Source organism: Eschrichtius robustus, chromosome 15 (genome assembly GCF_028021215.1).
Source record: "Eschrichtius robustus isolate mEscRob2 chromosome 15, mEscRob2.pri, whole genome shotgun sequence".
Lineage (NCBI taxonomy): Eukaryota > Metazoa > Chordata > Mammalia > Artiodactyla > Eschrichtiidae > Eschrichtius > Eschrichtius robustus.
In genome coordinates, this window is record NC_090838.1 from 15,659,264 (window position 1) to 15,729,776 (window position 70,513).

The 70,513-nt window shown below is 52.9% G+C and overlaps 2 protein-coding genes across 3 annotated transcripts in view; one reads left to right on the forward strand and one right to left on the reverse strand.

Annotated features, from left to right (window-relative positions):
- Positions 1 to 16,925: 16,925 nt before the first annotated feature.
- HS1BP3 (HCLS1 binding protein 3) lies at positions 16,926 to 52,766 on the reverse strand. 2 transcript variants are annotated; one of them, XM_068564738.1, is made up of 7 exons: positions 52,668 to 52,766; positions 47,764 to 47,929; positions 39,185 to 39,392; positions 36,752 to 36,980; positions 24,814 to 24,974; positions 23,261 to 23,396; positions 16,926 to 19,228 (listed from the first exon to the last, which is right to left on the reverse strand). In XM_068564738.1, the coding sequence occupies exons 1-7, from the start codon at positions 52,697 to 52,699 to the stop codon at positions 18,967 to 18,969; spliced, it is 1,194 nt and encodes a 397-aa protein (XP_068420839.1). In that variant the 5' UTR covers positions 52,700 to 52,766; the 3' UTR covers positions 16,926 to 18,966. The 2 variants fall into 2 exon arrangements, with proteins under 2 accessions (XP_068420839.1, XP_068420840.1); XM_068564739.1 differs by lacking the exon at positions 16,926 to 19,228 and adding an exon at positions 21,734 to 22,349.
- A 17,082-nt stretch (positions 52,767 to 69,848) lies between these two features.
- The window catches only part of GDF7 (growth differentiation factor 7), a 4,115-nt gene continuing 3,450 nt past the window's right edge, over positions 69,849 to 70,513 (forward strand). Inside the window, exon 1 of the mRNA XM_068564999.1 lies at positions 69,849 to 70,239. Within this exon, the coding sequence (XP_068421100.1) occupies positions 69,849 to 70,239 (391 nt within the window). The remainder of the gene's footprint in view (positions 70,240 to 70,513) is intronic.

Below are 70,513 nucleotides of genomic sequence, written 5' to 3' on the forward strand. Positions count from 1 at the left end.
CCAAGTGCTCTCTTGACTCTCATTGGCTCATCTGCCCACTCTGCTCAGGGTGTCTGACTCCTTGCCCTTGCCCATTCTGCTGCCCCAAGGGAAACCACTCTTCAGCCTTTGTCACATCCTCCAGTTCCCACCTCTGCCCTCTGCAATCCAGTGAATTTCCCCATCCTTCAAATCAAGAGTTTTTTGAGGAGTTCTCTGAACCTCACCCATGTGGCCCCAAATAGTCAATGTCTCTCCTCCTTGGCCTTCTCCCTCAGTCCTGACCATGAAGGAGACAGGAATAAACCTCATAAATGCTGGGGTCTTGAAAAGCACCTGTTTTCCAAGAGCCTGAGAGGTCAGGCTTGCTGAAAAGAGCTATGTCTGGGCCTGCCTTGCCACAGGAAAAACAGACCACCGATTCCTGCTGGCCCAATTGGCAGGAGCCCAGAGAGAACCGACTGCCATCCAAGAGGCACAGGTGTTCCAGGGCACCTGTTCCATAGCAGGTAGAGCCTGCCAACTTGGCATGGAAACCCTTGTTTGTGGGCTGGACCCTTTGCTCTCTTAGCTGAAGGGGAATCCTGTCAGTGCCCACCCTGATGCCCATGCCCCTGAGGCCAAGCACCTCTGTGAAGACAATAGCTTGAGCCACAAAAAAACATGCTTGGAACATAAATCCAGAGACAGAAGCCAGGCGAGCCCAGGATCATGAGCTCCGTTGGCTAAGGTGAGGTCATATCCTCATGGGAGCTCTCAGCCTCTCTGAGACCAGGCTAGAGGCTGCTGGGGACCCTCAGCCACAAATGACATTGAACAATTCCCAGGAGAACTGCACAAAACCATCGTGACAGTGGGAGTTTTACAATCCCCCCTCAGGGTCAAGTGCATCCAGAGTAAATAGGGATACAGAATTCTGAAAAACATAATTAATACTTTCAAAATTATATATATATATATATATATATATATATTCCACAAATAGAATAAATATTTAAAAATATCTGTTGAACATTTAAAATTTGGTTATATCCTAGATGCCAAGAAAGATTTTTAAATTACAGAAATAGCAGTCATATAGATTCCCATTCTCAGATCATAATGCAATAAGACTATAAATGAATTACAAAGAGATTGGAAACTTGGAAACAAGTTTCTAAAACTTGGAAACAAAAGCACAAACATACCAACACTACTAGTATTTAAAATAGTTTTTCAGTTTTAAATAGGAAATAAAACTACAAATTTAACTTCTTGAAAACTAACTAAAATGAGAACATTATGTGATAAAATCTATAGGAGGGGGCCAAAACTCTTCTAGAGGAAATTCTGTAGCTTAAGTGTTTTTAAAATTAACAACAAAAAGGAAAATAAATTAAAAATGTGATTTAAAAAAACTAAAAGGAGAAATGGATAAAGTTAAAATAGAAATGAATGAATTAGATGGAAAAAATAGTAAAATAGATCTTTAAAACCCAAAACTCGTTCTTTGAAAAGATGAAGAGGATAAATTTCTGATGAATATAACCAATTAAAAAACGAGAGAGAAAAACCCTAGAAATGAACATTGGACTCTAAACACAAACATGATGCTAATTTTTAAAGTTATAAGAGAGTATGTTATGTACTTGAAATCTGGATGGAGTAGACAATTTTCTAGAAAAATATAAAGGATCAAAACTAACTTGAGGGGGCGGAGTCAAGATGGCAGTGTGGAAAGACATGGAGTTCACGTCTCCCCACAACTAGGGCACCTGCTGGACACTGACGGGGCACCCCGACGCCCAAGTCGACGGAAAGAACCCCCAAGTGAACTGGTAAGACGTGTGGGGACTGAGTGGGGAGGAGAAGTGGTGGCTGGACAAGACCAGCACCCCTGAGGGGTGGCTGAGAGGGGGGAGGGGTTCCCACACCTGGAGGGACCCTTGTGGTCTTGGAGCAGGGGTGAGCTTGCCCAGTGATTCCCCTGCCCACTCAGCCGAGGAAGTCTGCCCGGCTCTCCAGCCTAGGCCCTCAGAGGTCCCCTCTGGGCTGGGTTGGTCCTGGGGGCATAGGAGGGAGGCCAGGAGAGGCCAGCAGAAGGGATCCTCCAGGATGGGAGGAGCAGGAGGGGAGTGGAGGGGGTTTGCCACACCCACGAAGGCCTAGGGAGCCTGCTGGGCACACAGGTGGGGTCCCCCGCCCTCTGAGACCAAAGGCTGGAGGAACGCCTGGGTCCCTGCTGTTCTGTTGAGCCTAAGCCCCACTCTGCAACCCCTCCGCCCCCAGGGCCTTTTCCAGCCCTGTGGGTTCTAAGCACAGGCCCCGCTCAGCTCACCACCCAAACCTCGCCCCTGCTTAGGCCCCACCCACCACAGCCAAGGTCTTTTCCACTTTTTTTTTTCTCCTCCTCTTTTTTACTATTGTGTTTCTGTTTTACCTTCTGGTTGTTGTTTCATCTATATTTTTATTTTTATATATTTTTTAACATATCTGTTAGTTTCCTAGTCTAATTTTATTTTTTACTTTGTTACTTTTCTCCTTTTTTTTTATTGGCCCCCCAACATGGCTTGTGGGATCTTGGTTCATGAGCCAGTGGTGGGACCAAAGCTCCTGCGGTGGGAGCTCCAAGTCCGAACCACTGGACTAAACCTCAGACCCCAGGGAATTTTCATTGGAGTGAGGTCTCCTGGAGGTCCTCATCTCAGCACCAAGACCCAGCACTACCCAACAGCCTACAAACTCCAGTGTTGGAAGCCTCAGGCCAAACCACCAGTAAGACGGGAACACAATTTCACTCATTAAAAAAAGGAAAAAAAAAATGAGACGGCAAAAAATTATGCCACAGATGAAGGAGCAAGGTAAAAACCTACAAGACCAAATAAATGAAAAGGAAATAGGCAATCTACCTGAAAAAGCATTCAGAACAGTGACAGTAAAGATGATCCAGAATCTCGGAAATAGAATGGAGGCATGGACTGAGAAAATATAAGAAATGTTTAACAAAGATCTAGAAGAACTAAAGAACAAATAAACAGAGATGAACAACAAAATAACTGAAATGAAAAATACACTAGAAGGAATCAATAACAGAATAACTGAGGCAGAAGAACGAATAAGTGAGCTGGAAGACAAAATGGTGAAAATAACCGCTGAGGAGCAGAATAAAGAAAAAAGAATGAAAAGAATTGAAGACAATCTCAGAGACCTCTGGGACAACACTAAATGCACCAACATTTGAATTATAGGGGTCCCAGAAGAAGAAGAGAAAAAGAAAGGGTCTGAGAAAATATTTGAAGAGATTATAGTGGAAAACTTCCCTAACATGGGAAAGGAAATAGCCACCCAAGTCCAGGAAGCACAGAGAGTCCCATACAGGATAAACCCTAGGAGAAACACACCAAGACACATATTAATCAAACTAACAAAAATTAAATTCAAAGAAAAAATATTAAAAGCAGCAATGGAAAAACAGAAAATAACATACAGGGGCTTCCCTGGTGGCGCAGAGGTTAAGAATCTGCCTGCTAATGCAGGGGACACGGGTTCAAGTCCTGGTCCAGGAAGATCCCACGTGCTGCGGAGCAACTAAGCCCGTGTACCACAACTACTGAGCCTGTGCTCTAGAGCCTATGAGCCACAACTACTGAAGTCCGTGAGCCTAGAGCCTGTGTTCCACAACAAGAGAAGCCACCACAATGAGAAGCCTGCTCACCACACGAAGAGTAGCCCCCACTCACCGCAACTAGAGAAAGCCCGCACTCAGCAATGAAGACCCAATGTAGCCAAAAATAAATAAATAAATAAATTTATATATTAAAAAAATTACATACAAAGGAATCTGCATAAGTTTATCAGCTGATTTTTCAGCAGAAACTCTGCAGGCCAGAAGGGAGTGGCAGGATATACTTAAAGTGATAAAAGAGAAAAACCTACAACTAAGATTACTTTACCCAGCAAGGATCTCATTCAGATTCGACAGAGAAATCAAAAGCTTTTCAGACAAACAAAAGCTAAGAGAATTCAGCACCACCAAATCAGCTTTACAGCACATGCTAAAGAAACTTCTCTAGGTGGGAAACACAAGAGAAGGAAAAGACCCACAAAAACAAACCCAAAACAATTAAGAAAATTGTAATAGGACATACATATCGATAATAACCTTGAAAGTAAATGGATTAAATGCCCCAACCAAAAGATACAGACTGGCTGAATAGATACAAAAACAAGACCCATATATATGCTGTCTACAAGAGACCCACTTCAGACTTAGGGACACATACAGACTGAAAGTGAATGGATGGAAAAAGATATTCCATGTAAATGGAAATCAAAAGAAAGCTGGAGCAATACTCATATCAGATAAAATAAACTTTAAAATAAATACTGTTACAAGAGATAAGGAAGGGCACTACATAATGATCAAGGGATCAATCCAAGAAGATATAACAATTATAAATGTTTATACACCCAACATAGGAACACCTCAATACATAAGGTAACTGCTAACAGTTATAAAAGAGGAAATAGACAGTAACACAATAATAGTGAGGAACTTTAACACCCCACTTACAACAATGGACAGAAAATAAATAGTGAAACACAAGCTTTAAATGACACAATAGACCAGATAGATTTAATTCATATTTATAGAACATTCCACCCAAAAGTGGCAGAATACACTTTCTTCTCAAGTGCACACAGAACATTCTCCAGGATAGATCACATCCTGGGTCACAAATCAAACCTCAGAAAATTTAAGAAAATTGAAATCATATCAAGCATCTTTTCTGACCAGAACACTACGAGACTGGAAATCAATTACAGGAAAATAACTGTAAAAACCACAAATACATGGAGGCTAAACAGTGTGCTACCATATAACCAAGAGACCACTGAAGAAATCAAAGAAGAAATAAAAGAAAATACGTAGAAACAAATGACAATGAAAACACGACGACCCAAAACCTATGGGACTCAGCAAAAGCAGTTCTAAGAGGGAAGTTTATAGCAATTCAATCTCACCTCAAGAAACAAGAAAAATCTCAAATAAAAAAATCTAACCCTACACCTAAAGCAACTAGAGAAAGAAGAACAAAGAAAACCCAAAGTCAATAGAAGGAAAGAAATCATAAAGATCAGAGCAGAAATAAATGAAATAGAAACAAAGAAAACAATAGCAAAGATCAATAAAACTAAAAGCTGGTTCTTTGAGAAGGTAAACACAATTGATAAACCGTTAGCCAGACTCATCAAGAAAAAAAGGGAGAGGACGCAAATCAATAAAATTAGCAATGAAAAAGGAGAAATCACAACTGACACCGCAGAAATACAAAGGATCATCAGAGACTACTACAAACAACTATATGCCAATAAAATGGACAACCACAAAGAAAGGGGCAAATTCTTGGAAAGGTACAATTTTCCAAGACTGAACCAGGAAGAATTAGAAAATATAAACAGACCTATCACAAGTAATGAAATTGAAACTGTAATTAAAAATTTTCCAATAAACAGAAGTCCAGGACCAGATGGCGAATTCTATGAAATATTTAGAGAAGAGCTAACACCGATCCTTCACCAACTCTTCAAAAAAATTGCAGAGGGAGGAACACTCCCAAATTCATTCTGCAAAGCCACGATCACCCTGATACCAAAACCAGAAAAAGATATCACAAAAAAAGAAAATTATAGACCAGTATCACTGATAAACATAGATGCAAAAATCCTGAACAAAATACTAGCAAACAGAATCCAACAACATATTAAAAGGATTATACACCATGATCAAGTGGGATTTATCCAGGGATGCTAGGATTCTTCAATGCACAAATCAATCAATGTGATACACCATATTACCAAATTAAGGAATAAAAACCATATGATCATCTCAATAGATGCAGAAAAAGCTTTTGACAAAATTCAACACCAATTTATGATAAAAACTCTCCAGAAAATGGGCATAGAGGGAACCTACCTCAACATAATAAAGGTCTTATATGACAAACACACAGCAAACATCATACTCAATGGTGAAAAATTGAAAGCATTTCCACTAAGATCAGGAATAAGACAAGGATGTCTACCCTTGCCACTCTTATTCAACATAGTTTTGAAAGTCCACGGCAATCAGAGAAGGAAAAGAAATAAAAGGAATTCAAATTGGAAAAGAAGAAGTGAAACTGTCACTGTTTGCAGATGACATGATACTATACATAGAAAATCCTAAGGAAGTCACCAGAAAACTACTAGAACTAATCAGTGAATTTGGTAAGGTTGCAGGATACAAAATTAATGCACAGAGATCTCTGGCATTCCTATACACTAGCAATGAAAAATCAGAAAGAGAAATTAAGGAAACAATCCCATTTACCATCGCAACATAAAGAATAAAATACCTAGGAATAAACCTACCTAAGGAGGCAAAAGACTTGTACTCAGAAAACTATAAAACACTGATGAAAGAAATCAAAGATGACATAAACAGATGGAGAAATATACCACGTTCTTGGATTGGAAGAATCCATATTGTGAAAATGAATATACTACCCAAAGCAATCTACAGATTCAATGCAATCCCTATCAAACTACCAGTGACATTCTTCACAGAATTAGAACAAAAAATTTTGCAATTCTTATAGAAACACAAAAGACCCTGAATAGCCAAAGCAATTTTGAGAAAGAAAAACGGAGCTGGAGCAATCAGGCTCCCTGACTTCAAACTATACTACAAAGCTACAGTAATCAAGAGAGTATGGTACTGGCACAAAAACAGAAATATAGATCAATGGTACAGGATAGAAAGCCCAGAGATAAACCTACGCACATATGATCATCTAATTTACAACAAAGGAGGCAAGAACATACAGTGGAGAAAAGACAGCCTCTTCAATAAGTGGTGCTGGGAAAACTGGACAGCTACTTGTAAAAGAATGAAATTAGAACACTCCCTAACACCATACACAAAAATAAACTCCAAATGGATTAAAGACCTAAATGTAAGACCAAACACTATAAAACTCTTAAAGGAAAACATAGGAAAAACACTCTTTGACATAAACCACAGCAAGATCTTTTTTGACCCACCTCCTAGAGTAATGGAAATAAAAAGAAAAATAAACAAATGGGACTTAATTAAACTTAAAAGCTTTTGCACAGCAAAGTAAACCATAAACAAGATGAAAAGACAACCCTCAGAATGGGTGAAAATATTTACAAATGAAACAATGGACTAAGGATTAATCTCAAAAATATACAAACAGCTCATGGAGCTCAATATCAAAAAAACAAACAATTTAATTAAAAAATGGGCGGAAGACCTAAATAGACAATTCGCCAAAGAAGACATACAGATGGCCAAGAGGCACATGAAAAGATGCTCAACATCACTAATTATTAGAGAAATGCAAATCAAAATTACAATGAGGCCATTCTTACCTCACACCGGTCAGAATGGCCATTATCAAAAAAATCTAGAAACATTATATGCTGGAAAGGGTGTGGTGAAAAGGGAACCCTCCTGCACTGTTGGTGGGAATGTAAACTGATACAGCCACTATGGAGAACAAGATGGAGGTTCCTTAAAAAACTAAAAATAGAACTACCATATAACCCAGCAATCCCACTACCGGGCATATATCCTGAGAAAACCATAATTCAAAAACAGACATGTACCACAATGTTCATTGCAGCTCTACTTACAATAGCCAGGACATGGAAGCAACCTAAATGTCCATCAACAGATGAATGGATGAAGAAGATGTGGCACATATATACAATGGAATACTACTCAGCCATAAAAAGAAACGAAGTTGAGTTATTTGTAGTGAGGTGGATGGACCTAGAGTCTGTCATACGGAGTAAAGTAAGTCAGAAAGAGAAAAACAAATACTGTATGCTGATGCATATATACAGAATCTAAAAAAAAAAAAAAAAAAGGTACTGATGAACCTAGTGGCAGGGCAGGAATAAAGACGTAGACATAGAGAATGGACTTGAGGACACAGGGCAGGGAGGGGGAAGCTGGGGCGAAGTGAGAGTAGCATCAACATATACACACTACCGAATGTAAAATAGTTAGCTAGTGGGAAGCAGCCGCATAGCACAGGGAGATCAGCTCGGGGCTTTGCGATGACCTAGAGAGGTGGGATAGGGACGGTAGGAGGGAGGCTCAAGAGCAAGGGGATATGGGGATATATGTATGCATAAGGCTGATTCACTTTGTTCTACAACAGAAACTGACACAGTATTGTGAAGCAATTATACTCCAATAAAGATCTATTAAAACATAATTAACTTGAAAAAATTTAGAAAAACCTGCACAGATGAATGTTCATAGAAAAAACAGAAATAATTATCAACGAGCTAAGTCCCTCCAAAGACCAGGCCCAGGAAGGATTACCTCTGAGTGGCAGGTGAAGATGAAGCCCCCGAGGGGGAGGAGGAGGAGGGGAAGGCTAGGGGAGCTGGCTGGAGAGCTTGTCTCCCAGCTCTGTCTTTATTATGGTTGGTCTGCTGTCCTGTTCTCCACATGAGCCTGGAGGCCCAGTTCTTGGATTCAGGCTCTGGGATCCCTCCTCTTCCCTCCCTAAACTTGGAACCCTTGAACCTCAGGTTGAAGGGGGTCCTCCTCAAGCCCAGCCCAAAGGCACCAATGTCAAGAAAAAAGTTACTTCAAGAATAGGCAGGTGAATCAGCAGGACTGCTTCTCATTTATTAGCACTAATAACGCTTTAGGCTTAGATTAAGAAGAAATGAGGTGCTGTGTGTAAAGCTCCTATCAGGTAACCATGCAGTGTGTCTATTCTCATGTCACCATGGGACAACTCAGAACAACTCCCCCATCTCTGATCAAAGCCGGCAGCCGGATGAGCCCCTGCCCCACACCAGGACCCCGATCTGCTGCTCTAACAGGGCTTCGTGAGCAGTCTTCCGCTCTCTAGCCCTTGAGAACCCTGCAACAGCACTTCCTTATTCCCAGTAAGCAAGGATCTGTGCACTTTCCAACCCAAAGGGAGAGCTGGTGGACAGCTTTGGCAGCACTGAGACGTCAAAGCTGCTCCAGGGGTCCAGGTGGACCACTGGGTCTCCTCCCAGGAAGGCTCGTTCTCTTCAGAGCCCTTGTAGCCCAAGCCCCTGGAGCTTGATGAGGCCTTTAGGAGCACCCTGGGTGTGTTTTCCCGATCCTGAGGCCCTCAGTCTTGTTCCACGAGGGAAGGGAAGAGGGAATCCATGGATCTGTTGAGGCCATCTCACCTACCCCCAAAAGGTACCACCTTGCAATAAGTCCTCTGCATCTGCCTGCCCAGGACAACGCAGGGCAACGACAGGAAAGAAAAAGGAAAGTTGGAAATCATGCAGTGGAGGAGAGATAAGTTTTTGATGAACCAAGGCCAGTCAATGCCTGGGGTTTCCAGGACTTGAGGATTTGGACCCCTCATTTCCCCAGAGGACTCTGGGGCAGGTCCTCCTTTTCATCAGGTTCCCCCTGCTCCTTCCCTCTGTTTTGCCCATCTGCTGGACCAGAAACCCCTTCCACCACCAAATGTTTGCCGAGCCCCAGCTGGAGCCCAGGGCACCTGAAGGCTATGGGTGGAGCTCACTGAAAATAGGGCATGGTCTGGTGAGGCAGGGCTGGCCTCCTGGTGTGCTGAGTATCTTCTGGGCTAAGGAACTTCCTCACTGTGGCTCCTTTTTTAAAAATAGATTTTATGTTTGTGTATGTTATAAAAGCAGCAAACAGTAAAATTGAACAGAAAATGCAGAGTCCCATGTACCTGCTGTCCGCGAACACTCCCAGCTTCCCCCACGATCAACATCCGCCACCAGAAAGCGCATTTGTTATAACTGATGAACCTACACTGATACATCATTATTATCCAAAGTCCATAGTTTACATCAGGGTTCACTCTTGGTGTTGCACATTCCATGGGTTTGGACAAATGTATGATGACATGTATCCACATTATAGAATCATACACAGTATTTTTACTGCCCTAAAAATCTTCTCTGCTCCACTTACTCATCCCCTACCTCCCAGCCCCTGGCAACCAGTGATCCTTTTACTGTCTCTGTAGTTTTGCCTTTTCCAGAATTTCATAAAGTTACTATCATTGAGTAAGCCATCTTTTCAGGCTGGCTTCCTTTACTTAGCAATATGCATTTCAGGGCATGTTATGTTTTTTTTCGTGGCTCGATAGCTCATATATTTTTAGTGCTGAATAATATTCCATTGTCCGGATGTACCATTGTTTATTCATCCATTCATATCCTGAGGGACATCTTGGTCGCTTCCCAGTTTTGGAAATTATGAATAAAGCTGCTATAAACACCTCTGTGCAGGTTTTTGTGTGGACGTAAGTTGTCAACTCATTTTGGTAAATACTAAGGAGCGTGATTGCTGAATTGAATGGTAGAAGTATATTTACTTTTATACTGTGGTTCCTTTTTCAACAGATTTATTTAGGTAGAATTTACAATAAAATCTCCCCATTTTAAGGGTAAAGTTCAATGAGTTTTTTTTATAGTCATGCTCAAATTTTAGAATATTTCTGTCACCTCAGAAATTCTCCTCATGTCTCCTTGGAGTCATTCTTCCCTCTCCCCTACCCAGCCCCAGCCCCTGGCAACCGTTGATCAGCTATAGTTTTGCCTTTGCTAGAATTTCATATAAATGGACTCATACTGTATGTAGTAACCATGTTTTGAGATCCATCTGTGTCATTATATCTACTAGTAGTTTCCTCCCCATTTGCTGAGTACTGTTGCACCGTATGGGCGTAACTGCTGGTCTATCCGTTGCCTAGTTGATGGATATTTGGGTTGTTTCCTTTGGCTGGGGGTGAGGGCTGTTTTGAATAACGTTGCTATGAACATTTGTGTATAAGCCTTTGTGGGCGTGGCTTCTTTTCAAAGCGGGTGCTGGACACCCTCTGCCCCACTGCGGCCCGGAGTGAACAGGGGGTGATGAGAAGTTGGAGTAGGCCCAAGGCGAAAGAGGAAGGGGCATGAGTGCTGAGGCACCTCACGCCCTCCTCACAGTCCCGTCAGGCCACAAGGCTGCCAGAAAACTCTCCTTGACCTTCCCTTCCCAGCTCCGCCCCGCCAGTTGCTCTGAACAAAAGGTCAGGGGCCGGGAGAGGGAAGCGTGGTGTTTATTTCCTTGTCTCCATGGTGCTGGGAGAGCTGCACCAGGTCTGGAGTGTGGGGGGCTGCTGGGATGAGCTCCCTGGGGCCACAGCCCCACTGGTGTTATTAGGAATATTCAACAGAAGGACATCTTTTTCAGTAGCTCGTTTCCGGCAATTTCCATCTTCCTTAACCTTCCACGGCCCATCCAGATCTAGGGCCCTGGTCACCTCCCTGGGGCCCCAGACACCAGGCCCCTCAGCGCCAGGGCCCTTCAGTGGGTCTCCGATGGTTTTGCACGTGTCATCTCTCGTGATCCCCACCCCGTGAGGCAGCAGGAGCAGGCTGTGTTCGCTCTCTCTGCACACCTCCGCTCAGAGAGGCCGAGAGGTTGACATAGAGTGACCCACCCTCACACATGAGCCCCCCGGCGGCTTCCCTTTCTACCCAAAGGTCTGGCTTTCAGTCTTAGATCAAGAGAGGAATCCTAGAATTCCTTACAGCACAATAAACAACTAACAACTCAACGGAATTTTGATTATTCACATATAATGTGTACCAGGTACTGATCAAAGAACTTTACAAATATTAATTTTCTCCCTATAACTACCCTAATGAAGCAGGTACAATTATTATCCTCATTTTATAGGTGAGGAAACTGAGGCACAGAGAGAGTAAGTAACTGGCCTGGAGCCACACAGCGAGGAGGCTGGAGAGCCAGGGGTTGGCCCACCCTTCCAGGCGCTGCCCTCTGCTGCCCAAGGATCTTTTATTTGTTTGTTTCTTTTTCCAGTCATTAATTTTCTTAACAGTTTTATTGGGGTAGAATTTAATGGTATAATTTAAAATTCACCCATGTAAAGTGTACAATTAAGTGATTTCAGTAAATTTACAGAATTGTGCAACTATTACAACAAACCAATTTTAGAACATTTCCCCATCCCCTCCCCAGCCCAAAAAAAGATCCTTTGTGTCCATTGGCCACTGTTTCAACCTCCAACCGAAGACAACTACTAATCTACTTTCTGTCTCTGTAGATTTGTCTTCTGGAAATTTCATATAAATAGAATTATGCAATATGTGGTCTTTTGAGTCTGGCTTCTTTCACTCAGTGTAATGTTTTTGAGGTTGATCCGTGTTGTAGCATGTGTCAGCACGTCATTCCTTTTTGCTGCTGTATAATATTCCACTGTGTGCCTATTCCGCATTTTATTTATCCAGTCACTAGCTGATGGACTTTGTGGGTGTTTCCACTTTTTGGCCATGGTGAATAAAGCTGCTGTATTTGTGTACAAGTCTTTGTGTGGACATGTTTCCCTTTCTCTTTGGGTACATTCCTAGGAGGGGAAATGTTGGGTTGTATTGTAAATCTATGTTCAGCTTTTTTAAAAACTGCCAAACTTTTTACGCAAGGTGCTGCAGCATTTTCCATTCCCATGCCTGTGGCTTATATTATATAGAGAGTGAGGCCAGGGTTCCAATCCTAGGGCCACCCATACAACCAGACCGAGCCTAATTAGAGCAACTGTCTGGTCAGCAGAAGGAAGCCCTCAGACCAGCACTGGGCTGAGCTGAGCCTCTGCTGCTCCTGATGGTCCGAGAGGCAGGTAGACAAGAAGTTAGCTGTTCTACTTTCTACTCTAAAAATTGCCCTCTGGGACCGAGAGCACTTCTTAGCGGGAAATGAGACAAGTGGCTATTAAACCAAAAGAAAAAAACAGAAACACACAAATGGAGAAGCCAAGAGCAATCTTGCCAAGGGAAGAAAACCAATTTGAGAAGGCCAAGGCCTTGGGAGACCCCCTCGGGCGCCTGGGAGTCGGCCCGCAGGTCTCACTCTCTGGAAGCCTTTTCCATCTTCCTCAGGGGCCCAGAGAGAGGATGGTGGGTGTCGGGGGGAGGGCAGACACCTGGGAAAGCCATCAGGCCACTCCTGAGCCAGGGCTCCGAGCAGGAGGCACTGTGGGTCCCCAGAAAGACCTCTAGAGCCCTGCGACCCTCCAGGGAGGGAGTCACAGCCCCCTGTCAGCCAGGACGGCTCTGAGCCCTGCTGAATCTCCATCTTGTGCTATATGTCGCTCTAAAGAGTCATTCTTACTAAGATTTGAAATGAAGCGGTTTCGGCATTTCTGGTGGCAGCTGCAAATGAGAGGAATCTAACCCTGGCACCGGGTAAGTGTCCAACAAAGGTACCTCCCTCCCAGCTCCCTCCCCGACCTGTCCCCTCCTCAGACAGGGTGCGGGGATGACAGAGTATTGCTGAAATACAAGCCCAAGGGGACACCACAGAGGCCATGGCATGGACAGGACAGAATGGCACACTGCCTGCCTCAGCTTACTCCTGAATCGCATCCACTCAGAACACGGGTAATCAGACCTATCTGGAGCCTGCGATTGCTCTGGGAAAGGGTGTATAATGGCCCAGAGGTGTCAGGCCCTGGGGCTCCACCAGTCACATACTCGGTGTGTCCTGCTCCCTCCACTGGACACAAGTAATGTACAAAGTCCCAGGACTGTTGTTAGTGGTGGGGTGATTTTCCCAAATTTTGTATGATAACAAGGCCCCAAGACCACATGGTACCAGGTGGCACCCAACAAGCCCGGAAGCTGATACAGGAGATATGAAAGTCATCACGTCTGCACTCGAGTAACTCAGCCTCCTCAAAGGTACCAGACCCTGAGGCACTGAACCGGGTGGAACAGTGTCCCCCCCAAATTCTTGTCCACATGGAACTTGTGAATGGGACCTTATTTGGGAATAGGGTCTTTGCAGATATAATTAAGGGAAAATGAGGTAATACTGGATTCGGGTGGTCCTAATCTAATGACTGGTTTACTTACAAGAACAGGGAAATTCGGACACAGGCACAGAAAAGACACAGAGGAGATGACTGTGTGAAGACAGAGGCAGAGGCTGGAGTGAGGCAGCTACAAGCCAAGGAACTCTCAGGATTGCCAGCAACCACCAGAAGCTGGAAGAAGTGGGTAAGGATTCTCCCCAGAGCCTTCAGAGAGAACATGGCCCCGCCAACATCTTGATTTTAGACTTCTGGCCTCCGGAAATGGGAATAAATTCCTGCTGTTTAAAGCCACCCAGTTTGTGGTACTTGCTACAGCTGCCTTAGGAAATGAACACAGTGACTAAGAGCCGGGGTCACGTTGCATGTAACACTGTATGTGCTGGGGGGGGGGGTGGGGGCAGAGGGGGAGGGGCAGAGAGGGCTGCGTGGGAAGAGGTGCTTTTCCTAGTTGTGTCTGCTGCTTGGGCAGGAGGCCCAAAGAACAGAACAGAACCTACAGTTCAGCGTGGCTCATGGTAGACCCGGCTTTGATGAGTCACGTGTTATCATCTTTGTGTCCTCCATCGTGCCTAGAACAGGTACTGCACCCAGAGGTGCTCAGGAAACATTCATTGGCCAGGCTGGCCTGGTCTCTCTTGCCCTGTGTCTCTTGAGCACCAGAGCTGTGCCGCCTACACAGTCCTTGCCACCCGCTGCTTTGCCCTATATTGTTCATGCACTTTTCTTGCTCCTTGTATGCACTTATTCACCAAACTGATTGATGCCCAAGCACAATGGGGAGCTTCTAGACCAGAAGGGCTGACCTGCATTTTTCACTACGCCTCACCCACCTGATTCCCCGTGTTCCACATGTCATGGTGCCTGCACACAGTAGGTGCCATTAAATGCTTAGTGTTTTTGGATGAGTTCGGCATGTGAGGAAACAGACGGGATTGGCTGGCTGGGCTGGAGAAAGCTACCCCAGCTTTGCTAAAAAAGGAATTTAGAGGCTGCTGCTATTTGCTGAATTAGCAGAGAAGCATCAGCACCTCTGAAAGTTGTCAATAGGGATTCCTGCTTACTGAGGCCATGCGCTGAGCCCATAATCCCCGCTCCAGAAGTGCGGCTTTATCCTGAGTGTGACCTGAGAAATGAAATCCCTCGGCTCTCACTGGTGGCCAGAGCCGTGTTAAACCAGAACCAGAGGTCAGCCATGAGAGGGATGAGCATTTGTGCTCCAGGTTGTATGCACCATGCTGCACACCTGGGGCCCCTTCACCATGTCGTACGTAGCACAATACCTGGAAGTCAATGTCAGTGCCCGGGGCTGCAGGCGAGGCTGGGCTGAAGCTGGCAGCGCCTTCTGACCACGCCTCCTCAGCCTGCCACATCTCACTAGCATGCAGCTTGTCCTGGGCAGGGCTCCCTCTGGGATGAACTGTAGTGACCAGCCCAAGGAAAGTCCTTCAGGCACGAATAGGACGTTACAGCCTACCTGGCCCTTCACGTGAACGCAGGGAAGTCTCTTCACTCGGCACTGCAGGGTGAGGGGACATCAGGTAGCCGAGCTGGACCGGAACCTAGATCCCTCCAGGCCCACGGAGCCTGGTCCTTTGGTCACCTACCCCCAACCGTGAGGCCTCAAGGGAACTGTTTAAGTGATGAGGGTTTGCACTGAATGGCACCATCCACAACTTGACACTGAAAGGTCATCCACTCAAAGGGGCTCTGAGTGTTGAGCACGCCTGCTCTGGGCGGCCTTCAACCCACACAAAGACCCGGCAGCACTGGTCCAGCCAGGGCCACCATCCAAGGGACGTGTTGGTAGCTCTTCTCCCTTCTCCCGTCCGCAGGATATGCTCACCTGGGCAGCTGGTGAGCTGGAGAGCCGAACGTGACTTTCCACGCCAGGTCTCCCCAGAGACAAAGGAAAGCCTAACACCACACGGACTGTATCGACAACACCAAGCTGGCAGCTGGGCATGAGGGCCATAGGGCCCCCAAATCACCTGGACCTCTGTTGCCTCACCTGCATCCGGTGTGAGGGCTTGAGCGTCGGGGCAGCCCCAGAACACACAGAGGCAGGCTGGGTTCCAGACTTGTGGCACTGATACGGTCACGGGACACCAGGGTGTGGAAGGGTGGGTTCCCCCAGCGGAGCTTGCCTCCCAGCCCGGCCGGGACAGACGCTAGGATGGGGACTTTCCAGGAGAACCGGCTGGAGTTCCCGGCTTCCTGAGAGGAAAAACGGGGGATGGGAGCGGGGCCCCCAGAGCAGCCGGCACATCCCGCCCACGGGGCTCACACAGCTGCAAAACGAACAAACGCTGCCCCCAGTGAACCTCACTTCCCTTCCACGGTGCACTCTCCGCTGCAGGCTTGTGGGCTGCGTGGTCCTTCTCAGAACGACCCAACTGCTTGTCCTTGGGAGCCAAGACCCCCATCTGAGCTCAGCTGTGAGCTCCAAAGCCGAGTGGTGAGGGAGGCCAGCGTGGGCTCGCAGACTGCGCTGCACGGGGCTCCCGGGGACCCATTTCTAGTGCTCTGGGGGATGTCGGCTTGCAGAGCCGTCTGCTAAGAACCTCTGGGTCCCGGGCAGGAAGCAGCATCTCAGAATCTGACCCTGGCAGGAGAGCGGAGGCTAGGACAGGTTCGGATACGGATGGACGGCTTTATTCGGCAGGGCTGTCTTGTGTCAAAGCTGAAAGGACTTCAAGGCCGGTTCAAGCCTAGACCAGTCCCTACCCTGAGGAGACAGAGGTGAGGTCTGGAGAAGGGAAAAGTCAGCTTTCCAAACAGGTCCTGGCTGAGCAGTCACTGACCGAGGACCCCACGAGGCCGGGGCCTCTGGCCCCTCTGCCTCAGCTCACACAGTGGAATCCTCCCTCTGCCCTCTCCCTGCCCTGCCCAGCAGCAGCCTGGGAGGCCTGGCATACCCCAGGTCCTTCGAGGGAAGCGCCCTTGTTGAGCCCCATCAGCCGGGCGCTGTAAAGACAGTGCCCCCACATTGTCCCCCATCAGCCCGGGGTCAGAAAAGGTCGCCACTAACAAATGCGGGAGTGAGCCACTGACACGGACTTTATTGGATGACCGGATGCCACAGATTGGCCAGTGGGGCACAGACCTGCGGCGCCGCAGAGCATCAGTATCTCTGCTGAGGGGTCCGAGTGCCAGGCCGCCAGGGGGGAGGCCGGGCTAGCAGTGGGCGAAGCCACACTGGAGTGGCAGCTTCCACCTGGACCCCCCACCAGAGGACCAGCCCCCCACGGGCACCTGCCAGCTGCACCCTCTCTCCTATGTCGCACGCTGGGGGCAGGAGGAGCCAGGGAGGGAGGGGCCCAGAGGAGAGAACAGGGAGGAGAGAGAGGCCACGGCAGCCCATCACCTCACCACCTGCTCCTTCCCTCGGAGGCCTTCCTGCACTCAGCAAGGGTGCGGACCCCAGCGTGGCGTGCGGGTGTGAAGGCCTGGCAGTGAAAGAGAAGAGGGGCGGCTTGTGCTGGGGGCTGAGGCTGTCCCGAGCCAGCTCAGGGCCCCAGGGAGGCTGCCCGCGGGGCCCAGACAAGGCAGAAGGGGCGGAGGAACTAGGCTATCAGCCCCCAGAGCCGCCTATTTCCTCTCACGCTGGCACCAGTGGAGGGGAAGGGGGACGGCCTTTCGGGACTGGACAGCTGACGAGGTGCGTGAGATGCGGGACAGACCAGACTGAGCGCTCCCGCCCGCCCTGCAGGTCCTGGCACTGGGCAGCGGGTGCTAGAGACTCTGAGGGCAGCAAACACCGGCCTGGCTCAGGCAGAATCCCTGAGGGATCAGGGTTGGCTCCTGGCCCCGATCGGGAACAGCCTGGGGTCCTAATCCCAAATCCTCCTTCCAATCCTCTCTGTCAAGCAGCACAACCCAAGGGACAACAGCGGTTGCATTTTCTTAAAAACCTGTGTTTCCTTAAAAACTAATTCTGAACATGAAGACTATATCAAAAAAAGAGGCATTCTTTGCTCCATTAAACATCACTCATTCACTGAGAGTTTCCTGAGCACTGCACCATGCTCAGACCCACCTGCCGGGGCAAGGGGGCCGGGGAGAAGTCTAAGGCACTGGCCCTGCCCGGCACAGGGCTCCTTCTCCCGGGAAGGAGGCTCCCACTGGGGGAAGGCCAGTGAGCAAATCCAGACCCTGAGGACAGGGAAGGCCTGGCAGCATCCACCGCTGGACAGACGGGGCCCTTCAAGTAGCGACCGAAGAGCATCCAGCCCAGGCCTGCCGTGAGAAGGAGGGGCACCTCAACCACAGGTGTCCCTGAAGGATGCAGGGACAATTGTGCTCAAAGCTGTAACGGTGGACATCGGCCCTATGGCCAGAGTCCCAAGAAGGCCGTGGTCTGGCCAGGCCTTCCCTAGGAAAGGAAGAGAGAGGAAGACATGGGGATTGTCAGGCCATCTACACACCAGAGGCAGGGCTGGGCCTGACGTCTCCCTTGAGCTTCGACACTTGGGAAGGCACCGTGCTTAGCACCTGGTAACCGGAGGTGGCTCGGCCACCCCACCTAGCCAGGCTCTCCTAGGCACCCACTCAGCATCCCTCTCCTGGGGACCCTCCCAGGGCCTGCAAGCCTCCAGGAGCCATGGTGACTAGAGACTCCAGACTGGCTTGGCATGGAGACTCCCACCCAAACCCCAAGTTGGCCAGGCCCTCCCTCCCGTGCTGGGGCTGGCAGAGCCGGTGGGCACAAGCGGGCACAAAGTTTCCCGCCCCGAGTGGAGCCTCCCTGGCCCCCCGCGCTCCCAGTCTCATGACATCCTGGGGGCTGGGCTCCTGGTTAGCAAGGCATCCCCACATGCTCTCCCCTCCACATCCACATGGCTGAGACAATTTAGGCTCCAATTCCTATAGTGACCTTGCTCTCCGCATCTTGCAGGATTCCACGAATCCACAGGCCTGAGAAAAAGGATGAAGGCAGTACAGGGGTCCTATGACCCAGGCTTCCACCCTCCCTCCCTTGGGAATAGAGGTTCTGGCCCCACAGGTCCAAGTCTGCACCTCACTACGTGCCCCTCCACAGGAGAGTCCGCTGGCTCAGGAACAGCACAGGGCTTGGGGGTGGTCAGAAGAGGCTGGGGGCAGCCCGGCCAGGCGCGTCATGGTCCCGGATGTACTGTAAGATGTCCGTCTCGTCCATGGCTTGGATCTGCTGCTGCTTCTGCTGCCTGGCCAAAGCCTCAGATGAACCGGCTCTGGGGGGAACAGCTGGTTTTCTGAGTAGCGCTGGCTTAGCTGCCACTGGAGGCTTGGGCTTGGGCTGGGGCTGAAGCTGGGGTTTGGACTCAGCCCCCAGGTTCAGAATCTGGTCCAAGTCCTCTTCGACTCTAGAGAACCAGAGGGAGAAGCCCTGAGCACAACCTCCTGCAAAAGGGACAAGGTGCCCCCTGCCAAGGCAGGCACCCCTGCAGGGCACTGGGCTCGGTCCCTCCGCCTCCCAGCCTCGCCCTTCCACCCATCCGCCCCCGGGGAGGAACTGAGGGGCAGGGCTCTCCTTCCCTGCAACCCCGCAGCCCAGCGGGAGCAGAGCCGGCCCCTTGGCAGCCTCTGCAGGACTGCTTTTCGGGTGACCCCACTCCAAACAAGCTGGCTCCTTTAGGTGACTTTTCCTTCAACCCTTCAAGAAATAACAGTAACAGCTGCCACATACGGAGCTCCTGCTCTGGGCCACGCACTTTAGACCCATTGTCTTTTTCTATCCTCAACAACCCTTGGGGAGGTATAGCACAATCTTCACCCTGCAGATGCGGACGCTCAAGTCCTGGAGGCCGAGACACCTGCCTGAGGTGAAAGCATGTGGCCGGCCTGAGTTGGAACCAGTAAGTCTGACTTGAGACGCTGGGCTCTCATCCAGGCCAAGTTCAGCCGGAGAAAGAATGAATGAGGGGCTCTAAGCCATCGTGGGGTGGGGTCTGCCGGCCCCCAGTGTCCCCTGGTGGGCCACCCGGGCGTTCGTTAGACACGGCCCACCGAGGGCTGAAGCCGGCCTCGGCCATCACCCACCAAGACTCCGCCACGCCCCGGACCTGACAGCCTGTTGGTGGAACTGAAGGGCGCGGCAGTGTGACGGTCACACAGGACCAGCCCAAGTCCTGAATAGCAGGAAAGAAAGGCAGCCCCGCTCTGCCCTCTGCCCAAGGGAGCTCTTGCTGCCAGCTCCTTGTGCAAGGACTCAACTCCTGCAGACCAGATGCACAGCGAAAAGACCCATTCAACCCATCCCTCGACCCGCCCACCCAATCAACGTTGGGCTGGGTACCTACCACGGCCAGCCTTTTTGGCATCCGTTAATTCATTTAGTAATCACAAGACACTGTCTGGTAGCAGATGTTAGCTCCATTTTACAGATGTGAAAACTGGGGCACAGAAAGATGAAGGGCCTGGCCTGGGGCCCACAGCTAGCTGGGGACAGGGGAAGGAGGGCAAAGGCGCTGCAGGCAGAAGACCGGGGGGCCTCGTGCAGGCCACTTGGCCTCTCCAAGCTTTGGCTTCCCATCTGCCAAATGGGAACAGCAGTATCACCCCACAGGGTTACAACCCTGCGTACAAAGACACGCAGTGCGGCAGGCGGAGTGCGGTTCCCTGCCTCATCCTACTACTCCTTCAGTGGCCTCAGCCCACCCCACCTGCCTGGTCCTCCGTCTCCCTATCTGTGAACGGGCTCCAGCTCAGACAGCAGCACGGCTGAGTAAAGGCAGGAGCAGAGGGGAGGCACCTCTGGCCAGAACAACTACCGGCACCACAGGGCGTGGCAGAGGTCTACATGAGGGTGGAGGTGCCCTTCCCGGGAAGGGCTGCCTGCCAGGTAGCAGCTACTGAAGGGGCAGTGGGTCACCCTGCCTGCTTCCTGGGTCAGCCTCCTGTGATGGGGCACAGACCCCAAGGGGAGAATTCAGAGCCTCCCACAGATGGCAGAGAAGTGAGCAAAAGGTGTCCCTCCAGACGCGGAGGGACCGGCCCAAGCCAGGCCTGGAAAGAGTGAGTTCCAGGCAACCCCAGGAGGCATCAGCCCGGGACAGGCTGCTCCTGGCAAGTTCAGCTCAGCTGTGTCCCCGCTCCCCCCAGGTGGCTGCCCTTCCTTGAGCCCCCCCTGGGGCAGGTGCTGGCTTGTCCTGCATCCTCCACTGGAGGCTGGGTACCCAGGAAAAGCTCTGAGGGACTGAATTATCCTCAAACAGGGGCCCTTAGGGAAATAAAGCAGCAGCTAAAAGCTTGTGTCGGAGTTCAGGATTTATACTGCTTGGCAAAGCAATGACTCTTTGGAGCTAATCAGGAGCTGGATTTGCTCTGAGGTGGAAGGTGGGGCAGTCACACCCGGGATACAGGTGGCCACACAGCATCTCTTGCCAAGCACCCTATTTCCAACTGGGCTCCCTGAGTCACGGGTAAAAACAGGTCCCACTGACACAAGGTCCAGCTCCCCTCCCTTCCAGGCCCTGCGGGTGTAAGATCAACCACCGAGGGGCTGGAGGGAGGTCTGAAGATCCCAGGTCCATTCCTCTTCCCCAGGTCCCTGCAGAACTTGACTAAAGACCAAAACTGGGGCCCCAGAGCAAGAGGGAACGGGGGCTTCTCAGACTCCAAACCCGGCTCAAATGCCCCTCCATGCTGCCTCAGGATGGCGGATGGCAGATGCCAGTGATGGAATGAAGGGGTGATGAAAGCACTGATGGATGAATGAATATTAGAAAGTTTATCATAAGGAAACCCGATTACCGCCTGGATAGTCCCAGGACACGCACAAAGAAAAATAAAATACGGTTCCTGCTCTCAAGAGGGTAATTCTTTCTTTACCAGATGTCTGGTAGAGCAAAGGCAGGGTCGCAGGACTCACATTCTCTAAGGCAGTGACTCCCAGGGAGCCCTGTGGGATGTAGGAGGCCTTTGAAAGCAAAGGGTCCCGGGGACCAACTGGAACGTGAAATGCTGCGTAGCATTCCCCTTGAGCCACGCGTGCCCACACACTAAAGGCTTGGGAAGTCCTGCTTAACCCGGACATCTGGCCACAGAAAGCCTTTGAAGGTAACACCTTTCAAACCCCCCAAACCGGTGTTCCGCAGGACATGGGCTGGAAAGTGCCGGTGTAACGGATTTAATATAAACGATGCCCAAAGGTCCCACTGGTTCTGCCCCGCTAGGACATGCTGAGTCCTGGAAACGGCAGAGGCTCCCCGGGGCGGACCTGCTTCCCTGGGCCTCAGTGTCACCCCGAAGCACATAACAACAGTCCCAGCTTCTCCCAGGGAGTACTGCTGCCTGGATGTCAGCGGTGAGGACACAGGGTGAGCGTGAACAGCTGCCAGGGCCCGCGGGGAGATGTAATGACAAGGAGCCGCCGCCTTGACTCAGGCTCGGCGGGCACTCGGAAGGCTAACAGCCCGCGGCTGCTAACGAGGGGGGGGTGGTGACAGCCTCCGGGATCGCATGTCCAGCGCCATGTAACTGTTCCTGGAAAGACAGAACTCAGAGTCCCGCAGACGGCCAGGCTCGGCCTGCCTCCTGGGGACACGGATGACGCGATGCAGGGACGCACAGCGTGCTGAGGAAGCAGCGGCACGAGCAGAAGCCCAGGGAGAGCCTGCCGGCCCCGGGGTGGGAGGCGCAGCTGCCAGCCTCCCCTCCTCCAAGCGCTCAGAGTCCTGGAAGGGTGGGAGGACGGGACACAGGCAGGCTGACCTGGGTCCCAATCCCCGCCTGTCACCTGGGCGCTGGGGCCTTGGGCCAGTTACCTCTCCCACCCTCCATTTTCCGTAAAAAGGAGATAATAAGCACCTACGTGGAGGGTGAGGGTGGGAGGCAGTGCTGCTGTGAGGATTAAATAAGATAACATGTAAAGAGCCCAGCATACTGCCTGACACACGGCACACACCTCGCGGCGGTCAGGTGTGCACATGCTCTGTCAGTCGACCTCCACATAACAGACTAAGCCTCGCTCTCCCCTCCATAAGGCCTGCCGATGGGGACCTGCCACTGCCCAGAAAATCTGCACTTTGCTCCCCCCAACGTGAGCTGTGTGCTACCAAGAGTCAGTTTTATATATCTGTTCCCAAACCTGTTTATGCCAGTTACACTTGCTCGTGCAATTACATAACTTATTCTTTAAATACACTATTTGTATACATGAAGTCCTGTCTTTCTAGAACCTGCTGAGCTGCTGACAGCCCCCCCACCCCACCCTTCCATCGCACCCCATCTGCTGCCTCCTGGTCAGCTCCCACCCACAGGCTCCTGCCTCTGAGGGGTCGGCATTCCCTCCCTCGGAGCCCAAGGAAGGTGAAATGCCCCCAGTCTGGGTGGGTCCCTGGCTCTGTCCAGGCCACTCTCAGACCTGGTGAAGCAGCCCTGGGGACAGCTGGTACCTGGACAGCTCCTTGGAGGCCTCCCTGCAGCCTGGGCGGGACGTGGGTCCTCCACTCTCGGGGGCAGCTGGCAGCAGTAAGGGGTCACCCAGGGGCACGGCTCCGCCGAGGTCAGGATCGTCAAACAGTTTCAGGGCTGTGGAGGAGGCAGCAGCAGAGGGGTCAGAAGAAGTCCTAGCCTGTCCTCGGCTGCCTGCGAGGTGCAGGGCGGAGAGAGTCTGGCCCAACCTCCTACCACAGCCAGCAGAGAGGGAGCAATATTGTCACTTCGGTCTGCAAGGCAGATTGCGGAAGTACCAGAGGAATGGGGCCACGTGGGGCAAGAGACAGGTGCTCACGGGGGCCTGCAGCCCCGGCCCCGCCTCCCTCCACGCTGGGCCAGAGCCACCTGATGGCACCCCTCCCGGTTTCAAGTCCTTGCGGCCTCCCCACTGCTTTCAGGAGGAAACAGCCTCTTCAGCTCACACCCCAGGCTCCCCGTGGCCCCGGCCAGTTGGATCTCTTAGCTCAGCCCCCAGGGCTGCACCCCAGTCTTCCTACAAGCGCTCACGGAGCGCCAACCACTGGCCCGGGGCTGCCAGCTGCGGGATGCAGTGGTGAGCAGACGTGGCTCTGACCACAGCCTCTGCCTGCGAGGAGCCGGGGTCTACTCCCCACCCTCTCCCCACCTCCCCTGCTCAACGCTGCCCTTCGTGAAAGGTAACTGCAGCTTCTTCGCCTGGAACATGCTTTGTCAACAGCCCTGGCAAACTCCGCTGACCTTTCAGGATCCAGCTCAGGTACAGTTCCTCCGCCTGACCCTCACCCAGGAAGCCTTCCCTGGGGTCCCCAAGGCACGGACGTCCTGCTCAGACCTGTTACAGGCCCAGGCCAGCCTCTAATGGTCAGGACATGTCCTGTCTCCCTCAGGGAGGCCCTGAGGCCAGAACTGTGATTCACTCATCCAGGTGTTCTCGGGCCCAGCACAGTGCCTGGCCGTCAGCGGGCGCCTGGTGCCGGCTGAATTAATGGATGCCATCAGTTCCCTACCCTGGATGCAGAGCCGGGCAGGGGTAGGAAGGGTCAGAACAGGGGCGGGTGTGGAAGTCCCAAGGCTGCTCAGCTTCCCTGTTCCAGCTCTGCACTGGACCCTCCCTCGGGGTCTCTGCAGGGGACACAGAGCCTCGTCAGACTCCAAGTCATGCAGAGCCCCAGCAGGCCGGGGGCAGGCCAGCGTCCACTCTCCACCTGGCGCCCACATCTGGCTGCAGAGGTAACAGAGGTACTTCTACACCAGTCACAACCCACACTTTTCAAAGCAGCAAAGAAAACTACTCTTTGCTTCTGAGGGATGATTAGAATAAACATACAGCCCTGGAATGTTCCAGGCTATGGGGACACAAGGTGTGAGACTAGATTTCTCCAGCAGAAAATCTCCACTGACTGCATGTGCATCGTGTTAACACACGAGCCGTCCTGCTCATGTGTGGTGGGACCAAAGCCGCTCGCAGAGGTTGGCTGGGTCACCCGGGAGACAGCGAGAGTGAAAGGAACACCCCCGGGGCTCTACTTACAGTCCCTGGGGGGTGCGTCCTCTGCGGGGCTCCGGGGAGAGGGCTTCCTGCCCGGGCCAAAGAGCCCCTCGTCGGGGTCCACCTCCTCATCAAAGATGGAGAGACGGGGCAAGGGTTTGGGCTTCACGGCCACTTCCGGGCGTTTCTTGGGCTTCTTGGAGCTGGGGAATCACAGACAGAATTCGAGGTTAGTACCTCTCAAAAGAGCCCTGCCGGCCAGCCCGGGTGGCCTGGTCAGACCCACACAGGCACTGGGCAGGCTCGAGCTTGTGTCGCGAAGGAACTTTCCAAGGAGTTGACAGTGAGGCGGTGACATGCTGCCACGGAAGCAGCGCAGCCCTGCGCCCAGGGAACGGCCGCTGCGGGATGTGTGGGAAGAGCAGGAGGCTGTCTGCACGACACAGCTGACTGCAGACAACTCCAGCCCTGAAGGGCCGCAGGACGGGTCACAGGGCACACGACGTGCCCTCCTTCCGGAGCTGCGAGGCCACACCACCTCAGCACCCCGGGGGCCGGGATCCGAGAGCCACCGCACAGCCGCTCGGACACACGGATGGATGCACATGAGGCTACAAACCTCAGGGCCTGGACCCAGCGGAGAACAGAAGGCAGCCTTGGTCAATGCTCCCTTGCTTCCCCACACACATCCCCCCTTCCCTTGAGCGGTCTAACCTCCGTCGTTCCAGAAAACACTTCAGTCCCACTGAGCAAACCTCACCTCCTTCAGGAAACCCCTCTGGCTACTCAGAGCCCCAATCGCCTCTGCACCCCTCGGGTCCCTTTACGTCTCATTCATCGACTGGCCAAGGTCCTGCTTTGGCCCAGACACTGCTGCGGGAAACCAGGAGGGGACTCGAGGAAGCTTCTGGGCCCCGGGAGGGCTTTATTTCCTGATCCGGGTGGTGGTTACACAGCGGACATGTCAGCCTTCAGGGACCTGAAGACTGCCGATCTACACACGTCACTGGAAGTTATAGCGCCAGTAAATAAACAAACTTGGTTTTATTTTAACAAGGTGATCCAACCCCTGCCGGTGGTGCCTAGATTAGCCATTTTAAGGTTCCTGCAAACAACAGAAATAAGCTTTTGACTGGAAGTGGGATTTCCGTGCGCCTGTCTGCCTGGAGGGCCATTCCACTGGACAGAAGTCACCAACTGAGCTCACGCTGGCGATACTATGCAGTTAAACTGCGCTGATACCACCGTAAACAACACACAGATTAACCAGCAGCAGATAAAAATAGCAGCAGGGTGGCCCTGGGTGTAGGAGGGCAGGGCGCTCAGAGGTGGCCATTCCCACGGTCTGGATTTAGATGTCTGCTAGAATTTCAGCCTCCCAGTGGAGGTGGCGAGACGCTAGGAAAGGTGAGGCTGCACCTGCTGGAAGGCCGCGGGACCAACACTCCTCGGCGCTCAGGGCGGAGGCCCCAGCGGGAAGATCTCTTTCAGGAGACGGGGAAATGGTGGTTCAAGAAGCTGGGTGTCTGCTCAAGGCCACACGGCAGGCAGGGCCAGGGACTCAATGGCCACACCCCAGTCCCTGCACTTTTGTCCATCTTGGGCACAAGCCAGATGGGCTCAGGCCACAGGCCACCAGGGCCACACCTCCGCTGTGGTGCCATCCCCAGGCCCTGCCTGTGGTGCTGGGCAAGGTGAAGGGAGCCTGGGCTTCTCCAGAAACTTCATCTGTGCTTCCTCACACATCTTAAGGAGTCAGAGTGTCCTGCTCTTCCTGGGATGTCGTGTCTTCCCCTTCTGCTTCACAGACCAGGCAGAGCCGGTGCCGCTCTAATGACCCCTAGTAAGTGGGTACCGACGAGGCCCTGGCCTTCGGGGCAGGCCAGCTGGAGACGGCCATAGCCAGCCGAGACCCGCTGAATGAGAACCCCAGCTGCAGGCCCCGGGAGCTGCTTGTGTCCCTGTGGACTCTGATGACCAGCCGTGTTCGGGAGCCACTGGACCAGCCGGGGGCCTGCGGGCTCTGTCCCACGGCTGTCCCTCAATTACCCGTCGCAGCCGCCCTTTGCTTGGCTCTGCTCCTGCACCCAGCAGGGGCTGCAGCAGTGAAGGGCGGGGAGCCCCCAGCAGGGAGCTCACAGCCCACGTCCGCAGGTCCACCCTGCTCGGAACCAGAACCGGCAGCTCTGAAACCGCCCGTGGGGAAGGCACGCACACATCCTCCCCAGCAGACTGGCCCCCTGGGGCAGAGGCTGGGGGCTTCCCACCGACCAGAAATCAGAGGGAGCACAGAGAGAAGGGAGGGCCTGAAGAACAAAGGAAGTGAATGGACAGACGTGATTAATTATCTCTGGAGAAGCCAGGCAGAGATTTCAATGATTTCCCTTCTTGCACCTACTTCTGGTTCGGAGAGCACAAATTAGGCCTGGCTTTCCTGCTATGTGAGTTTTCCTCTCAAATCGGATGAATGTTCCTGTCTTTCTCCCTGGAGACATTTGTTATCTTCTGTGTCTTGAACTGAAATAAAGCGACTCTACAGCACATGGGGCTGCTCAGTCAGGCACCATCTGAACCCCACCCCGTTCCTCCCGGGCCATCCCCTGTCTCCCCGACTACCCCCGACCCGTCTCCAGGGGAGACAAAGAACAAGAAGAAACATGGAGCTTTGATGGCTGAAAGCCCCAGGGTCCTGTCCTGGTTAGCCCCAAATTCTGTCTCTGGGGACTCAGTAGTGTGCCTGGTCTAGAGCAGACGCTCAATAAATATTAGACGAAAGAACAGATGGATGGAGGGGTGGCGGAAGGATGGACAGACAGACGAACGGATAGCTGGACGAACAGGGTGACAGTACATCTCTAATCCAGACTTATTTCTACCTCCTCCCCCCAGGGAGGGGGGAAAGGGAGTGAAGAGAGAGGGGCGGCCAGCATCGTCTCAGACAGAGGCCTTCCACCCCATGGCTCCTCCTCCAGGGATCTCGCAGGCACCCGAGCTGGTCTCTCCAGTAGCCCCTCGGCCCTCCCGTAAGAAAAGCTCATCCTTTCACTCGGAGTGACTTCTATGACCCAGCGCTTGGGAAGTACCTCCCACGGGCAAGAACCTGTGCTGGGTGATGAGGGCACAGAGGTGAGGAAGACCTGGCACTGTCCCCAGAAGCTCACAGCCGAGCAGGGTCACAGACATACACCTGTCATCACCACACAGGGCAATCATTCCGTGATAGCCGGAGCCCAGAGGAAGAAGCCAACCCAGCCCGAGGGCTTCCTAGGGGAGGTGGCGTAGAGGTGGGCAGTGACCTGGGGGGCTGAGGGCAGAAGACTGACACAGGCAGAGAGACCCTCGATCTGTGAGGGGCTGCGGGATTGGGCACCACCGGGAACCCAGTGCCCCGTGGAAGCTTTGCTCCTGGGCCATGGAGGAGCGACCAGGGCCCGGACTGGGGAAAATGAGAGCAGGGAGGCCGTCAGAAGGCAAAGTGCTGATAAATGTGGACTGCTGAAGTGACCCGTGGGCAGAAGGGACAAGTTTAGGATGGTGCCAGATTCTGACTCAGGGACAGGACAGGCATTTCAATGTCAGGTGAGTCACTCAGACTCCAAGCCCGTTCCCTCCCCTCCCTCACACGTCGCGTGAACGTGGACTCAGACTGCACACATGGCTACGGTCCTGGCGCCCCCTCTGTCCCCCCTCAGCTCCTTTCCACCCGCATCCACCCGGCTGCCCGCAGGACACACCACCCAGCTCTGCTGTGCCCGCCACCAGCACACCCTCTGCACGGAGCCATAAAGGATGCCCCCCTTCTCCCTCCTCCAAAGGAAGGCTGGTACGATCAGACGCCTGTCACCAGGGATGGGGCAATTGAGCATCAAACAGTGGGGTCTGCAATGGACGGAACCGCAGCTCCCGACCTTGTGCGGGTTCCCGCACAGCACGGGTTACAGGAGGTCGCGGGGGGGTGGGTGCAGTGGGGGGAGGTCCCTGGACGGGTGCAGGCACATGGAACCGTGCTCCTGCAGTACACACGCGTGTGCACGCACAGATGCCAGCTTTCCTGCTGTGTGTGCCTGATAGAAGACAGATGTCCGGGCCAGGCCACATTGTGCAGGCGGGCGGGGAGCGCGCATGAGTGAGAGGCAGCAGGTGCCACAGCTGACAGCTCTGATAGGCCAAGGAGCGGCCCTGCTCCACGGGGCTCAGGCGACTCTGGTGACAGGGATTGACACGAGAACATCCTCCCCTCCGGCCACCCAGGGGGCTTGTGTCAGTGTTCCCGGATGCACCTGCCCCTGTGACAGGTCCCCGATGGGGACCAAGGGCCCAGGTCCTGAGTGCACTTGAGTTGCAGACGCATCTCCTAGACTAACCAGAAGACGGTGGATCCTTCTGAAGCCAAGACTCACAGACAACATGACTGTTACCTTCAAAGCCAGTGTGATACTAAACCAGACACGGAAATCAACTCTTTTCCAAGCATGTAACGTTCCTGCTTCAAAATAAAGCACTTTTCATTTTTTAATCTTAAATTCACTTTTTTATTTTCCATCAGTGAAAATTCTCAAGAGTGCCAATAAATGAACTTGTGACATTCATTCCAGGACAATGTGATTTGCAGCAGCACTAGGCAACGGGCTTCCACCGCGACCCGATCACAAGAGCCACGCAAATCACGGAGGAGAGGCATTCACCCTGTGGGCCCACAACAGCCTCGCTGGGCCAGGGGATTCAGGGAAGCACGGGAGGAAGGATGAGCAGGGTTGGGAAAGCTGTGCTCCCGGCAGAGAGAAGAGCCCTGTGAAAACGCTGAGGTGGGAAGGGCTTGGTATGTTCAAGTGCCCAACAACTGGACGGCAGGTGCATGGAGGGAGGAGGGGGAGGGTCTGAGGGGACCCTGGCCCCACATCCCGCAGGGCCAGGGATGGGGGGATTCTGACCGGTCTCAGGGAGGACCCCCTGGAGGGGGATGCAGGAGAACCTGTGGACAACCCCAGACCAGTCATTTCACTCTCTGAGTGTCTCCTTATCTGTTCAGTGGGAATAAGGAATGATCTGGAAGCTGCAAAGTGGAGCCCGTATGCTGCTGAGGTGGGCAAAGCAGAGGCCTGTGATCACAGGTGCTGCTTGAGGATGTCTAGCTCACATTGTGTTTCGACCCAACTGACTTCGTTCTGGGCTGTAAACAGTAAACTGGCCAGTCCAGGTAGCTGCCTCGGATGCCCATCATTTGCTGCTTTCCCAGAGTCACACTCTTGACGGCCCCAGCCTGACTCTCCAGGCCGCTGAGCCCCCCACCCACCCACCCCGAGGGACCAGGACCTCAGGGACCTCTCTCTCTTCTCAGCTTGTGGGGGATGACATTTCTCCTTCTCTGCACAGGGGCGGCCAAACGCTGCCCCTCACCTACCACGGCAGCAGCACCAAGAAACCAGGGCGGCCCGGCTGAAGGGGCTCTGCCACCCGTGGCTTGAAAGCAAAGCTCCCAACCCTGATCACACCCACAGCGGCCCCGACAGACTGTATGAACAAACAGGCAACCGCCAGGCCAGATATAAACAGAACCCACAACCTGCAGCCACCGGCCCAGGAAGCCGCACCGCAGTCTCTGCAGCTATGGCCCCAGTGGCCAGGCCTTGATCGGTAACTGCCAGCTTCCCTAGTCTTTACCCTGCTTCCCACTTATTAGGCCCAGCGACAGAGGCAAACATGCTCCCCCAACCAAACACACAGGCTGCAGGCCGCCCCGCTTCTGGTTAGGCCTCTGGCTTTCGCATGCCAATAGTCTCCAGTCAGGCAGACCCGAGCCTTCCCCTTTTGCCACCAGAAATCTTTCCCGCTCCCCGCCTGCCTGTGAGTCTCTGCCCAAACGCTGGTGATGGTGGCTGAGCCCCCCTGCTACGGCCTGCTCTGAATAAGTGGCCTTTGCGTGTTCTCATCTGGGTGGTCTTCGTTTATTCCAATACCCCCAACGATACTCCAAACGCTGACATGACCAGTGGACGCTGGCGGTCCTTGCAGTGGGAAACACCCGTCCCCTACATCACCCGCCATGGAGAGCAAATGGACCGCGGCTGTGAAGTGGGCACCCGGCACAGGTGGGGTCTCGGTCTGGGGGTGATGGGGTAAGTCCTGGGCCAGTAGTCAAGAGGACGCAGCTCCTGCTTGGACCACGCCCCAGACTGTGTGATCTTGGAAAGGCTCCTCAATTATAACCAGAAAGACGCTGGAGGTGAGGTAAAGGCCTTTGTGTGCACAACACATGATGCTGATATTTGCATGACAACAGGAAATGGAAAAGCTGCCTTTTCCATTTCAATTGTGTACTTTAAACACCCAAAGGCTTTTTCAGAGCAAAGTAAACCTGAAATAGTGATAGTATCATACAAAGGAAATTTCCTGTACTTCATCCCATTTTACCCTTACAATCACTGGGCCTGGACTTTAATGTACAAAGAGAGAAACTGTGGCTTTTGAGAAGTTCAGCAACCCACCCAGGGCCCACCAGCTGCTAAGTGGCAGAGCTGGGACTTGAACCTGGGACAGTCAGCCGCTAAACCTGCTCTGGGGTGACCACACATCTTAGGTTTTCCTGCTGTTCCATCCAGTGGCTTTCAAACCACGCTCAGGCGCCCTGACCTTCTGCAAAGCTGCCCAGGGCTGCCACAGAGGTGGGCTGAGGCTGAGGGGCAGAGATCCAGTCCCCACTCCTGCCCCAACCGGGCCAATTTTACTTCTGTCTGTTTTATACATCAGGGTCCTGTATGAGATTTCTCCAGAACCAAAGCGTCTTGCTACTCAATTAGAAAAGTGGAAGGCACTGTTCCATGTGTTCGTCCCCGACAGTTCTATTCACTCAGGACAGACTCTGGGCACTGCCGTGGATGGGGAAACCCATGCCTGTGGGGGGCTGCTGTGGTCACCCCCAACGGCAGCGGATGCTGCAATCACCGTGACAGCTCTAGGGTGAGACGAGGGGGCCCACCGTGCCCCTTGCATGCTCCTTGTTTGGACCCAGGACGGGCCGAGGCTAAGTGCTGTGCGTGGAGGTACAGCGCGAGGCCGCCAGCCCTGGCTCACAGCCCCAAGAGCGATCAGGAAGAACGGCCCTCCAGCAGGAGACGAGAGAGGGAGACCCGAGAGACAGTGGTGGGCCGGGGGCTGAGAGTAACAGGAAAGGCCCCCCTGAGCCCGCCTACTGGAACCCCTGCGAGCGGCAGAGCCTGGCGGCTGGTGGACCTGCTCCCTGCGTCACTGCCCTCCTGCTTCTCCAAGACTTCTGTGGAGCTCGATTTTGGGGGCTCCTCAAACATGAATTTGCCTGTGGAGCGCGCCAAGAGCTCGTTAAAACACAGGTTCCTGGGCCCCACCCAGGTTCGAGGGGGCCTGAGGTAGAATCTGCATTTCTAACCAGCTCCAGGTGGTGCAGAATTCCCAGCCGGGCTCTGCTATCCTAGGCGGGGGCTGGAACACTAAAGGGGCCCTGAGCCCAAGAGGGACAGCCGGGATACTTAGCAAGAGGCGTCCGAGGAGAAGCAGCTCCTGGGGCCCCTCGCGAGGTGGGGTGAGGCCAGGCTGTCCCCGCAGAGCTCCTGTTCCTGGGGGTCGCCTCGCTTCTCTATCTTGGAAATGGTGGTGAGGCGATGGCTGACCTTATTGTGGTAATCATTTCACACTACGTAGGTGTATCGCATCATCACATTGTGCACCTTAACCTTACACAGTGTCACACGTCAATTTTATCTCAATAAAGCTGGGGGGAAAATAAGTAAATCTTGGGTTAGTAGATCTGGGGGAAACTGGCAGCGTGCCGGAAGTCTTCAGAACCACAGAATCATCCCAGAGTAGCAGTTACATCCAAATAGAGGAAGCAAGATATTTTTATACTAAAATACATACGGTTATTTTATGAAAGATAAAGCAAAATTTGTATAAATATTTATGACAAAACACATGATTCACGTTCCAAAGAAACGTCCAGCTCCACCACTTGAGGCCACGGCACAGGACCCTGGGTGCTGGCTCCCCCTCCTTTGAGCAGACAGCAGGAAGCCCAGTCTTACAGGAAAGCGTGTTCATGCAGGAATGAGCCTGTCCCTTGGGAAGCTGAGGGTCCTCATGGACCTGGGGCCTGGAGGTTGGGGAGCTCCCTGGACACTGGGGGAAGAGGAGGGGGCAGCGGGCCTTGTGGATGGGCAGGGTTTGGAAAAGCAGGCAGGACTTCCCAACACAGGGGAATTAAGTCCTTCAAGACCCCTTCACTGGAGAGGCACAACCAAGACCCCCAGCAGAAGCTTTCAGGACCTTGCTCTGGGTCAGGTAACTGGGGGGAAAGCTCAATAGAATAAACACTCCGTACATGAACAAGTTCTTTCATTGCCTGTAATAGCAAAAACCTATGGAAAACACCACAGTGTCCCCCAGCAGGGGCCTGGGAATGCCATTTACAGCACACCAGCCTGAGGCACTAGCACCAAGTTAAGAATGTACAAGTCTATCTACTGATCTGGAAAGACCCAGTACGTAAGCTGAAAAAAAGCAAATTATGGAGTGGCGCACATAACACGGTTCCAGTTTGGTAATAAAACATGAATATCCAAAAGTGTATACCTTTCATGATGAAAGGGCTTTTAACGGTGTTTTCAATATTTCTATACTAATCATACATTATTTGAGTTGCAATTTAAAATGTTCCTCGCAGAGTATTTCCAGCAGAAGGCAGAACTATTATGGGAGAACTTCACCTTTCTCAGGACTGTGAAGTCTCTAAAATAGAAAGTTAAACATGAAAACTGTGTTCCACATGGAAACCGATCGTGAGGACATTAAGTGAAAACGCAGAGTGTAGAAAGCCATGTGTACTATGTCTGCGGTTACATGGACCGGGCCGGGACAGGGACACACAAAAATCCCGAAAAGAGGAGCGTGGCAGCGTGGGATTGGGAGGCGGTGAGGGCTTTGTCTATCTTGAGGTACTTTCTAAGGGTGCAGCAGTGCGTCCTTCCCTAATCAAAACCAGGTTTTACAGACAAAGGAAAGCCAGGCTTTGTGCCGTGGCCCCCACCCGCCCAGCAACCCCAAAGTGGAGAAACAGCGCCCCGGCGCGGCCACGGCAGGAAGGGCCAGCGCCTGCCGCCTGGAAACGTGGCCGCTTGGGGAGGGCCGGCATCCGGCCCAGATGGGCGCTCGGGAGGTGGGGGGCTGGGAGAGCAAGGGTGCCGCAGCCGCAGCCGCAGCCGCAGAGGAACTGAGGGCACAGGATGAAGAAATATGTGCACCAAGCATAAGTCTCCTGCAAAGAACAGAATGTTCCTCACCAGAGGGTCGGGTCGGCAGCCTTGTACAAAGAAATCAAAAGGCCCACCTGGGTGTCCCAGGAGAGGCCAAGGGGACACCCTCGCTTCAAGGCAGGGCCCTGCCACACACAAGGCACTGGCCAGGTCCCCGCGCAACTTTGTCCTCAATTTTCCCATCTCTGAAGGGGAGATAATCCTAGGGCCCTGCCTGCCTCCCAATCTGCTGGGAGACTGGAATCCAGGGACAGGGCAGGGAGGTGACACCAAGTCCTGACTCTGCCATTTGGGGCTGGATGAATCTGGATGAGCTACTTGACTCCAAAACTCAGCTTCCTCACACACAGAACGAGCCCGATGCCAGAACCCGCTTCCTAGGGCACCATTTCCCAAACCAGACCCACAGTGGATCCGGAAAGCAATTTGGTTGAGTCATGACCTTTAAAAAAAAAAAAAAGAAATAGAATAGAAAATATCTCTTCATGTAAATGCTAATCAGTTCCTGGCATTTAATAAACTCTCAAAAACTGTTAGTTGTTATTATTCCCAGTGGCGACAACAGCACTGACTATTGTCACATTGGTATTAAAAGAAAGACTGGCAGGAGGTCAAAAGCCTCCGGGATCCCTTTTAGGTGCTCAGCTCTCCTCGGATTCAGAAAGGAGGCCCCCGAGTGCAGAGCTGGGGATGGCGCTGGGGCACAGGGGGTCCCCAGACAGCCAGCACCTCACCCAACCATCTGCTACTGGAGTAAGCAGGGAATTAAAAGCGGCCCTTGCCAACCCCAAAGAGCGTTTTCCTACCCAAAAAAGGAGCTGCTTTGCTAAGCACGTCCTTTAGCCAAAGGCTGGCACAAACCACGCAAGCCCATAGCAGTCTGGCAGCAAGTAACATGTAGTTACTCAGAACAACAGAGAGGCTGAGTTCAAACAAATACAGCCCAACAAGGCCCTCGGGTCGCACAAGGCTGATGAGGAGCCGCTATTACGAACTTCTCCCGACATAACCTCGCTGTCACTCCTACAGGCCGCTGACCCCCTCCTAGGACAAGGCCAATGGGGGTGGGAGGTGCTGGAAGGGCCTGACACCTGGCACCAAGGAGCTGCAGGACCTCCGGCTCCGGCCCCCGTCTCCCCGAGTGCCTGGGATCTTTCCCGAGTCTGACTCCTCGTCCCCTCCAGGCTGGTCTCACGGCGACCCTGCAACCACATGTCCTCACGTGCCCACCCTCACACACCCTGCTAGGAGAGGAAGGCCTGCGGGTGGTGGGCAGTGCTTTCTGGACTGTATTTTTCATACTGTTTAAGTTGAACTTGTCCCTGCCTGATTTCTCTTTGGCTCTAATTTCTTTCTGGAACAGGACCTGCGAGACAGGCAGAGAGAATGTCACTCTGGGTCTGTGGTCTGTCCACCTCTGCAGAGGTCGTGGGGCAGAAAGATGGGGCCGTGACGTCTAACTCACTTAATTTTCATGAGAGCCGCAAAAGATGGGTGCTATCGTTATCCTGCTTTCCTTGCAGAAAACTGAAGGAAAGGGGTAAATTGCCGGGATTCTGGTCCAGGGAGTCTGGCTCCGCAGTCCAGGACAGGACCCTGAGCTCAGTTTGAATCCCAATCCCATTATCCACCAAGCCGTCTGACCTCGGGCAAGGCACCTGGCCTCTGCAGACGTCAGTTTCTTTAATCTGTCAAATGGCCTAGTAACAGCTGTTTGCGGGCCAGGCTGTCAACGAGACACAGTAGACAAAGTGCAAAGTACAATGCCGGGCGCGTATTAGGTGCTCAAAATCAACAGTTCCCACCTTGTTTCTTGCTCATCTGGGCCAAGAACTGAGGGTCCCGGGAGGCGGGCTGAGTCTGTCGGGCTCCCCCTCATCTCCTTCTGGTCGGGAGGTCCTGCCCAACGCCTCAGCCTGTGCCCATCGGAGGGGCCTGGGGAGCAGATGTCTGGCTCTCCGGTCTCATCTAGCCTGCAGCCCCTCCCCCCAGCTCAGGGTGCTCCCCCAGTGGGGGCTCAGGAGCAGCTCACTGATTGGCTAAAGGCAGGCAGAGGGACAGGAAAGGAGAAGGAACAGGAAGGTGACAGAATCAGGACACCAAGGGGCCATCAAGACCACAGCTAGTTGCCTCTTCTTCTCCAGTGTACGTGTGTGTGCACGTGTGTGTGCAAGTGTGCGTGCATGTGTATGTGCAAGTGTGTGCGTGTAAAGGGCACACGGTCTACCCTGGGGCTCACTCTACCTCCTTCCATCAGCAGCTTATGGGTCACCAGTCACCCCAGCCTTACAACCACCCTGGGGAGGCAGGGCCAAGGTACACAGCCCTGTCCCCAGGGCAGCGGGACACGGCCCAGGGAGCTCCAGTCACGTATCACAAGTCACAGGCTGTCAGCGACGAGCTGGACTGAGGACCCAGGCCTCCTGGGCTGCTGAACTGTCAGGGGTGGGGGCAGCCCTGCCTGGTCTCAGTGCAGAACTGGGGGGCGGGGGGCCACCCTGTGAGCAGGGAGGGGCAGGAGATACCTGGGCTGAGCCCCAAAGACCCAGGTGATGTTGGGACGAGCAGACAGCCAGTTCCCTGAGTACCAGGCCCCTAGGGGCAATAACCCAGGGATACCGGTTTTCTCAGACTCCCAGGAGGGAGAGAGGAACCTGGAGAAAGCCAGACGGGGGCCCCACCCAGAAGGGGAGACGTACCGCATGATGCCCAGAGGGTCCAGGGCCTCCTCCTCCTCCTCCTCCTCCTCCTCTGAGGACTTCCCTGCATCCTGGCCCTTCTGGTCCAGCGTGGGGAGACCCTCACCCTCCACTCGGTCCTGCTGCTGGAAGAAGTCGAAAGCATCCCTGTCGTCCCCTGCTTGGCTGTCTGTGTCCAGGACAGAGAAATCTCTGCTGCTGAGATCCGCAGCCCCGGGGGATCTGGTACCTGTGGAGGGAGACAGAGAGGGCGCCTGACACCCACCGCCGGGGGACGCGAGGAGGCACTTCCCGGCACGCAAGCTCCTGTGCCAGCACCCGAGGCTGGGGGCTTCCTGCAGCATCCTGGGACCAGGATGGTGGGTCTGGATGGGGGTGGCAAAGCCTGGGGTGGAGCAGTTACAAGCGGGAGCCTCAGAAGACAGAGGGAGCAGTTCCTGAAGCTCTGCAGCCCAGGGCCTGTTGGGACGACAGACTACAGTCCATGGGCTGATGGCAGAAGCCAGCCAGTGTATGTGGGTTCCCACAGAACAGTTCCAGAAACGTTTTGCAGTTGTGGAGCCCATCGGGGAGCTCTGCCAACCACAGATGGAGACCTGCTCCGAGGGTCCGGGTGATGAGACTAGGAACTCAGTGACTGCGCAGTGAGCGCATGGAAGATTCGAGAACCAACTGTGATGGCTTCACTACAAACTGGCTTACATAAGCACTTCTCAAAGCATGGTCCATAGGCGGGTGTCCACAACAAGGTAACTACAGAAAGGGGGAGCAAGCATCCAGAAACTTCCACAGTACCTTGGAATGCTGTTTGTGACAGATTGGGAATAAAAAAGTTAGTCCTTCCCCACAATGGTTAGAGAAGCATGGGTTTAGGCTACTTGTTTATCTCTATCTAAATAGTTTACTGAATGGTATATTTTTGAAAGCAGTTACTTAAAAAGTATATGACCCTGTGGGTAAAGAAGCCACCTATATGCCACAGAGTGCCTGGCACATAGGATGTAATATGTATACTGACATAGTATGTAGAACTAAGTGATAATGATTACGTTGCATTATATTATGCTTTGTTATTTTATTTAGGACAAATGTAAAAATCCCATTCAAAATCTCATGAACCTTCAATTTCATGGAATAAGCATCATGTAATAAAAATTTTTACAGGTACGGATTCATTTAAATATTGCAAAAATCCCACGTGAGAGATCCTATCTGTACCTCCATTTTACAGATAAGGAAACTGAGGCATGGAGAGGCTAGGAAAGTCAGACCATCCTATCCTGCTTCCCCATAACAGAGAGGGCCAGGAGATAGGGAGTTTCTTCCAGCTACGGATAGGCTGCAGCCCCCTTCCTACAGTCAACGCAGACCCAGAGAGAGGCAAAGGGCGGAGGGCTGTGACCTCAGTAGACAGGAGGGCCGGAGAGACCCCAGCCCGAAGACCCTTGTGGGGGGCGTGGGAAAGGAGAGAAGAAAACCGGTGCTGCAGTCTTACCCAGGCTCGGCTTTCCGTGCATTCAGCTGTTCCGCTTTTATTTCCCCACCTTGTTTTTTTTTTTTTAATTGGTTTATTAACTGTTAATTTTCTTTAGAAAAATTCCCATCTGTCTTGGGAAGCTAGGAGATTCACGGTACTCGGGAAACGAGTTAAATGGGGTGAGTGCCCCGCCCGCCCGGATGGGAGCCCTCCCCAGGCTCCCCCTGCCCCGGGGGGGTTGGTGCAGGACGGGGACGCGCCTGGAGCGTTCTGAGTCCAGTAGGTGTGAGTGGGGGTGAGCCGTTAGCCATCGCTTCTACAGCGCCTCCTGCGCGGCGAGCTCTGCTCCGGGCACTCCGCGTGTGTTAGCACACGTGGTTCTCACAAGCACCTGTTAGCCGGGCTACTCCCATCCGACAGACAGGACTAGCGGGAAGACAGGGGGCCGTGGGACCTGGACTGCGAGGGCTCGAGGTTCCCATCACCGGGTGGGAGGGCTGCCGGGAGCCACGCCCAAAACCTCTCGGTGAGGGGCACCGGCTGAGTGAGGTGTCCCCAGGGGCCGGGGCACCGGCCTGGCTGTGGGAGCACAGCCTTCTCCGGACTTTGCAGGCCCCCAGGCCTGGCTGGTGGGAGGCGGAGGCGTGTGTACAGGTGGGGGGAGCTCTGGAGGGGGCTGGCCAGGAGGGGAGTGGGTGGGGTCAGACTACGGAGAAGGGCCCTGGGTGAGTCCCATCCAGCACCCAGATGGTCAGTCCTCCAGGGCTGGGTCCCAGGCCTCTTCCACCCACCACCCTGGCCCAAGCACGGCAGTAAGGCCCATGGGCCTCCACAGCCTGGCTGAAGCTTCTGGGCTGCAGGGGGTACTGTGGACTCCCCTCCCGCCAAGCCAGGGCAGGGAGGCCTAGTTCTGGGCCAGCGGAGACCTCAGGAATTTGGGACAGAGCCTCCCGTACCTAAGAATTCTAGCAGCTCAGGGCTGCCTGCCAACTCAGCATCCTTCGAGACACAGCGCAGGATCTCATCGAACATGGCTCTCCTCTCCCGGATGTCACACTCCCCCACAAAGAGCACCTTCCTGGGGAGGGGGGGAAGGCTGGCCGCTGGATAACGACTGCTGAGTTTCTGGTAAAACTCCTCAATATCACTGTACTTTCTGGAGACCTGGAATGAGAGGAGCGCGTGGTTTCCTGAGTGAGGAGGGAAAGGAGAGAGGCTGCTCCTCCCGCCCCAACAGAGGTCCCAAGGGTGCCGGGCCCTTCGGAGAGTCCTCCCCTAGGACCAGCCCCAGGAAGCTGTGCCTCCCTCCGGACCCTCCGCCCAGCTCCCTGCCTCAGGCTCCACTTCCTAAGCCTCCTGGTCAACGCTGGGTGCTAATCCTGAAAGTCCTAGTGGCCCAAAGGAAAGATGCCATCGTGGTGGGTTCCAGGCACCATCACAGGTCTGGGTAGAGACACTTGATACAGAGGCCTGGCCTGCAGGTGACCGTGACTTATACCTCCATTCTGGGCCTTCAGTGCGTTAGCAGGGTGACCTCACGGTCTGGCCCCTGTTCGGTCATCTTCCTGCAACAATGGGACAGCGTTTTGCAGGGTCACTGTCCCGTGAACTAGCGGCTGCCTCTGACAAGGCCACACCTTACAGTGCTCAGCTGGTGGAGAACCAGACACTGCAAAGCTGGTTTCTGGCCCCGGTGCCAGCCAGGAGCCCACTGCACACCGGGACCTTGGGGAAGCAGGCCAGGGGGTCTGCTGGAAGGTGGTCCTCGGCCGTCAGAGTCATCCTGGGGTACCTGGCTTCCTGCAGAGCTGAGGGCTGACGGCTACCGCCTCTCGATCTTTCCCCAGAACTCCCGCCGCAGCTTAGGGCTCGTCCACTCACTATCAAGCTCTTGCTGTGCGTTTACTCTGTATGAGCACACTCAGTGTGGTCTCTGCCCCCGAGGCTCCAGGTCTCCAGTTAAGGGAGCAGCGGTAGCACAGCGGGCCGTTGCCATCACCGTGGTCTGTAGGAGCCAACGCAGGCGCTCAGAGAAGAGCCACTCACCCCACGCCACGCCCCACCGACAGCCCAGCGTCCTCCCTTGTCTTAGACTCCTCTGTGCGCTCCCCACGTGTTTGGCCAGTCTCCCCAACTCCTCCGTGGGAGCATCGATTATGAAGACAGATATTCCCACTTCTCCCAAGCCAGGGCCATGAACACAGCACACCACTGAAGCACTGGTGTAGCTGACGGGCTGTGAGGCGTCTGGATGCATTCAGACAAGGGACACCTGGCAGCCCCATCGCACAGCTCTGCTGGAGCACGCAGCCCCGGCTAACCTGAATCATCCTCAGGGCCCCCAGCCCGTGAGGGTTCCAGATGCTGGCAGGTGGCTGGGGCACTGGGGGACTTCAGGAACCCCCCCCTGGGGAGTTATCTGGGACAGGGGACTGTGGCCTGCAGTTGTCAACACAGAGCCTGGCCCGGGAGCTTTCCTGCGAACAGCTCTCAAGGAAAGGTAAGAGCATCCTTTCACAAAAGTGACGCAGGCTCCAACTCCTAGTGGTCCCGAGAACCCGAGACTCCACCAGGTGGGGGCGGAGCGCCCTCTGCTGGCCTGACTGCTCCATGCAGGCCTGGCCACCAGACCCACCAGGACCCGGCTTCTGGGAGCTGTGGGTCTCCAGGGCACTGACAGCGTAGGCAGCCGGGGAGCTTTAAGTCTTGGGTGCCACCCCACGCAGGGCCCACATTCACCAGTGTTCCAAAGCACGGGCTTCTACTCCTTTTGAGGAGTGGAACGCAAAATGCTCATTAGTTTTTTAAAGCTAAATCGTGAAACTTCAAAGAAAGTTCAGGTGTGGGGTTACACCCCTAGATCTCATAGGGAGTCAACACGTTCTTTGCCCTCGCAGGTGGTTCAAAATGTTTGGGAAGAACCTCCACGCACAGGCACCTGTGCACACAGCTACCCGCAGGGCAAGGGGGTCACTGGTCAGGAGAAAGAGGCACTTATGTGACACATGGAGGTATCAAAGAAGTCCTCACACACCCTCGCTCATAAGGCCAGCCAGCACCTAATCAAGGGCCCCCGAGTGCTGCCTCTCTGTCTCACCCACGGACTTGGGTCTCAGATATTTTCCTCTTCTCTCCTGTCCCTGAAAAACATGGGTGCGTTGAGCTCCATCTGGGTCAAGTCAGATTACCAGGAGCTGCAAATCACCCAGTAGAACAAAGCAGACCCAGAGCCATCACCTGCCATTACATTACACCTTGGTTCTCAACAAGAGTCTGTCCAAGAAGCAAACAAAAAACATCACACTCTTTTAGACACTTTCCAGGATGTGCTGAATGTCTCTTAATGAAAGAACTGTGCCATAAACTTTTATCCCTTAGAAGCTGGTGTCTCCAAACTGGAAAAGGATATTTGTCATGCAATAAATATAAAGAATATACAAAGAATTCCTATACATAGTAAGAAAAAGACAGCCAATGGTTCAAAAGGAATTCCACAGAAGAAACAATGTTTCACAAACATTTGAAAAGATATTATTCAACCACATTAGTAATCAAGGAAATGCAGGCTAACACCTATCAATACAAGATTCACAAAATCAAAATGTCAGACAATACCAAGTATAAGTGAGCATATGAAACAGGGGCATTACACTATCTGCTGGCTGGTAGTGACCTCTGGAAAACAGTCTGCCTTGTTTGATGAAGTTAAAAGTGTGCATAGCCATATGGATCTTTTGCCTAAAACATTATGTTTTTTCTTAATCTTACTAAAAATATCTTTTTTTCTTTCTGAATTCTCTCTTCCTTTAACTACAACATTGACTTGTTCATTTCAATTTTTAAATCCATCCTTCTTATTCTCTTCTGATAATGGGATTTGACTTTCTCTTTTTTAATGGGGATTTATTACCTCATCCAGCTGATCTTAAACATTTTAGCATCAAGATCCCATTAAAAATTTATTGAGGACCCCAAAGAACTTCTGTTTACGTGAGCTGTAGTTATTGCTATTTCCCACATTAGAAATTATAACAGAAATTTTAAAAAAATAAATAAAGAATCTGGTGTCTCTTCTGATAGGTCACCAGGGCTGGGTAACTCACTCTTTGCCTTTCTGTCTTGGCTGCCAGGAGACTCAGAACAAACCAGCCCCTTGCTCTGCTCTGAACCGCAGGACCCTTGTTCATTTTAACTTTCTCTCACAATCCTGTGGCCTGTCTCTCCTGGGCACATCTCCAGACCTTTTTACAAGAAGCCAAAGGTAAAGACTAAACGAGTGAGTTTGTGATCTTGCCCCTTCCTGAAATTCTCAAGCCCCTGAGCCCCCTCTCTTCCCTCGGCCTCGGCTCCTTCTCCCTGACTGTCCCGAAGTGCTAGCGTCCCCAGGCTTTCCTCCTCGGCCCGAACCTCCACGCCCACATCCACCCTCTGGGCAACTTCATCTGCTCCCAGCCTTTCAGCATCACCTGCAAGCGGATGCCTCCCAAAGCAGCCTCTTGGGCCTGACCCCGCCCCGAGTTCCAGCCTCATGTATCCATCAGGCAAACACTTCACACTGGAAATGCCCTCCTTCCACCTGCCCCTCCGCCGGAGCCCTTTATTTCAGTGGGTAGAAAAAAGTCAGTCAGTTAATTATGTGCATGTCACCTTGGAAATACTTTCAACTCTCTCCCTCCCTCCTGTACCACCCACCGCTGGCCTGCTCCCAGCCCCCCACCTGGGGCATTACTCTACCAGCCTCCTCACCGGGCTCCCTGTCCTCTGCCCTGTTCCTTCCAATCCAACTCCACTCTCCACCAGACAGGCAGTGAGAGACAACAGGACCATGTCATTCCACTGCTTAAAGCTCCTGCCTGACTGCCAGACAGGTCGGGCTCCCTGCACGCCCTCCATGACCTGGATCCTGCCCGTCATCGCCCTCCTCTTCTCCCACTTCATCCGGGACGATACTCAGCTGCTCACAGCTCCCCACACGATACCCTGTTTCTAGCCTCTGTGCCTTTGCTTAGGCTGTGCCTTCTGCCTGGGGCACCCTTCTCTCCTTCCGCTGTTCTTAGCTCCATCTGCTTTTTAAATTTTTTTTTTTTCTATTGCAGTAACACTGATTTATAACATTATACAAGTTTCATGTGTACAACATTACATTTCTACTTCTGTATATGCTATGGTGTGCTTACCTCCAAAGGTTTAGTTTCTATCCATCACCATACAGTTGACCCCCTCTACCCATTTCACCCTCCCCTCTGCCCCTTCCCCTCTGGTAACCGCTACTCTGTTCCCTGTATCTACCTGGCTTTGTTTGGTTTGTTCACATTTTGTTTTTTATTTTTTATATTCCACACATGAGTGAAATCATACGGTATTTGTCTTTCTCTGCCTGACTTAATAGGATACCCTCAAGGTCCATCTGTGTTGCTGCAAATGGCAAGATTTCATCTTTTTATGGCTGAGTGGTATTCCATTGTATGTAAGGACCACAACTTCTTTATCCGTTCATCCACTGATGGGCACTTAGGTTGTTTCCATGTCTTGGCTATTGTAAACAGTGCTGCCATGAACACAGGACTGCATATATCTTTTCAAATTAGTGTTTTTGTATTCTTTGGATAAATACCCAGAAGTGAAATTGCTGGATGATATGGCAGTTCTATTTTTATTTATTTATTTGTTTTTTAGCCACGCCATGCGGCTCGTGGGATCTTAGTTCCCCAACCAGGGATTGAACCCGGGCCCTTGGCAGTGAAAGCGTGGAGTCCTAACCACTGGACCGCCAGGGAATTCCCTATTTTTAATTTTTTAAGGACTCTCCATACTATTTTCCATAGTGGCTGCACCAATTTACATTCCCACTAACAGTGTAGGATGGTTCCCTTTTCTCCACACCCTCATCAACATTTGTCATTTCTTACCTTTTTGATAATAGCCATGCTAACAGGAGCGAAGCGAAAGCTAACTCTGGCATTTCCCTAATAATTAGTGATGTTGAGCATCTTTTCATGTGCCTGTTGGCCACCTGTATGTCTTCTTTGTAAAAATGTCTATTCAGCTCCTCTGCCCATTTTTAACTTGGATTGTTTGGTTTTTTGTTGTTGAATTCTATGAGTCCTTTACATATTTTGGATACTATTAAAATGCGCAATATCGGATATATGAGTTTTATCTTCTCCCATTCGGAAGCTTGTTTTTTTGCTTTGTTGATGGCTCCCTTTGCTGTGAAGAAGCTTTTTAGTTTGGTGTAGTCCCATTTGATTATTTTTGCTTTTTGTTTTCCGTGCCTGAGGAGACACATATAGAAAGATATTGCTAAGACTGGTGTCAAAGCTAATCCTGCCTATGTTTTCTTCTGAGAGTTTATGGTTTGGGTCTTACATTCAAGTCTTTAATTCATTTTGAGTTGATTTTTATGTATGGTGTGAGATAGTGGTCTAGTCTCATTTTTTGCATGTGGCTGTTCAGTTTACCCAAAACCATTTATTGAAGAGACTATCCTTTCTTCATTGTATGTTCTCTGCTCCTTTTGTCATAAATTAATTGTCCATTTGTATGGATTTATTTCTGGGCTCTCAATTCTGTTCCGTTGATCTATGTATTTGTTTTTCTGTCAACACCATGGTGTTTTGATTACTACAGCTTTGTAATACAGTTTGAAATCAGGGAGAGTGATACCTCCAGCTTTGTTCTTTTTTCCCAAGAAAAAAGATTTCTTTGACTATTCAGGGTCTTTTGTGGTTCCATATAAATTTTAGATTTTTTGGTTCTCTTTCTGTGAAAAATGTCCTTGGGATTTTGATGAGAGATTGCATTGAATCTGTTGATTGCTTTAGGTAATATGGACATTTTAACAATGTTAAGTTTTCCAATCCGTGAGCATGGAATATCTTTCCATTTGTTTGTGTCTTCTTCAATTTCTTTCAATAATGTCTTATAGTTTTCAGTGTCCTTGGTTAAATTTATTCCTGGGCATTTGTTGTTACTGTGGTGGCTGTAAATGGGATTGTTTTCTTAACTCTCTTTCTGCTCGCTCATTGTCAGCACACAGAAACACAACTGACTTTTTTTTAAAATAAATTTATTTATCTATTTATTTTTGGCTGCGTTGGGTCTTCACTGCTGCACGTGGGCTTTCTCTAGTTGGGGCGAGCGGGGGCTACTCTTTGTTGTGGTGCGTGGGCTTCTCACTGCAGTGGCTTCTCTTGTTGCAGAGCATGGGCTCTAGGTGCGTGGGCTTTAGTAGTTGTGGCACGCGGGCTCAGTAGTTGTGGAACGCGGGCTCAGTAGTTGTGGCTCACGGGCTCAGTAGTTGTGGCTCGCGGGCTCTAAAGCACAGGCTCAGTAGTTGTGGCTCACGGGCTTAGTTGCTCCGCGGCATGTGGGATCTTCCTGGACCAGGGCTTGAACCTGTGTCCCCTGCATTGGCAGGCGGATTCTTAACCACTGCACCACCAGGGAAGTCCACAACAGATTTTTGTGTGGTGATTTTGTGCCCTGCAACTTTACTGTATTCATTTATTATTTCTAATAGTTTTTGGTGGCCTCTTTAGGGTTTTCTATATATAAAATCATGTCATTCACAAACAGTGAAATCTTTACTTTTTTCTTTCCCAATTTGCATGCCTTTTATTTCTTTTTCTTCCCTAACTGCTGTGGCTAGGACTTCCAATACTATGTTGAATAAGAGTGGAGAGTGAGTGGAGCCTGGTGGGCTGGAGGGAGGAAGGGAAAAGAAGGGGCAGAAAAAAAAAAAAAAAGAGTGGCGAGAGTGAGAATTCTTGTCTTATTCTTGACCCTACAGGGATAGCTGTAGGTTTGTCATATATGGCCTTTATTAATGCTGAGGTACATTCCTTCTATACTCATTTTATTGAAAGTTTTTACAAATGGGTATTGAATCTATCTCTATCTCTCTCTCCTGCTTCTGGGACACCCATTATCCTAATGTTGCCCTTCCTAAAGGACTTCGATAATTCTCATAGAATTTTCTCTCTCTTTTTTTTTTTTTGGATCTTAATTCTCTCTCCTCTTCTCACTGTGTCATTTCTAGATTTCTATCTTTGAACTGGCTAATTCTCTCTTCCATATGGTCTGCTCTATTTCCAATCCTTTCTGATGCACTCTTCATCTTGCTTACTGAGTTCTTCAGATCTAGAATTTCTGTTTGGTTCTTTTTTAGAGTTCCAGTCTCTTTGGTAAAGTATTTCTTCTGTTCATTAATTTCATCCCTGACGTTCACTGAACCGCCTTTCTGAGTTTTCTTATAGTCCGCTGAGCTTCTTCTTGACAGTTATTTCGAATTCTCTCTCAGATTGCACTGTTCTGTGACTTTAAATCTGGTTTCCGGAGAATCACCATTTTATCTTTGTGATACAGTGTTACTGTGGTTCTTCATGGTGCTGGATGAGTTGCTCCTCTGCTGGTACATCTGAAGCAGTAAACACCTTTCTTTTTTAGGTAAAGCTTTTTTTAAAACTTGATTCCAACTATTCAACAGGTCAGAGGCTTTTCTTTTCTTTTCCTTTCCATTAGGTGGCGCTACAGCACAAGTTTTTGGTTTCTCTTACCTGAACTGCCTCTGGTTATATTAGAGGATTGGCACTTTCCAGCCTCCACTGCCCTTGTCAGAGGTGCTGCCTGGTGCCCGCATTGTCACCGCTTGTGCCTCCATGGTTGCTGCTGTCACTGTTGTCGCTGCCTGGGTCAGCGGGGTGGTGGGCACTTCTGCTGCGTCCAGTATCTCGAGTCACAGGCTCTGCTTCCACTGGACGGGGTGGAGCTGGGGTCTCGGGCACCTCTGCCGTGTCTGGGGTTGTCAGGTTTAGGGATGCCGCCACTGTGGGTCGGGGAGAGGGGGCCAGACTTGTGGGCAGCTCTACGACTGGAGGGACGGTGTTGCAGGCCCTGCTGCCCAGTCCCCTGTGGCTGCAGGCGCGGCTGAGGCCCGGAGGCTGGCGTTGTGTGTGCCGCCTCCCTGATGCGGCTGGGTTCCCTGGGGCCGCGGGCTCGGCCTCGGGGGCTGGGGATCTGGGACTGCACACACCACCTCCACTGTTCCCTCAGTTCCGCCTCCGTTGTATGTTCCAGTCCGCCCACCTCTAGATGGACAGATGTGCGAGACTGTTTGGGATGTTTCACTGGCTGCAGACTGAAGGGGAGTGGCAAAGGGAGTGTCTCATCCGCCGTAATGCTGATGTCTCCACCTGCTCTTCAAAACACAGCTCAGCCCTGACCTCTTCCGAGACATCTTCCAGAACCTTTTCCCTAGGATGGGTTAGGTGCCCCTTCTCTACGCTCCCACAGTCCTTCCCTCCCCTTGGGCTCCTGTCTCTTTACAGGTCTGTCTCCCCACAGACTGCAAGCATCTGGTTCACCGGTGTCCTTACCGCCAAAACGCTCTGGCACTGTCAGGCCGAGTGAGTGTTGGCTAGAGCACTGCTCGCACCCCGATGCTACTTGCACCCTGGCAGCAGGTGTGTCTGCCCAGCTGGACCCCCGGACCCTGGGCACCCTCGGGAGCATCCTGGCAGAGCCCCCAGCTCACCAAGAACTGGACGACATCCTCAGGCCTGTGCTTGGCCGACTTGAATGCAGCCAGCCGGGTTACCACCAGGATCTGGTACTCCACATGCCCTGACATCATCTTGCCCCGTACCTCCTGGTGCTGGGGCACGGTCAGGTCCAGGCCTGTGTGGACATTCTGAACTCGCCTGCCAAAGGGAAAGAAGGCAAAAGAAGCTCAGGTTCAAGTCAGCAGGCTTCCTGAGTGAAATGCAGGCCAGACCTCAGATGGCCCAGCAGGCTGGGTGCAAGGCTGCTCCACTGGCCACTCTCTGTGGTCCTGGCTCCCCACCCCGCTGCAGGCCAGCCCCTCATAAAGCCTGGCTTCCCAGGCCCCAAGCTTGGGCCCTGCCTTTGGGTCACCCAGGAACAATAGGCTGTCCCCAGCAGGAAAACAGGTGACAGCAGAGAAGATGGGGTTCACGGAAAATCGCAAACAGCTAGGTGTCTGACAAAAACCCAGCACAAGAGCTCCTGCGGGATCTGTGGGGATGGCATTCCAGGGGTTCTGTTCAGACCACGGGAAGTGCCTGGCTTTGGGCACACAATACAGGAATGAAACCCCACCAGGAATCCGGAGAGAGAAATGCTTCTCTTCAGCTAACCAGAGAGCAGCAGAGCTGCTACAGAACCTGCCCAGCTGGGGGGAGATGGAAAGGGCACTGGATACCAGGCCATCATTTGCCCTGGGGCCTCTGCAAGGCACTGATAAGGCCTGCTGTATGAGGCTTTGAGAGGATACTCAGCAAAACATTACAGCTCTTGGAGGATTTTTAAATGCTATACAAACGTAATGAATCACACGATGAGCAAAGAAGTTATGAAATGTTTCCTCCGAGGTGAGAAAAAAGGTTAAATGTATTCCTCATTCTATGTAAGGGTATAATGGAGACCCATGCACACAAACATACATCACACAAGCACCTACGACAGGATATGCCCCACATACTGTTATGAGGGTCGAGACCGAGACCTACTATGTGCCGGTGGGACTTTCAGAAGATAGGAAAGGGGAGGGCCCGAGGGGTGGGGCTACTGGCGCTAAGACTGTGTCTGGGGCGAGGCCCTTTCCCTCTCTGCAACTACATCCCAATCCATCAGATGACACCCTACCCCCAGCACTACACTCCTCCCCTTTCCACACCAAGCACGTGACACTGTCACCATGATGCCGTTTGTCACCAACTGGGAGGACAGCCCACCACGTAGCCACATACTACTAAGCATTCAAACCCCTACACACACAAACATTTTCACAGGGTGTAAGGCATGCGAAAATGAGCATCAGTCACTTAGAAAGGCCCGGGCGAACCTGCCTTCAGGCAGGTGTTGAATGAACCCAACGTATGTGCGAGACGGAAAAACACCAATCAGCCCTCTTTTCCTTTTGCCAGTAACCAAATGAGCGTTCCTGGCCTTGCACCAGGTACAGACCCGGCTGCTCCTGGCGCTGCGCCGGTGTTACTGTTAGGAGCGCAGGAGAGCAGAGGGGACTGAAGTCGAGAGGCGGGCGTGAAGCAGCCGTGCTACCGGGCTCTGTTCTAAGCACCTGCCTGTCTAAGACACTCCCGCCGCCCTCAGCCCTACCGAGGGTCACTACCACTCAGACCCACTTAAAGTCAGAGAAACAGACACAGAGGGGAGTCACCTGTCCCTGGGCTCAGCGGGTCAGAGGTGGAGGCAGGGTTCACTCCAGGCCGCCACCCCCTCCCCGCTGACTGGCACCTCCTATCAGCCCAGCTTGCTCCTCCAGGACCTGCCTCCGGGACCCCTCCCCCTTGCTACTGTCCCCTCCCCCACCGTCCTGTCGCGCCTGCCCCGCGGCTGGGATCACGCCCTGGGCCTCAGCTCCCCTGCCCTCGCCCCTAAACCCTCCCGTTCTCCGCGTCCCTTGCGCCTGTGTCCGGCAGCTGCACGTCACTGGGATAAGTGCACAGACGTGCTGACTGGTCCCACCTGCAGTTCACGGCCACAACCTGCAAGCTCCAGCGTGGGGCCTGGCAACCCCGCCTCGGTCTCGGTCTCGACCTGGGGCTTTGAGAGCCTGGGGTTCTCAAAGTGCGGCCCCTGCAGCATCCGCGTCGCCTGGGCACTGGGGAGAGTGGCAGACCCAGGGTGCTGAGTCAGTCTTCGTGTTAGCAAGTCTTCCGGGGGACTGCCACGCACCTGAGCCTAACCCACTCTCTCTCCCACTCCCCTAGGCCCCCAAGGAAACTTTTCCCGTAAGGGGCCAGACAGTAAATATTTTAGGCTCTGCAGGCCGTAGGGTCCCCATTGCAACTACTCAGCTCAGCCGTTGTAGAGCGAAAGCAGCTAAGGACAGTACATAAACTTTACTACAAAAGGAAGTGGTGGGCAGGATTTGGCGCATGGGTGTCGTCTGCCCACCTACGCCCCAGACCAAACTTCTCAAACGGTAAGGTGCCTCCAAGTTGCCTGGAGAGCTTGTCAATACGCAGCAGGTCGGGGGCAGGGCCTGAGAATCTGCATTTCTAACAGCTGTCATGTGATGCTGATACTACTCCACGTGGTTCAGCCCTAAGGTCAATCCTCCCTCTCCTCTTACTCCAGTGGCACCTGACCCTCCCTCTCTGCTCCTTGAAACCCTGCCTCCGTTGCTCCCGGGACCCCCACTCTCTCTCCGTTCTCCACCCTCCCTGGCCACTCCTGCTCAGCCTGCCTGGATGGTCCTCCACTCCTCTTTCGGCTCTGGGCTCTCCCCTCAAGGCCGCACTCTTTCCCCCAGCTGCCTGCCCGACATCGCCACTTGGCTGTCAACAAGCTTCTTCGTGAACGTGTCCAGACACGCGGTGATTCCCACCTTCCTAAACCTGCTCCATCCATAGTCTCCCGACCCGGTCCACCGCAACCTCCCTCTTTCAGGAACTCAGGGCAAGTCTTGCAGTCAGTCCTGACTCCTCTTTCTTGTTCTCGCGGCCCACATCTAATCATCAGCAAACCCTGAAAGCTGTACCGTCAAAATACAGCCAGAACCCAGACATTTCGCAACCCCTCTGCCAGCATCAGCTCTCACGTGGATCACTGCCCTTGCTGTCTCCTTGCTGCACCCCGCTCACCTACCTTCTGTCAACACAGCGGCCACGTGACCTTTGTGAAATCCACGCCAGGTCCCACCTCGCCCAGAGCCCCACCTCAGCCTGGGAGGCCTGTCCTGACTGTCCCCGGCCTCCAAGCCCCCAGCTCTGCACCACATCACCTAACGCTCTCCGCGGCTCACGGCACTCCAGCCACCCTGGCCTCCTCGCTGGTGCCCAAGCACCCCTCTGCCCCAGGACATTGGCTCCTGCTGTCCCCTCCGCCTGGTACACTCTTTCTCAAGATTTCTCTTGCATTTGCCAGGAGTCTGCCCAACTGCCACTCTCCATCAGAAAGACACTCCTGGGCCACACCATATAAAACAGCATTCACTCCTCCTAGCACCCTATTTCCCTACCACTTTATTTTCCTTCACACCACTTATCATCCCTGACACACCATATATCTACCTATTGTCCGTCTGCCCCACGAAAGCTCACGAGAGGGACTTTGTGTTGTTCACTGCTGTATCCTAGAACCACTCTCCTGGCCTTCACCGCCAGCATCCGCATCTGTTAAGGAGCCCTGCCCAGGTGGGGCAGTGAGGGAAGCCACCCAGCCCCTTCCCAGGCTCCCGGCACCAAGGTCACACCCCCACTGGTCTGCTGCTGGCCCTGCTCACACCTGCCAACCTCAAAGCTCCTTTCTGCAGAAAAGGACACTGAGGCTCAGGGAGAGGAGGTGATGCAGGTGGCCCTGGGGAAACCTCTTCTGCCAGCGAGGACACGACCAGCAACCATGCAGAGGAGACCGAGCAGGTTCTGATATCAGGGTTCACTTAAAGAATCCTACATACTTTTCTAGGCCTGAAGCCACAGGGATGTTCAGATTACTGCTGGAAAAATAACATTCATTTATGTAAGAGACTGATGTCTTAGCCCAAGATGCTGGGTAGGGGGAACAAGGGTGGAGTGGATTAAAATACTTGCAGTGAGTCACTTGACAGATGTTAGAAAGGGGGAAAGAGTAAAACCATGACCATCCCAGCCTTTCCAGGATCCGTCTTGCACGGGGTCCCCCAGGCCTGGGTCAGGGTGGGCCCACCCTGCAGCCTCTGCCTCCAGGGACCCTCCGCAGGCCTTTGCGGTAACTGCACTTTTCCTGAGCTACCTGTTTGAGCAGCTGCCCCCTCTTCTCTCCCCTTCACCTGATTAACCTCCACTCCTCCCGCAGCAGGGGGGCCTCAGGCACCCCCTCCCAGAAGCCGGGGTTACCTCCGGCCCTGTGTTCCCATGGCAACCTGAACCCACTACCCCCCATGCAGCATCTGTCCCCCGAGGGTCTGCGTTCATCCCCGTTTACCCCGCAGGGCCGAGCCTTGCCTGATTCACCCCGTCCCCAGTGCCATGCCCGGGGCCTGGCGCACGGTGAGCGCGGACAGGATGCATAACTAGATCTTCGAAAAGAAAGGAAGACAGGTGGAGGTGACAGGTGAAGGGGGGAGGAGAGCCCTCCCTTTGCCTGCTGGCCGGGACCAGCCAGTCCAGGCCTTCCACTGGGTTTTGGGTGAGTTCGTTACCCTCTAGGGACCTCAGTTTCCCCATCTGTAAAACGGGGGGGGGGGGGAGGCGGGGGGAGGGGGACTCGCCGCCGCCCGCCTCTCCCGCTGGGCGGTGGAGGGGCCGAGCCCAGGTCAACGGCCAGAGCGCTGGGGACGCCGGGTGGCGGGCGGGATCGTCCGGACCAGCCGCCTCCGCCGGCTCCTCCGCCCCGGGAGCATCGGGCCGCGGCTCCCGGGCACCTGACTCCATGTTGCCCGAGACGCGGCGCCGGGCGCGGGGTCTGGCTCACCTGGAGGTGACGAGCACCGCCGGGGACTGCATGACGGCGAAGCTCCGGGCGGGGCGCGCGGTCACGAGACCCGCGGGCGCCGGCGTCGCCGCGTCCCGGGCCCTGGCCCGCCGCCTAGTGGCCACCGCGCTCGGCCGCAGGCGGAGCCTTTCTGGAACTCTGGGCGGAGACTCAGGGCTGAGCGTCCTGCGCGGGCTCGTCGCTGCTGGAGTCCCCGGCCGAGCCGAGCGCGTCCCCCGCGCCCGAGTGCCCTGAACCATCCAGAGGTTTGGGTCTGATGTCCCAGCGTTAGTAGTGACAGCGCCCGTTTCACTCTTAGGAGTGCCCAGAGTGTCCCGGATCAGACACTCCTGAAATTATTTGGTTCTCCTAACTTGGGGGGAACGCCGGCGAAACAACGCAGCGGTGCTCACGGCCCCAGGGTTGTTCGGAGAGAAGTTAGGAGAGTCCAGAAAACAAGATAAATCAGACCCCTCTGTAGAGCGACGGGTGGTGATCCAAAGAAACCAAATGATCCAGGTGATCCAAATCAGCCTGACCCCTGAGGCCTTCCAGTGGCTTTCTGTAAAAACAGCCTACAGGGCCTTCCCAACAAAAGCTTCTGAGAACTCTGTGTCTTTCTTCTCGCTCACTAAGGAAATGTTGTTGTGACGCTTGTTAAAACAGTAAGGAGGACTTTATTCAAGACTATGGCAACAGGGGTCAAGACTGACCCAACGGGGAGAGAGTTCAGGCTCAACCCTGAACACAGCAGACAGTGGGGTTGATAGCCACGGAGCAGGGAGGGGCCCACAAGGGTAGGGGGATTCTTGCTGAAAGCAGGCCAAGGGCTTAGACATCCAAGGCGGGGGATGAGGACCTTGATCAGAGACCAAGGGTGATCAGATATCAAGGGTGGGGATCCTCTCTAAACTGACTGAGCAGGATTCTTGCTAAGACTGGGCTGGGCAGGCCAAAGACTGGGCAGGGGCCAAGGTCAAAGGGCCCAGCTGAGAAGAGAGCTCAGAGGAGCCTAAAGTTTGGTCAAGGAGAGGGTCTTTGTGGCCCGAAGTTTCCCTCCCAGAGAGCTGCAAAAGCTCTCTCCCCCTCTGTGTGTGCAGACCCGTCTCTCCACGCACCCACTCCTCCTTTCCTCGCCTCCTAACGACACCCGCTCCCCATGCTGCTCCCTGGCAAGAGGAGGTGGGCTTCTGCTTGACGGAATTTTCCCAAAAAACCAGCCCCCTGCCCCAGCTGCACCGCCCTGGAACTCTGGTCAACCAATGTCCCATCCCTTTGCAATTATACCTGTAAGACACTTAGCCCCGGTCCTGGCCCATAGTGACATTTAATCAGTGCAAATGTTTGTGTTGCTCTAATGTTTAGCGACTGAAAAGGTCTCTCTGCTTCTGCTACAAGTCAGACTCCATCACAAAACTACTCTCCTCGCTCCCTCGTGGCCTTTCCATTCATTCATTCATTCATTCAATTGTTCGTTCATTCATTAACGTTATGTACTGAGCTGGGCCCGTGTTCTGGGCCCTGTGGAGGCTCTGCAGCCATTTCGTGGCTAGGGCGCTGCAGCTCTGCGCTCCCACGGTGCGCCCACGGACCTGCTCCCTCAGCTTCCCCTTTCCTACCCTCTCTTCAGGGTCTTCGGGGAGCCACTGCCTGGGAGGTGACGGGGCCCCTGGCCTGCCTCTGATGGCTGCCTTTGGGTCCACAGCTGGGGCCAGAGCAGTGAGGTCAAGGGGCCAGTTTCCCTCAGAGAAGGCTTAGGGGTAGAGGTGCGCCGGACATAATAGACCCTCTCATCAGAGATTCAACTGTCCATGGGGTGAGAAACGGAGGTTGTGTCACCTGCCACAGTGGCCCAGAAAGAGAAAAGCTCAGTCTAGAAACAGGGCCAGGAGAAAAGTGCAAATCGCCACCGGTATTCTGTGCTCTGTCCATGAGAGCCCCACTGACAGAGAACAGCAGAAGCTGGGCTTAGCGGCGTCAGATGCGCGATGGGGTAACGTGCACCGTGTTTCCTACAGGAGGGACAGCACAGTGTCCCTGTGGACCTCGGCTTCCCACCCACCACCCCACCAGCATCGTTATTATCTGTATTGGAGTCAGATTTTCGTGAAGAAATCCTACAGTGAAAAGTTTTGAAAAATGAATCACTTTCCCCACTTTATCTCTTAATAAATATATATGTTCATCTGCTTGAATGGCTTGTTTCAAATTTGTTTGTAGACAAGATGAGCAATAATGAACAGAAGGATGAGTGAGTGAAAGGGCTGCAGGAGCACCCCGTCTGCCGTCTGCTCTGCCTGCCCGCCTGCCCGTCTGTCTGTCTGCAGGGCAGAGTTTGAGGTAGCAGACGGCCCCCATGTCTAGTTTAAATTGACATGCCCCACTTCAGAGAAGGCAGAAAGGGTGTGAGCCTCGGCACCCCAGGGGTCTGGCGCAGCGCAGCCCTTGGGAAGGTCCAGCCAGTCAAGCGGTCACCACCGCACAGACACTTGTGGGCCATAAACCATGTGCTGGGCGCTGAGAGTACAGTGAACAAGGCGCAGTCACTGCCCTCAGCGAGCTTCTTTGCCCTTATACTTGGGGTGGGGTAGGGGTCAGAGAGGACACTCTGAAGGAGCCAAAGTCCAAGGTTAACCTGAAGAGATAAGAAGGAATAAGATGGAGTGGAAGGAATATCATCTATGAAGTCCTGGAGACAAGAAGAAACAATTCAGGGAACAAGTTGGGGAGGGAGCTCAAGGGGGAGGACAGGCATAGAGAGCCATGTGCGCCAGGCTGAGGGCTTCACGCTGACCCTGAGGCCAACTCGAGGCCACCGCGGGACTGCAAACATCGGAGTGGCCCGACCAGCTCTGCTGCCGACATCGGTTTGGAACATGTGATGCTGGAGGTGGGAAGGGGAGCAGAACTGCAGAACAATCCAGACTGGGGACAATGGTGGCACAAGTTAGGGTGAGGGCCCCCCAGGTGGAGAAGAGGGCACAGGTGAGACAGAGACTTAGGAACTGGAACTGGACAAAATGGAATCGAGCACACGCGGGCGGGAGGAGGAGACGCTGCTTCAGTTCGGCTCCTGGGAGTAGCCGGACAGTGGTCCATTCTCTGGGGCAGGGCACCTGGAGGAGGGACACATTTTGGGTGGGATGATGAGTTCTGTGTTGGACAGGTGGTGTTTGAGGGCGTGGGGACATTGAGGTGACTGTGGCTCTGGCCCCCGGGAGGCAGGCCTGGCTGGAGGCCCTGATGCGAGGGTCACAAAGCTATGGGAGCTGAGAGTAAGGCTGAGGCTGTGGAGAAGACAGCCCAGGAAGGTGCAGAGAAGCCCGCATGTTCCAGGGCAAGCACAGGTCGGGGCTGCGAAGAAGGGGACTCTGTGTCACCGCTGGGGCCGGTGGCACGCCGGTCACCCATGACTTGCAGACAAATGAGCCTCACCCCTGGCACCAGGGTTCCTGAGTGCGTGCCACAGGGGGACTTGGCACACCTGGTGCCTGCCGAGAATCCCACTGGTTCCCCATGAAAGAGTGACCCCGTCCCCTAGGGCAATCCCATTTTCTGCGTCATTCCACCCGCCCATACGCACTCGATTCCGTCTTGTCCAGTTCAAGCTCCTAAGTCTCTCTCTCACCTGTGCCCTCTTCTCCAGCTGGGTGGCCCTCACCCTAATTCGTGCCACCATAGTCCCCAGTCTGGATTGTTCTGCAGTTCTGCTCCCCTTCCCACCTCCAGCATCACATGTTCCTCTATTGAGGCAATCCCATTTTCTGCCTCAATCCCATTTTCTGTCCCACGTGCCCCTATGTGGCTCCAGCGGATAATTGTATACAATGCATGGAATGTGGAATCTAAATCTGATATTTTCTGCTTCCTGCCTGACTCAAGGACCCCTTCCATGGCTGAAGCCACAGTAACGCAAACCACATTGCCTAGGATCTTACAGTCCCCCTTCCCGCTGCCCTGGGAGGAACGCTCCGGGCCTCAGTCATCCCCCAGGGAAGTCGCTGGACCTCAGGGCAGTGTGGTCAGTTAGAGACACCACAGCCCACAGGGAGACTGATCTGAGCTCTGGCCCTGCCACACACCAACGTTGCCCTGGTTTCTGGTGGGGTGGGTCTTCTGGGGACCTGCTGATTTGTCTCTGTCCTCTATAGTGATGCTCTAGTGCTCCAGCGGGCTGAGCACCCCAAATCTAGCAAGACCACCACCTCATTTGTCACTCAGCAAATGCTCCTGGGCACAGCTCTGGGCCTGTGACCTCTCCAGGCCCTGGGGATGCAGAAGGCCTCCCTGGCGGGGCTCACATTCCACTCAGGACAGTTGGAGATGTCCAAACGAGTACAGGCCCAGGGTGCATGGAGAAGGGCGTAATATAACCAACTCAGCCAGGGGTTGAGGCATACAGGGGTTCTTCCAGGAGGAGGTGGTGCCAGACTCAGGGCATGAAAAAGCAGGTGCTGTCTCTTTGAGCCTTGGTTTTCTCATTAGTGAAATGGGCATGATGGAAATCTTTAATTCACAGCACTGCTGTGAGTTAAATGAGATAAAATGTGACTGAAATGAGAGGAAATTCAGACACTGTAGATGAGCTACCCCAAAGCCATTCACAGCCCCTTCCTCTTTGCCTTACTACCATAGAGGTGAGACAGTTAAAGCAGTCATGCTCCCAGCCTCCCTTGCCATGTGACATAATTCTGGCCATATACACAGAAGTTCCTGCAGAGGTTTTACCTTGCTAGGAGAAAGCTCTTTGTACCTTTCCTATCTTCTGCCTAGAAAGGAGATACAATGCTGGAGAGAGAGCAGCCATCTTGTGACAATGAGACACAAACGTGAAACTGGGGCCTATACGTGGAGGATGGAAAAGGCTGGGGACCTGATGGCACATGAACTACCATACAAGCCCTAGACTTTCTTGGAACTTCTTGTGTGAGTGCTTAAACCACTCTAAGTAGGGTTTTCTGCAATGGATTCCTTATTGGTACAGTCATGAAGTACTTACATGAGGCCTGACCTAAAAACTGTTCAATATGGGGTAGGGATGATTGAGGAGGAGGAAAAGAAGAGGTAAAGTATGTTCTAGGTGGCAGTGCAAAGCCAGGGTGTCTCCAGAGAACCACCGTGTGGTTGGGGAGCTGGGGAGAAGCGTGTGGGGAGGGAAGCGTGTGGGAGACGAGGCCACACAAAACTCTGTTGTGTACCACTCAAAAGAGTCTACATTTATCCTGAAGCAGAGGGTGGACTCACAGAATGAACAAAAGGGCAAGAGTGTTTCAGGGGGACTGGGGTGTGATGAGCCATGTTTGCCCAGGAAGATGACAGCGGAGTCGGGGGGGGCCCGGGAGGGGACTGGAGGTGAGTAGGTGAGGACAGTGAGTGTGGCACCCTCTTCCAGAAGCGTTTTTTTTTTTACATATATCGTTTCATTTTCACAGTCACTTAAAATATTTTATTAAAGAAACAAAGCAACTTAGCTAAAAATATTTATTAAAGGGGACAACATATAGTAGTATAGTTAAGGCACATGACAAAGTTTTGGCATTAAATCTCGAGAAAAGAAATACAAATAATCCCAGGAGACTTCGGAATCTATTTCATTAGTACAAATAGTTTTTTTTTTTCTTTTTTATTCCCACTTTTCTTTTTTTTTTTTAACATCTTTATTGGAGTATAATTGCTTTACAATGGTGTGTTAGTTTCCGCTTTATAACAAAGTGAATCAGTTATACATATACATATGTTCCTATATCTCCTCCCTCTTGCGTCTCCCTCCCTCCCATCCTCCCTATCCCACCCTTCTAGCTGGTCACAAAGCACCGAGCTGATCTCCCTGTGCTATGCGGCTGCTTCCCACTAGCTATCTATTTTACATTTGATAGTGTATATATGTCCATGCCACTCTCTCACCCTGTCACATCTTACCCCTCCCCCTCCCCATATCCTCAAGTCCATTCTCTAGTAGGTCTGTGTCTTTATTCCCTCTTTTTAAATATTTATTTATTTAGTGGCTGCCCCACGTCTTTAGTTGTGGCATGCAGGATGTTCAGTTGCAGCATGCATGTGGGATCTAGTTCCCTGACTAGGGATCGAACCGGGGCCCCCTGCATTGAGTGCAGAGTCTTAACCACTGGACCACCAGGGAAGTCCCTCCAGATAGTTTTGATACAATGTTTCAATAGCACCGGATAACGCCTCTCAGATAAGGCACAATCTTCACCATTCAGAAGCTCGATTCTGAAGCAGAGGAGGCAAGCCGAGGATTTTCTAGAACTATTATACAGAGATAATTCATGCTTGTTGCTGAAAAACTAGAAAATATGGATAGTAAAACACAAAATAAAATAAAAAGCGCCTCTCATTTGATACCAGACATAACAATCATTAATGGTTTTGTTGTTCTTGCCCTCCTGACATTTTTTCTATTCCTATGTATAAGAAATTAGCTTTTTTTTTTTTGGCTGCATTGGGTCTTCGTTGCTGTGCGCAGGCTTCTCTCTAGTTGCGGGGAGCGGGGGCTACTCCCGTGGCGTGAGGGCTCCGTAGTTGTGGCTCACGGCCTCTAGCGCGTAGGCTCAGTAGTTGTGGTGCATGGACTTTGTTGCTCCGCGGCATGTGGGATCTTCCCGGACCAGGGATACGAACCCGTGTCCCCTGCATTGGCAGGCGGATTCGTAACCACTGCACCACCAGGGAAGTCCCTAGCTTTTCTTTTAAACGATACATAATCTTACTGGCGATACTGTTTCGTAACTGGCTTTTTCATTTACTACCCTGTAAACATCTTTCCATGTTAAATTTCCTCCCAAACCATCATTTTAAATGATTACTTAGAATATTGTGTGCAAATGTACCATAACTTACTTGGCCAGTCCTTAAGCTACTTGTATACGATGGAAAGGTGGCGTGTGGGTGGTGGGAGATGGCTGGGTGAGCTTTGAAGTGCTGGCTGATGTTTGAGCCAAATACATGAGGGGGAAGTTTGGAGGGAAAGTGCTAGAGTGTCAGAAAACACTTTGGTGAGTCTCTGTGTACTTTGTTGAGGGAGGGAGGGTCTCGGGAGATTGGGAGAAGAGAAATGAGACCCAGAGTTTAATATCTTTGTGTTATGAAATAAAAGAAATTTGGGGGGAGTTATCTACCTGAGCTCTGGGAGAGATGAATGGGGAGGGGGGGCCCAGCCACGTGGAGAAGGCCCGTTCTGCTCTGTAACCCAAACCCTCACAAGCCACCATGCACACCAGTCTTGGGGAAATGATCTTTGAAATAAGGGAAGGAAATGGCACCAGGTGTGGGATGCAGAGTTCACAGCACCACAGTTCCAAAGAGTGACAAGTCAGCAGCAATGAGGAAGGGGCATGGATTGAAAGGTGACTGTGGAAGCACAGGCTCCAGGGACTCCTCAGGAATTCCCACTGCCTGGTCACAGCAAATCCAGCTTTTTTGTTTGGATATTAAGGGAAAGAGGACCTCAGAAGGCTGAGAACTTGGGCACACAGGGTTGCAAAATGTATTCCATGGCTTTGACATCTGCCACCAAACTGTCCCAGAAAGGCTGGATGAAGTGTGCCTCCCAAACCCTTTCCAGCCCTGGATTCATTTTCTTAAATCCTCTCAACTTTGTTAAGTGAAAAATGATATTTCTTGTTTTAGAAGTACATTTATTTGATTACTAGTGAGGTTAAATACGTTTTCACCAGTTTGTTGGTCTTAGAATGTTTCTTTCTAACTCTCCTGTTTATTGCCCTTGCACATTTAAAAAAGCTCTTATTCTTGTTGATTTGTAAGGATGCTTTATATATTAAAGGTACTAACACTTTGTGATATTATCCCTTATTTATTTTTTAATATTTTCCCCCTAAGTGTTTATTTTGAAAAAGTTTCAGATTCACAGCAAAGTGGAAGGGTTCATACTACATCCGTACACCCTTCACCTAAGTTGGGTTCTGTCTGAAATGGAACCAGCAGGAAGGTCACCTGGACGTAGTGGAGGTAGGGGGCTGGGTGGAGGGAGCTGAGTGTGATGCAATCACAGCAGAGGCCCCAGCCTATCGCAGGGGGAGCTGGGCTGAGACAAGGGGATGGACCTTTATACCCTGGACATCGGACATCGACCAGTCTCGGATGTGGGCCGTCCCAGGAGGGGCCCGACCTTGGATGAGGCAGCTCTCTTCAGCCAAGATGAGCCCCAGGAAGGACTGAGCAGAGAACTGCTCAGCAGCAGGGAGAGGGAGATGAGCACTTCAGTCGTGGAGAGGGGAGTGGGCTGCATGTCTCAGATGCACTGCAGAATTGTTAACATTGCCATGTTTGCTTCATCCTTTCTCTCTCTCTCTGTTTTTCCTGAAACATTTAAGAGTTGGCTGTAGACATCATGACGCTTCATTCTATTGATAAATGCTTCAGCGAGTCATTTCTTAGAACCCGAACATTCTCCTTCATAACCACAATGCCAGAGGCAGGAAATTTGACATTGACACTATACTATTACCTAACATACAATCATATTCCAATTTGCTCAGTTGTCCCAATAGTGTCTTTTATTTACAACTGCTTTCCCCTCCCTCCGCTGCCCATCAAGAATTGGATGGAGGGCTGTGCCTTGTATTTAATCGTCATGTTCCTTTAGTCTCTTTTATTCTAACAGTTCCTGGGCTTTTCCATCATCCATGACACTGACATCTTTGAGGGGCCCACACCAATGGTTAGGATGCTCCTGGGTTGGGATGTGTCTAATTAATTTCATGGTTCGATGCAGGTTACTATCTGGCAGGAGCACTACGCTTGTGACCACATCAGGTGACACGTGATGTCAACGTCCCCATGATTGGTGATGTTGAGTTGGGTCAGTTGGTCAAGGTCCATTCTGTTTTTAGAATTTTTTTCATGCAGGTTTTAAGATTTTTATGTAGTTCCAACCATGGACATTTCTCTTGGTGGTTGTTTTTACAATGAAATTATACTTAGAAAAGTGTTCCTTACCCCAGACTATATAAATATTCACATATTTCCTCCAAATATGTTTTCTCCAATCAATTCCTTGATTCACTAGGAATTAATTTTGGTTTATGTCAAGAGACAAGGGTCATTTTTTTTTTTTCTCAAAATACTTAGTCAAGTACCCAGTATCATTCATTAGTAAGTTTCATTGAGTACATCATCCTTTCCTCCATTGGAATTGTCACCATTATTGTATTGTAAATATTTACAAACATCGTGATTTGCTTCCGGACTCCCTATCCTGTTGTCCTGATCTGTCAATTCCACTTCAAGCGCTACATAGGAATTCGTTTATATTGAAATCTGATAATGAAGCTCTGCAAGGAGGATTAATTGTTTCATGATGTAAAAATGTGAATCTGTTTTTAGACAGAGCAGAAAGAAGTGAGAGAGATCCCTGAGGAGGTAAGAGGGCTGGGATACAGACCATGGGTGGAAGGACAGTGACAGACACAGTGACACCTGGACAGACACACGTCCACCAGTGTGGCTTGACCATTTGTGTGGGTAGCTGAGAGTCTGCTCCTTGCTCTCTCTACTCTGCCCTCCTTGTATTATAGCATTCAATATTGCGGGCATCTTTCTGTTGCACAGAAAGATGCCCGCAATCTAGCTCATTCTTATAATAGGGGAAAACCAATCCACGTGACGGTGTATCATACTTTATTTTGTCATTACCCTATTAAATGCCATTTTGGTCATTTCCAGTTTTCACTATTACCTCAATTTTAAAAATCCTTGTATGTTTATCTTCACTTGTGTGAGTATACCTGTAACAAATTAAATTTCTACAACTGAAAGTGCTGAATCAAAGGATTTCCTTCTTTAAAATATTGCTGCTGTCACAGTGCTCTTGGAAAAATCTCTCTGAACTTATATTCCCACCAAGGGTATGTAGAATGTCCACTTGTTTCTCCTCTCACCAATAATGGATTTTACATTCTTCAGTTTTACTGACCTGAGAAGTAAAGAAAAATGGCATCCCACTATTCTTTTAATTTGCAATGATTTGCTGGTGACTTTTGGGATTTTGATTTTGTCACCCTATGTTTTTCTAACTCTTTCAGATTTGTGCCCCCAGCAGTCAGGATAAGCACTTTGATCAGAGTTCTCCAACTCTTTATCCAAGCCAGGAAAAAATGTCTGGGAGGACGGAACCCAGCTGGGGCTCTGCCCTAAATTAAGGTATTATTTAGAGGTGGATCAGCTACCTAGGAAAGTGGGAAGCACACGGGGGTTGCCGTGGCTTAAGGCCAAGTCCCCAGTTTTGTAGGTAGCCTCACCCTTTGCAGGGCAGCCTCAGAGACTAGCCCCCTGAAGATCTCACAGATGCCTTTGCCATGTAGGCCAGAAGACCTGAGACAGGCCACCCAACTTGGTGACACCAGGTCCCTGGGTCAGCCCCGTGATGCTCCTGCCCGACTCTCTGCTGTGGGAACCATGAGACATTTTGGTCCCAATGTCCTCATCCTCTGGGGCGTCTGCAAAGTCTCACTCACATCCTGGATTGGGGGACACAACTTCTGGGTCCTCCAACTCTGCTCCTGACGTCTGTTAGCACCTATCTTCCCAGGCAAAGAGGACAGTTTGGTTCCCTACTCATTGTGTGTCTAGAACAGAAACCCTGGGCTCCTATCTGACCAAGACTGGAGGACTGGGCATTCCGAATCACTGCACATTCTAAGAATTACCAGTTTTTATTCCAAAAGGAGTTTGTTTTGTTTTAATCTAATGTGTCCACAAAGGTCTCCAAGAAAAATCTAATGGAGACACAACTTCAGACTAGTGATATTCATAGAGGGGAAATGCCTCAAAGACAGTGGCCGTACAGAGGAGACTGGATGGACAGGTTAGATTAGCCTTCCAACTGGTTAAACCAGGACTTACTTAATTAGAAAACTGTAAAAGCCACCATTTATTGAGCCAGGCACTATGGTAAGGACTTTACCTACTTTGTTTCCTTTATTCTTAGGCACACCTGACAGGTAGGAATCCCTGTCTCCATTTAAAGATGGAGGTTGACTGGTTAATTAACTTAATCAAGGTCACAAAGCTGGTGCACTGCAAAGGTAGATTGGATGCCAGGTCTTTATCATGACCCCATATTCTAGTTTCTTCCCTGACCTCAGCGGAGGTGTGTCATCCTTGTCCCCTCAACTCCCGGATACCTTAGAGCTCCAGGTAAGCTGGTTCAACTGCAGGGTGAGGGTGCAGGGGTTCCTGAGTCTTCTCCCAGACTGGCCTGGTCTGTAAATCTGAGCCGGAGGGAGTTCAGCCACATTGTGATGCTCTTATACCCAGTGACCAGCAGATGGCAGTATCCGCCAGCCTGCTGCCATTTGTCCCAAACCCAAGGAAGGGCTCCGAGAGGTCCCCCGTGAAACTTCTGGAAAAGAAGCTATCTCACTCCCTTCTTCTCGGTCCCTTCCCCTCCCCACTCAAAGGTAGGCCAAGCCAGTGGCCGGGGGCCGGGCTGCAGCCAACCCTGGTGTGGATGCCAGAGCTGTTGCCCTGGGTAACCTGGGGGGAGGCAGCCCTCCATTGAGCATGGGAAATGCTTCTGAGCCTAAGGAAGCCCAGACCTGGACATCAGATGGGACTGAGCCAGAACCCTGATGGGATCTTCCCATACCCACAGCCGCATCCCTGGTCTTTCTGGGGGAGATGGCTGCAGCACATGTCTGGCTGAATGGAGAACAACAGCACCAGATGTGCTGGTAGGTGGCTCCCTCTGAAGTCTGTTGTCACCATCTTCCCTCCCCCGCCCTCCCAGGGACACCTTCTTGGGGCAGAGCCGCAGGCTAACCCTGCCTCCTCACCTCTAACCCTCTCCAGCTCTGAATCACAACAGCCATGGTAGGTCCAGACTGGGGGCAGGTTCCTGGCTGGGTCCCTGGCACTGGGCCCCATCCTCATATGCTTTCCACCTCTCACAGGTGGATCCTCCGTGGACATTTGATTGTCAACCTCACTGTGCATTTGGGGATCGAAAGCCAGGAAGGGCCAAGGGACTTACGGTCCAAGGTTAGAGGCCAGATTTGAATTCTGGCCTCTTGACTCTCGGAAACCATCAACATCATAGCCAGGGGGCATCTGTTTTGCCTTCCACAATAGTGCTGGGCTGCAGGGACCCAGAACCCCTAACAATGGACAGGGTGGAGGCTGAGCCCTCATCCATCCTCTTCCTCACCTCCAGGGTACCCAGGGCAGAGCTGGGAAGAGACCTTCTGAGCTGCACAGAGAGCAAAGGCACAGGATCACAGGCGTGGGGGGGGGCCCATCATCCCTGGTGGCTGTGATGCCAAATGACAGGGTACTGATCCCTTTCCCTCCTTGGGGGCTTGGATGCCCTATGTGGGCAATGCAAGGTGTAGAGCAGGGCATCTCTAAGGAAACTTCTGATGCTCTTGTCATCAGACACGGAGCCTCGTGCCTGGTGTGGCAGGGGACACTGGCTCTAGACTGAGCAGGCTGCAGTGGAGGTGGGGGGGGGTGGGTCCAATTTCCAGTGGTTCAAGCTGGGAGAATCCAAGACCAGCTTCCTAAGTGGCATCAAGCCAGTGTGCCAGCTCGTGTTCCCAGGTGGCGTGCGAACTCCCATCAGCAGAGGTGCCTTTGAGAGGTGTGGTGGCTCTCACGGGTCTCATGTGCAGACTTCCCCACCACGTTCAGAGCTATCAGAAGGCTGCCTGGGATCGGGAGGGACTTCCCATCTCTGCAGGTATGCAAGCACAGCCTGGGTAGCAGTTTGTGATGAATCAGGCATAACATGAAAAGTTGGCCCAAATAATCCAAAATATTCCTTCAGATCCTTGGATTCTAGGACCTGAGTCAGGAACCTGGTGGTCAGAGAAAGCAAACAGCTTCTGCAAAGGACGGATGAGCGGCAAAGTGCTCTCCGAGGGAAGGATCTGGGGATAAGAATGTGGGGACAGCTCCTGCCCACCCCAGTCAAGAAACACCCCGCCCCCAACCAGGCTGCTTTTCCCCTCCTCCCCCTGTTGGAGCCAGACTCATCTCCCCTCTCTGAGGAGCTACCAGCTGAAGTCTGGTGCTCTTGGGAGACTGGGGGGGTGGGGGGTGGTCTGCAGACTGATAAAGAACGGAAGTTGGAACTCCAGCCCCAGTTTTCTCCCAGCCTTCTCTAAACTTCCTGCACCGGCCCCTGAGCCTCATCCCCAGCTGCACAGTGACCACTGGGGCAACACAGAGGAATAGGAACCCGCCTTCAAAGTGCACTTTGCAGCAGGTAGGATACAACTTCCAGGTCTCTCGGGGACCACTAGCTCCCTCCTGCCTGGCCCACCTACCAAAGGCTCCCCGTGTCCCCCAGGAGGAAGCCCCAAGCGAGCCTGGGCCAGCCTGACACTGTGGCCCGAAAAGACCACCTGCTCACCAGAAGGCCTCAGCTTCACAGAGTCAGGGAGAGAGGGCTGGGAACTCCTGGTCTCATGTTCCTCTGTGCTCAGGGAGGGTGCTGCCTGCGCTCCAGACTGATGCTCAGTCATGGGTCCCAGGGAAGCTCTGGACAGGGCATCCAGAGTCCTGGTCAAGTCAAGCCCTCAGCGTGGGCCTGACTCGCTAGGCCATCAGGTCACATCATGTAAACTTAGCCATTGGACCACGTGCTCCTACTAGCCCGTCCTACTCTGAGCTCCGTGGCTTTTCCAGTCACAGGCAGGCCTTGGTGCTGGTGATGACAGAGTGTGTTCAGTGGCGGGTGCTGTGAGCTCCCAGCTGACGCCAGAGGCAGGAAGAAGTCCCTAAGACGATGCTTTCATAATCCTCACCTGGACCTGAGAGTTCTTTTTCTGCCAAGAATTTTCCAAAGAGCTTGCAAGGAAAGCCAGGACCCTCTGCCTCTCCACTGGAGTTGGGGAGAGCGTTGCAGGTCCAGCCCCCCACAATCTCACCTCCCCTCTGGGCAGCCAGAGGTAACCCTTTGCCCAGCCAAGCGTTGATGACTCCAGGCTCTGCCACTCACTAGGTGACCTGGGAAAGGGGTTAAATTTCTTTGCGACTCAACTTTCTTTGTCAATAAAATGGGAATAATAATACCTACCTCACAGGACACCGCAGTGGCGAGAATGAAGTGATATGAGTTATGTTAAGCAGTTGGCAGGACCCCTGGCACTAGGAGAAGAACCATCATTATTTGGTTAACGGTGACCATTATTAACAGTTATCATAATTATTTGAGAGGAAGGAAAGGGAGCCAGCCATGGCCCAAGCTTCCCTCCCTCCCTCCCCTTCAGTGTGGCTGGTCAAAAAGGCCCCCCATCCCCCCTTCCCATCACTTTACTTTGAACCACCTAACAGTGCACTGTACATTCACGTGCATTTATGGATTTACGCGTTTCCTGTCTCTTCTGCCCTTACAAAAGCTCCATGCGTTTGTCCTGTGCGTTGCTGAATCCACAACACACGGAAGGCTGCTCACAGTATTTACTGGAAAGAAGGAACGAATAGAGGGATGGATAAGCAATGAATGAATGCATTATTGCCTCACTTTACAGACCAAGAAACACAGGTGACAGCAGCTAAGGCCTGGCTCGAGCACACGCAGCTGGTGGGTGGTGGCTCGAGCAGGAGCATCCCACACCCCTCCCCCCAGCAGTCTCCTCCAGAGCCTTCCAGGGCCTAGAAGCTACTTCTCTCTCGGCCATCATCTCCCTGGGGACCCAGAACAGACTAACAGAGGCAGGGCGACTGAGCCTCCTCTGTGCCAGCCTGTTATCCTGGACACACACCACCTTCCTGAAGTGAGAATCTCCCCATTTTATAGATGAGGAAATTCAGTCTCAAAGAAGCTTAATGGCCTGCTCCCACAGGGACAGCAAGAGCACAGGGACCCCAACCCGTCCCTAATTCCTAAGCCCCAAGGTGACCTCAAGGCGGAGGTATCATGCAATTAACAAATATTTATTTGGCACCTGCTGTACCAAGCCTGGGCCAGGACCCTTCCATTCTCTCCCTCACACAGCTGGAGAAGTCGAAGCCCACATGATGCAAGGGACTGGTTGTTAAGAGCAAAGCCATGACCAGAACCAGGGCTACTTGACCCCAGCTCAGGGTTCCTAGGGTGTTTGCGCAAATCACAGACGAGATGACATGCAAAACTTCTGAAGACTGTTCGTGCGTGGCTGAAGGAGGAAAGGAGGCCGAGAAAGACAGCAGGGACGCAGCACTGGCATCAGCGGAGAGACGGGTGGCTGGGCGATCACTATTTTGACTGACCAGTGGCTCTAGGGGGCGGCTCTGCCAGAGAGCCTGCGTGGGTTCGTGCAGGGCCACTCTGTACCGGGACCACGCAGAGACAGAGACCCGTGACCACGACCTTGTCGGGGCTCTCGGTCCTCGGTCCCAAAGGCAAGGTGGGTTAATGCAGCCCCGGTCATCCCAGCCTCCCACCGCCCTTTCTGCCCAGACATTCCCTCGCGAACCTCGGGCCTTTTTCCTCCGCCCCCCTGATCCGCCTGGGGTCCGCGAGTTATGACCTTTTGCCAGGCCTCTCCTGCTCCCATACGTCCCCGAGTGGTGTGTGGCCCAAAGTCCCCAGCTGAGCGGGCGCTGCATCTCCGCGGTGGTCGGCAGGGCGACGACTGAGGAGCTCGCTTGGGACGAAGCAGCGGGTGTAGGGGAACTCAGAAGTCTGGGGCCGCAGTCGGCCCAGGAGCTCCCCGGGCCGGGCGTCTTCCGTGGGTCAGAGTGCAGGGCAGGCGGGCGAGAGAGGGACTCACGCGGCTTTGGGTCCGGTGGCGTCGGGTTGACGCTGATCGCCCACTCAAAGTAACCGTGACGCACTACCCCCGCCTAGATTTCCAGTTCGGTAGCAAATACAATTTTAAAATAAAAAGACGCGCCTGCCCTGCTACGGGGATACGTCCGGCTCCAGCCCGCCGTCCGGCTCCAGCCCTCCGTCCGCGCAACAGCGGATTGTCCATCCGCTGGGCTTTCCCGCATTCGAGGGATGTCCGGGCTGCTGGTGGAGCTAAGCCGACACCCGTCGACGACCACCCTCCCTGGTGCGTCTCCCTGAGATGTGGCCTCCGGGACCTACCCCTGCGGGCTGCGGACCCAAGTGCCAGGCTGCCCGCGCGACTACGGTGCCGGGTGCCCCCTCCATCCATTCCCCGCCCTGCGGGAGAACCGAGGCCCGGGAAGGAAGTACGGAGGCGCCACCCCGAGGCTCTTCACCGCCCGCCCTCCCGGCTCTGCCCGCGCCTCAACATACCCGGTAGCCCGTTTCTGTTAGCCGGGCCCCCTGGGAGGCGGGCGGAAGGTCCTCACTTTCGACGCACAGACGAACTCGGGGAGCCGCTCCCGCGCGGGAGTCCCCTCATCACCCTGGGGTTGCCTTCGTAGTTCCTGAGCTCCTTTAAGATCCTGGGTCCCGTCTAAGCGCGTGTTCCGCGCCCAAACCTTTGATTTTCGACCGTCGGTCCTTGTCCCGCTGTCCTTCCGACCTGCCCTTCCAGCCGCTAGCCCTCTCTTCCCTACGGGTCCCCTCCCCTGCTCCGGCCTCCCGCTGCGATCTTTGGAAGCTGTGCCAGGGTGGGGAACCGCGGAGCCGGTGATCAAAAACGCGCTTTTGTGTCAACCCCGCGCGCCCTGGTGGCCTCTCTGTGCGCGGTGGCCACGGGATCGTGGCACTGACGGGCGAGGCCGAGCCCCTCCGCGGCCGCACTTCTGGCGTCTCGGGCCCCTGCAGAACAGGAGCGGGCGGGGGGCGGGTGCTTCTCCGCAGGGGAGTGGGGAAGACGCTGGGCGGGTACGCGCGGTGTATCGGAGCCTCTGACTCCCGAGGGCGCCTTTGGCCCGGGCGCAGCGAGGGCGGAGGGGGTCACTTTGCCCTGGGAGCGCGAGGCGGGGCCCCGGTTTGTGGCGGGAGCCTCCGGCCGGTGACACTCGCCTGGCGAGAGTGGGGGCGAAGCGCTTCGGCGCGGGGAGGAGGCTCCGGCCCTGGGCTCAGCGTTAGGCCGGAGTAGGGGGCGCGGCGCTGCCTCCCGAGTGTTCAGCAGGGGGCGCTGCTCCGGGCGTTGGGCGGGGGTGGGGTGGGAGAGGAGGGGGGGGCCGCAGCTTGCTGCGCACACTTCCCCCATTATTAAACACTATGTTCAAAAGGCGCCGGGGGACTTCCCGAAGCCACGGAGCCCGCGCCGCCAGCCCGCCTGGCCCTCGGAGCCCATGGACCTGAGCGCGGCCGCCGCGCTGTGCCTCTGGCTGCTGAGCGCTTGCCGCCCCCGCGACGGGCTCGAAGCGGCCGCCGTGCTGCGAGCGGCGGGGGCAGGGCCGACCGGGAGTCCGGGGGGCGGCGGCGGCGGCGGGAGGACCCTCGCCGCGACTACGGGCGCCTCCGCTGCCCCGGCCGCCGCGGCTCCCGGGCCCCGCGCCGCGCGCCGCGCCGCGGGCTCCGGCTTCAGGAACGGCTCGGTGGTGCCGCACCAGTTCATGATGTCGCTTTACCGGAGCCTGGCCGGGAGGGCTCCGGCCGGGGCAGTCGCCGCCTCCACCTCGGGTTCTGGCCGCCACGGCCGCGCGGACACAGTCACCGGCTTCGCAGACCAGGCGACCCAAGGTACTCACACCTCCACTGCGCCCGTCCATCCTGTCGGGTCCTAGGCTGAGGTCACCGCCGGAGCCTTGCCCCGGCACCATTCCATTCGGGGGCCCTCGGTCCCCGCACATACCCAGCCTCAGGTGTTAGAAAGTTCGCCGAGGCCCACGCACCCGAACCCGCAGCGCCTGGACTGTGGCTAGAGCCGCGGCAGCTTGCGGCGCCCGGCCCCGGAAGGCTGAGCCCGTCCCTCCTCCGGGCTGCCCTGGCCCTGCCGGCCGGCGGGTCCCCTCGA

What these genes read in the sequence shown, in the direction of transcription:
- HS1BP3 (XM_068564738.1), bottom strand. Translation starts at nt 52,699, where the DNA reads ATGCAGTCCCCGGCGGTGCTCGTCACCTCCAG. An exon ending in AGGATGTCGTCCAGTTCTTG is followed by an intron (nt 39,393 to 47,763) that starts GTGAGCTGGGGG and finishes CTCTCATTCCAG; the next exon opens with GTCTCCAGAAAGTACAGTGA. An exon ending in GACCCTCTGGGCATCATGCG is followed by an intron (nt 24,975 to 36,751) that starts GTACGTCTCCCC and finishes GTGATTCCCCAG; the next exon opens with CTCCAAGAAGCCCAAGAAAC.